The 72,089-nt window shown below is 42.2% G+C and overlaps 1 protein-coding gene across 1 annotated transcript; it reads left to right on the top strand.

The window, feature by feature from the left end:
* Positions 1-16,631: 16,631 nt before the first annotated feature.
* On the top strand, positions 16,632-68,250 carry satb1b (SATB homeobox 1b). Its single transcript, XM_059339420.1, has 14 exons — positions 16,632-18,042; positions 19,288-19,526; positions 22,557-22,733; positions 23,599-23,725; positions 25,875-25,928; positions 27,108-27,231; positions 34,618-34,729; positions 35,786-35,863; positions 38,898-39,403; positions 42,468-42,680; positions 46,058-46,138; positions 46,995-47,150; positions 63,672-63,878; positions 66,100-68,250. The coding sequence occupies exons 2-14, from the start codon at positions 19,313-19,315 to the stop codon at positions 66,742-66,744; spliced, it is 2,694 nt and encodes an 897-aa protein (XP_059195403.1). The 5' UTR covers positions 16,632-18,042; positions 19,288-19,312; the 3' UTR covers positions 66,745-68,250.
* The last annotated feature ends 3,839 nt before the right edge of the window (positions 68,251-72,089 follow it).

Below are 72,089 nucleotides of genomic sequence, written 5' to 3'. Positions count from 1 at the left end.
CGCTGTGCCATCAGTGTCTGATTTATTAAACTTTGGAACTGATAAACACATACAAAATTCAAACATTTGAAGAAAAAAACTATTTCAAACATTTTAAATGTTAATGATCCATGACTAAATTTATTGCAAATATTTCTCATCACTGAAATGTAGTGATTCAAACTAATGTAGTAAAAACAGTGAGCATAAAACCATTTAAAACTATAACTGCTACGCTTCAACCACGACTCCATCTTTGAGTTTTCAAGTGATTGACAGGTGATGCCAGGTGGCATATGACAGGTTGGGTCCAACCATCCTGGTATCAGGGAGACTCGCTTTGAGGTTTTGAGGATCAGGAAATTGAATAGCCTACTGAATAAAAAAGTAATTTTATGAACTTATACTTATATTTTCCTAAAATATTTATTAAGTAATTATTTTTAAAGGATTTTTGCATGGATGCTGCTTTTTAAATGTATATTTCAAAATCTCACGTACCCCCTGGAGTGCCTTCACGTACCCCCATTTGAGAACCACTGCTCTAAAGTACTCACTTGAAACTCCATGCCAGTTTTTGTTTGATGATGATAGGCCGAGTAAAATAGGACATAAGGTCAAATATATTAATATAAAAATATAGAACTATGTTATCTTCATTTTACCTCGAATATGTTATATTTGGATCCAACATTTAAAATTCTTTACTGAGGTTGATTGTGTTTTGAGAATAATAAAACCCCCATCATTTTCAAAAAACAATTTTATATTTTGGGGTTCACAACATTGATCCAGTAGGTCCAGTATTAATACCAACATGGCATGGTGAACATTTTTTACTTGAATACCATTTTCTAGCCAGACAGCCCTGTTAGCCCCAAATCATCTAGTTTGCAGCAGGCCAATTAACATTGTGGAGGAACTGTGAAATAACCCCCACTACATCACAGCCACACAACATGTATGAAGAGATTTTTTTCCAATTCAACTGCAATGAAGAAACGTGTAAGTTATAAGAAATATTTGCGTACCTATGCAGCAGTGATCTGTGCAGATGACTCTATGGAAACAACAACAAACAACAACACAGGCTCCTTTAGCTCACAGTACATCATGTTTCAACCTGAAACCAGTTCATTCAGTCAATGTTTAGTTGCTCACTTTCATGATGTGAAGGCTGTCCTCTTGCCCCCCCTTTCTCTTCCTGAGCTACACATCCTTTTCCAAACCCTAACCAGTCTCACACCGAACTCTCACAAGAGTTTTAGACAGATCCTTTCTAGCAAAGTCTTCTCAGCTAGGAGGGGGCGTGGAGGACGGAGGGGTCAACAAAACATCAGACTTTAACTCAGGAGTCGCTGTGGATGAATGGGATGGGATGCTCGTTATCCATTTTTTCCATTTTTCATTTGAGCACAAAATCGGAAAGTGAAAAAACGAGTCGTTATCTGTTTTTTTCATTTTGGTTTTGGAAATGAATATTGAGAAAACAAGTCATTTTTTTATTTTTGGTTTACAAATGAAAAACGGATTATACTTTAATACCCGAGCTCTTTCCTACAACCACGATCATTTCCCAACCATAACCATGTATTGACCATTTGTCATTTAATTTAAAGGACTTGTTTGAAGTAAAATGACTAGGGTTAAGAGAAATCATTGCTGTCTGCTGTCCAAGAATTAACCAACCGAGAAGAATCTATTTAAATTAAGTTAAAGGGCTGCAGGACAACAATGAATACATGTGCATCGATTTACTTCATTTCCCTCCTGGGGATCAATAAAACCTTATTCAACACCATGTGACACAAATAAACAAGCAGGTTTCAGCAAACTCTCAGCTTGAGTTTGAGCTAAAAAATGATCCTCATTGATCCACCTGATTGTAGATAGAAGATAAAAGATAATGCACGTTTAATGGACGATCTCATTTACAGGAAATTAAAAGACAAAGGATTAACACTCCTCAGTTTACCTGAAGAGTGCAACCAGCAACTTTCCACTCACAGAGTCCTGTAACATCTGGGCAGCTGCCACCCGCGTTCAGCTGCTGCTCTCCACATGCAGTAATGTACTAAGTGACATTAAGCTGCCACAGCTGATGGGAGAGTTCACACCAGACAGTAATTACGCTTCTGGGCTGTTTTCTTTCGCCCAGCTGACTGACATCCCATTATCAGCTGGAGGCGTGTGCGCTTTGGAGGCGCTGCTGTGGGTCAGCTTTTATTGTTCCGATTGGCTCTCATCTCCACTGTCCTCCTTGGCAGCACGCAAATGAGGATTAATAGTGTTTCATTTGAGAGGTGGAGTACTTCTTTTTCAAAAACTCAAAAGAGGTGCTGAGTAGGAAAGTGAGGAGGAAAAGGCAAAGAAATCCACACTTGCATTTCAATTTCTGCTGAGGTTGATCAGAGGAAAAAAAGAAATCTGAAAATCCAGTGCTTACCCCGGATAAAGCCAGGAGACAAGTGTTAGTCTCCTCAGGAATCCTTGTTAATCTTTAAAAGGTGAACAATTATAAAAGAGCTACTGAAGAAAGTTGCGAAGGCTAACCGCAAAACTAGAGCAAAAAAGTGGCTGAGCATTCCTGATTTAGACGAGACGTCTGTCTTTTAGCTCTTGGGCATCTTTCTGAGACAAATTACTTTCAGTAGTCAATAGCCTGTAATTAAAATATACCCACTTGATGGCGAGGCAACAGTGTCTCTCTATTTAGTTATGGGTTGGAAAGATTAATTCTGGGGTGTATAACCCTTGTAATTTTCCAAGTGCTGTTTATTGTTTTCAGAGAAAAAAAAAGTGTAGACGATTGAAATGTCTCAGCTCAAGGTCTTCTTTGATTTGTTTACACTTCACACACATTTGGTTTTCTCTTTTTTTGTGCTTTACATGTGCCCTCTTTATGCTTGAGCAACATAGATGCACATTATCAATTTGCATTAACGTTTTGGAACAAGTCCATGGCTCCCACACGCCGCTGCTGTACTAATAATCTTCTCTGTGTTGAATGCAGAGGTCAGGGTTCGCTGCTTTTCACTCTAGAGAATCCTAAATATTGGCACAAGCAGCCGGATGACAACAAGTTAGAACCCAAAGTATGAAAAGTGTCTCTGGAGAGGGTCATCATTAGCTGCCCTCCTCTCCTCTTCTCTCACTTTACCCTCTTTAAGATGAGACTCACCGGTCCCCCTTGTGGTCAAAGTGGCAACTGCAGCACATGTGGGCTTCGGAGGCAGCAACATGAATTGTTGGATAAAACACAGGCTGCATTGAAATCACCAGCTGTTGTCCGTAATGATGAAAACATCCCTAACTTAGCATGAATTTATAATTATGCAGAAAGCAAATTTGAATCTCTTTACTGGAACTTTTCAATTCCCATTCAATCTCCCAGGAGAGAGCTGGTGTGAATCATATGCAGAGATTGTGTGTGTGTGTGTGTGTGTGTGTGTGTGTGTGTGTGTGAGGGTGTGTGATTTTTTCTCTCACTCTTTTTTTTAAAATGCAGATCTCAGATGCTTCATAATGAAACTTTTGTGGAGTCCCAAAACCACAACAAATGAACTTTTCTGAGAAGTATTTTCATGTATCAGCTTACGATAAGGGCTCCTGTCCCTCTGTGTCTCCTCTAAAATATAATCACAATTCATTTTTTTATTAATTTTCAGACTAAAAACGTTTCTTCTGCTCCCACCTTTACTTGTCTTGTCTTGTCTTGTCTTCTTTTACCTGTTTCTCCCCCCCCTCCCCCCCACCTCCACTAATTCTATTTTCAAAGGGATGTGTAAATTAAGTGTAAATGTAAATGGATCAGTGTGTTATTTATGCTAAACCCGGTAAGAGAAACACACTCACATTGTAAGTAAACAGCTGCATTACCTGTGGGCTCCGGCACACCTGCTAGTGCAGAGCAGTTACCCTGTGTGCAGATGTAAACTGTCAATCATGTTCACACACACACACACATACATGTACACAGACTAACAAAAGCACATGCACAAGAAATTGTATGGATATGAAAATAACACACAAAAAATGTACATTCAAACCACAATATAAAATCCACAAACCTATATTATAGCCCCACATACTGTATGTTACCACACACACACACACACACACACACACACACACACACATGATAAAATCTAAGAGAATAGGAGGAGAAATGTGTATTCATGCATGGATATATTTCTTTTCTTTTTTCTTTTATTTTCCTGGATTGAGAATCTATTGTTAGGACCATTAATGTACAACATATTGAAGCATAATAACAGGAATCACTATGGAGAAACGTTTCTTACCCTCCCTTTATTCTCTGTAATAGGTTCTTCATTAACATTATCTAATTTAATTTACAAACTTGAGATTTTTTTCCAGTCTAATTTAAGACTTAGACTCGAAAAAAAGGCGACTTATAGTCTGCTTTTTGCATACAGCAATCAATACAGTTACAGCTGGAAATCAATGGGAAAGGCACAAATGCATTTAGACACTGTGAGGGCGAGAATAAAAGCGTTTTTCTCCGTTATCTGTCACTGTCCTCTGTGCCTCGGCTGATTCTGCTGCAGGCTCTGTTCTTAAAGATGTCCAAGAAAAGAAAAAAATCTAATTATTCTGTTCTCCACATATTTTTTTAAGCAAATTTACATTCCTAAAGCGTAGATTTTTATTTTTTATTTTTTTTTAGATATAGGCCCGCGGTATGATTCTTAAATGTGTGTGTGTGTGTGTGTGTGTGTGTGTGTGTGTGTGTGTGTGTGTGTGTGTGTGATGGCCGGAGTTAAACTAAGTTGCAAAAAAAAAAGGAAAAGAAAGAAAAGCAACAGCTTGCATTGATAAAATAAAAGTGAGTCTGGTTCAATAATGATGCATTAAAAATGTTCACTGCCGAAAAGTCATAATAATAATTATTTCCCACTAAAAGCCTTGTTTAAATTGGAGAAATTAATGGAAAAAATAGCTTTCGGCAAACAGAGAACAGGGGAACAGACTGCAGTATTAGTCCTTCTCTGTCAGACTTAATTATTCTTGACAAAACTTTTTTTTATTATGATTATTTGCACACTTCGGCTTTTCAAACAAACCAAGTTATAATTTTTAAATAAACAGGCTATTTAGTGTGTGTGTGTGAGAACATGTATGTGATGTATAGCGGACTATACGGGTCTGTGTGGTTTCATATTCCGCTCAGGTGTGCGGGGAGGAGAGCTGGCAGGTTGCCCTCCGCTGTTAAAACAACAGGCTTTGACTCTATACGGAACAAAACGCACGCCGCTGCGCGCAATCGACTATTTACCAGACTTTTTCCCCCCTTCTTCTTCTTCTTCTTGACATGCAAACATGTGGCGTGTAAATATGAAAATGAATGAGTGTGAGAGCTCTCCTGGCACTGACTTCTCTCTCTCTTTCTTCTCTCTCTCTCTCTCTCTCTCTCTCTCTCTCTCTCTCTCTCTCCGTGTCCCCGGAGAGCAGCGCGTCGGAGAGGAGCGGCTGTAAAAACCAAAGTGGGGCAATGAGACAAGCTGCGCCACAGCTGGCAAATCATCGATTTGAGCATCAGAAACGGGGAGGGGCGGTTCGTTTACCTGCCACCCTCTCAAAGCAGCCCTCCTCACATGCCGCTACTCTCCTCTCCTCTACTTCACCTCCGCTGCCCGCAGCGCACGTTTGCTCACATTTTCTGCGCTCCATCCGCCGTGTGCGCTCCCCAACTCCAACCTCCGCCAGCGCGGTTTCTACCAGACGACTCCCCCCGCCCCACACTCCTCGTCTACAGGACTTTTTTTAAAAACAGTTTTTTCCTCCCACAGAGCAAGTTGCCTATTTTTGGATCTCTCGTCGTGGAGCAGTGACAAGAGGTTGCTCAACTTTTGATGGAAAACAAGAGGTCGGGCTGCTGCTGCTGACTTTAAAGGTACGGCTCCACACTTTGCACTCTCAATTATCTTTCTCAGCTGTCATTCTTTTCACGTGCATGTCTCTGCATATGTTTTCAATCACATTTATTTTATTGCACGACTCCTAAAAATAAGGTGCATCTCCGCGGAATTTAGCAGGATAAATGACTCGGTTCTAAATGAATTAAAAGCAATTTACAGCTATCTTCCAAATCACTTAAAACCCACACAGACCAAAAGTGGCTGCAAGGATTTAATATTTCATAGAAGAAAAAAAATGAATGTCATGCTAGGTAAATATAAACGCACGCATTTAGAACTTTTTTTGTGCCATCTAATTTTAAATGTGCAGAAACAGGCCCTGTGTCATTTCTGCACGAATAAGCAAAGCACTCGTGATATTCGCGGGGTTAAGTACATCCATCTCCTCTAATTCATTTAACAACTTATTCAGCGCGCAGCAGAAGAGTGATGCTGCCATCGCTGCCCCTGACCTGATGATTTTAGGAACCACGGAGCTTTTGTGCTGAATAAGTTGCTTAATATTATTATTTTTTATTATGAATTCCTACTGATTTTTTTTGCATCTTGTTTGTCAGGACTGAGCTTTTAATTTTTAATTCTTTATAATGAAGTGTGTGTTGACAAACCACAGTTGTGATCAAACCGCTGACATGTCTATTAGAAATGCTGAAGCTATTGCAGCCCAACTGCCCATCTACTTTTACTACTTTTTATTAGGCCATTAGAGCCACTTCATTTATTCTCTCCATATACTTACTATTTAATTACGTGTCAACTTGCTTCAACACTTTTATGGCTGTAGCATGAAGCACTTTGTGTAACTCTCAAAAACACACTGACTGAGTCCAGCAAGGTAAAAAAAATTAATAAAAAAATTAATAAAAAGAGGTGTGACAGACAGACTCACAGGGAAACAAACAGTTAATGAATTTATTGCTTTCTTTCTGCATGACTTGGTGTGAGGCAGTCACATAGATGTGATGATACAGAGACGGTGTAGTAATGCTCTTCGGTCTGCCTTGTGGCTTTTGTAACAGTGCTGATAAAGTCATTTCAGGTGCAACCAGACCTGTGTGTGTGTGTGTGTGTGTGTGTGTGTGTGTTTGTGAGGGAGATAGAGAGCAGTTATGAGAAGATGTATTGCCATCTTAATAGTGCGTGGGCACTGGTGTTCTGTGGTTTACAGGTTTTTTAAAGGTTTCACTCTCTGCTTCTCCTTTAGAAAATAGCTGACATTTCGCACACCAGCATTGGCCAGTGGCTTTCACTCTGATTATTTATAAATCAGCAAAAACACACTCATCTAACATAGACTCCAGTTTGTGATAAGTCTGTCAATTTTTTTTTTTTTTTGTAAATTTTAGTGCAGAGAAAATCCCAATAAAAATCTGCCGGAAAAGTTTGGATTAAAACAGAAACTTGATCAGATAATTAAAGGGCAATTATCCTTGAAAGAAATCTTCAGCCTCCAGTGTTACCGGTTGTTTATTATCTTGCTGTTGTTGCCGGGTTATGTGCTCTGCTTCGCTCACATGCGATCACGAGGTCAAGCATGACACCTCTGTATGGGAGAAAAAAACAGGTTATGGCACAGCACCGGTGAGTTGTCGCCTTTTATCTTGTGCAGATCTGTGGCAGTTTAAGGTGCTGTGGCTTATCTGGTCAGTGCCTTTGACAGCAATGACACACAGCCCTTTTCCTGTCTCAGACTGCCATGTATCACTTCTTGTAAAAGTCCTCAGACAAAGACGAAAGCCTCAGCGGCTTGTGAGCGTTGAAACAAAAACTTCTCGGTTTTACTCCTCGGCTCCTCTTCATTAGAATCACCTTTTTTTTTGTTTGTGGTTGTTAAAAGTGGCACACACACACATAAAAAAAAAAGCTTGATTACATATCTGCAGCGGCGTGTCAGACTGTTTGGCAAAAATGTCTCCACATAAACTTGTTTGGCAGGAATGATAAGAATCAAGAGTGTGAGGATGATGGCGGCGGCGGCGGCGCTGCATACGACTGCCAGGTCACACACATTCAGAAGTAAAGCCTAAACATCTGTCTGAGCTTATTAGTGTGTAATTAATTCCTCTGAATGTGTTGTGTTGTGTTCACAGCTCTTACAATAACCCCTCTGTGATTTACAATTAAGAAGAGATCTCGGAAAACACCGAAGTGTTTCCACCTTTCTACCTTTCTTCTTCTAACTTATAGGTTAAGATTTTTTTTTTCACCCCCATCAGAGCTTTGTTTTCATTACAACTAATCGAAACTAGTGCACGCTGCATTTACTGTACAGTAGTAGTGTACGAGCAGGAAATCAGCTCGTAAGGTTCATAAACCGTAAACTGTATTCCACTTTTGCATCACAATGTCCTTTAAATGTCCCTTTAAGTTGAGCTGCAGGACAGGAGGGACGCAGAGTTCAGTGTAACACCAGTTAAACCTTGAAGCCCTCCAGAGTCGACCACATTGCTTAAGTACAACACAGCGGCGGCATGTTGGCGTGCCGAGCTCTCGCTCAGTCGTAGGTTAACAAATGCTGACGAGCAGGTTGTCAGATGAGAGCGAGAGTCAACGACAAAGTTTGCCCTGTGACCCAGAGAGACCAATTAGTCTGCACGTTGGAGAGCACCGCTTCTGATTTCTTTTGTTGTTGTTTTTTTCTCTGAAATGATATTACCAACGCTTCTTCACTTCGATTTGAAATTGAATTATGCTCTGAATCACCAGTTTTATTGCTTACAGGAAAATAAAAAACGTTCAGGGAAAGTGTTGTCGCCACACACACAAAAAGAGAAACCTCTATATGTCTGTAACAGCGTCGTATCTTTGTGTTGTGCTTTGAATTCCCGCAGCAAAAGATGCAGATTATTAAAACCCCTCCTGTTGGCTGTTTGCTGCGAGTTTAGAGCTAGGCTGTGCCTCACTTTGCTGAGACTGATATCTCGGCTAAAACCATTAATCGTCTTTCTTTACCACCTCGATAATTATCTCTGTAGCAAAATAACAGCTCAGCAAACAGTGAAATTATACCTGTGGTAGGGAGCAGAGTAAATACCTGTTTAGCTGCCAGCAAATGTATTTATTAGACTGTCGCCAGTAAATAAGAGGCCTGTCTCGGTTTTTAATGTGTGGCTCTTTGGGGATTCCACCCCTCCACGCACCACCCATCCCTCCTCTGTATGAAATAGCTCTGTTATGATTGCTAATAGAGGAGAAAGATAACAATGATCCCCAGCATTTTTTTGATGACATGTTGCAACTAGTTTGGAGAAAGAAAAGGTTGGTGTGTTAACAGGGACTGCTGCATTCCAGGGCTCAAAATATGTAAGAAAGCCCCCCCTTCGCCAGTTCCAGACATACCACCCTGGGTGAGCGCTTAGTGTGTGATTCGGGAGTTACAGCTCATTTTGTCATTATCTGGAAAGTTCTTTATAAAAATGAAAAAGAGGAGGGGGGGGGGGAGTAGGGGGTTTATGTTGTCCCAGCATGTTTGACTGCATTTTTTCTGGCATATGCTTTGCATACTGTTGATCCAGATTCCTTGGCTTAGTGATAAAAGCGTCACATTGTTTTTGGGTCCTGACAATCAGCCCCGTTCGTCGAATGGGTTGGCGTGTCCTCCCCGGGAGATAAAAAAAAAAACCCAAAGTCCGTCATGTCGGTTTTGTCACGCTTTTTACAAAATGACATCCCTCCTGTGTTGGATTTAAAAAAAAAATTTGTTCTTGTTATTTAGCGTGCTTCATGCTACCATGGCAAATATAATTTAAGCGAGCATATACATTTAAGTTTTCCACGATTCAAATCACATTATTACAGGTCTCATCGTATGTTTTTTTATTTTTAATTTCTTGAGAGGAAAAAAAACCTCATTGTCTTTTATTCCGATGCTTGTCTTTATCCAATCTGTGTAGGTTTTTCTGAATCCTTTGTTCAGAGAAAAAAAAAAGAGAGCGATTTAGAGGAAAGCGCATCCCGCTAAGATCAGGTTGTTAATACCCACCCACATACTCCAATGAAACAATTTCAACAGATACTGTATTCTGTGTCTGTGTCTCACACACACACACACACACACACACGCACACACACACACACACCCTTGCCTTATCAACTGTTTTGTTCGTCAGAGGATGGATGATGCATCCTTTGACAAGGGATTAAATATGCAAAGAAAAATATGTAGATAAAGAACCACATCCTTAAGTCTGCACCTCTTATTCAATACTTCTGCCTAAGCCTCGATATTAAGAGCCGTTTTCCCCCCACATGCTCACATCCCATCACTCCTTTCATCTCAGCGTAGCGCCACTTCTCGCACACTGAGGCGAGTAACACCATCACATCACCTGCCTTCATTTCTTTTAACACTCCCAAGAACTCCCCACAAGGCCGGGCCACCGCGCCCTTCACCGCCTCTCCCTCAGTTCAGGAAAAACTCAGCGGGACATAGCCACCTTTCTCACCCCTTCAGTCTGTCCTCTCTCTCCGTGCCACAAATCCATCTTCAGTATCCTCTTCCACACACAGACACTCCTGTATATCCAACTTTGCTCACTGTTTATTTGTTGCAATCCATGCGGCAGAAATTAGAGTTTAATCATTGGGTCATGTGATGACCGGAGTCCGGCGAGCAGTGACAGAAAAGTCGTTTATTTAAAAAACAGCCCTGCCTCTGTTGCCCGTTGATTGTTCTATGACTGATTGGTTTTATAATTTGATAAAGAGAGCGAGAGAGGGAGGGGTGTGATAAACAAGGGGCTTCTCTGCAAGAGGAGGCAGTTTTGAATCTTTAATCCAGATTCCTGTGAGGAACAGTGACACGGGCCTGAACACGGCGAAGCCAGGTCACTGTTAGTTGACTGAAGGCGACTGCAGCGTCCGGGTTCAGGCTGAGGTTCGGACCCTGAGGGGGTACAGGCCTTGTTCGACATGGCGCCGCAGCACGCTCGCCGCCACTGAGCGGATGTTTGTGTGTGGTGTGCGTCTGTGTGGGTGTTGCATTGTGTACAGTGCACACCACACATTGTAAGGGTGGGTGTCGAGATCCGAGAGTTACGATGTGAGAAGAGAGGAAGAAGAAGTGTTTCTTACATCACATACGGGGGGGGAAAAAGTCCTGATGTCCGCCCTCCACGGTGCCGCAAAGACCCTCAGAGGCCGGCTACCGTTAGGCCTTCCTGTCAGCAGACCTGAGGTGGAGACCACTCGCGCCGCTTCTATTTCTGTCGACTTCATGTGATTATAAAACAATTAAGCACTTAGGAGTCGACTCTCAGTTCATTACATCCCCCTTGTTCTTTCTTTCTCTCTTTTCTCCCTCCTCCCACACTGGAGCGCGGACATATGAGAAATGCAGAAATCACCTTATTTCACTAGTAATTGAAAGCCACACTAGCTGCATGAGAGGCTAATGGAAAACACAGAACTAATTTGATTTGGAGGATATGTTCATTATGGAATATTTAGTCTATCTGTGCTTACCCCGTAACAACTGATTAAGCAATTTTTCATGGCCTCCAGATGTCGAACGTGGGAGCATTAATAAACCGTCTCAACCTCTGAACTCTGTGTAGAAGTGCACCAATAAAATATGTTTTTGTGCAACAGTTGTGCAGGAAGTATAAGTGTCATTTCTGAGAAGAGAAAGTGAGATAAAGCGGACAAAGCGGTGACCGTTGTGCTTGCAGTAATTGTCAGATTTTTTTACTTTCCATATTGTTTTTTTTTTAATGTGGAAAATTTTTAGTTGAAGTGGCACATGTTGATTTAGTCTGGAGTCTGAGATGCATTTTGAAACTCACTTCACCACATAATGACCTACTAATGCCAGCAGCACTAAACAATATCTTTGTTCCAACAGTCAAAAGCCTCCTTTCAGTTCAGTCATAATAAAATGAAAAAATAAATCAGTAATTGTTAATCACACAATTCCATCTACTTCTGCATCAATTCAGCGCTTCATGTTCAGAGAAAAGATTGATTTAATTTCTTTTATTAATCATTTAACTGCTTGTTGGTTTTGCACGGCATGTACTGTACACCACCCTCAGTTTTTTTTTTTTCTCTCTACATGTCATCTTCAGTCTCGCTGAGGTTCATGTGTGCACCCACACTAATGCAGGCGTGTTTTGACACATTCCCAGACAGATTATTAAATCCTTTGCAGCCTCCTAATAATACTATTATGTTTATGTGTGTGTTTTTATTGTGGGAGACACTTGCAGAAAGAGCTCAAAGTCAAACCGGTGACAGCGCCCCCCCCCTCTCCAATGCTGTTTGTGTTCACTCAGACTGGATGCGCAGACTAATTTGTATTAGTAATCCAAATAATCTTATTAATGCCCATTAGAAGCATCAAGTGGCGAGCATGAAGACATCACAACACCTACATACAGTAAGTGATGGCGGCGGCGTCGCCTGACACTTAATAAAGACACATCTCCATGTTGAGCCAACAATAAAACATTTTCTTCTTCATTTTTTCCTCCTTTATGCGTTGATTATTAATGTCCTTTTAAGGGAAGACGTACTTAATTCCTCCGAGACATAAACATGTGGTTAAATAGCAGCAGGCCAGATGTGTGATAGTTGTGATAAGTGTGTTATGGTGAAAACATACAGGAGCTGTGGTGTTACACACAGTGAAGGTGAAATATATCTGTGGTGTAATGGTATGACTCTTGACATTTAAATATGTGTCGTCTTTTGTTGCAATTTAGCATCCAGTCTGTCATGTTTCTCATGTCATTTTTCATGTTTTCTGTACAAAATCTAAGCCAACGGGCACAAAATCTTGCCTGAACAATTACGTCCTGTATCTCCACAACACAAAGGCTCACCGGCTTGTAAAAACCCACCTTGAACAGAGCTAAATCTGTATTCAGCACATGATTATAACAGCACACGGCTAGTATTTTTAAACAGGCTTTCTGTGTTTCAAAACCCATTTTTCCCCTCTTTTCTGTGTGATACAAAACGGTATATGTTAATTGATAATCAGCAGTGTTGATTCAGTGGTGCATTCAGTGCAAATCTGTGCCCTTCTGGATGTCAGAGGGTTTTCACAGCCACGTCGGTGCCAACCTAGCTGGCAGTGCCGGCACCTGTTGGCGGTGCCAAGGCCTGGCAGGGGTTATCGATGCTCTCTGATGGTGCCCGACAATCACAGTGGAAATGACTGCGGCTGCTTGCGTCATGCCAGATAGAAAAGAGCATTTGCCGACAATGGCTTGCTTTCACCGTCGCTCCTATTTTTCCGAACGCTGCTAACTGCGGCCAAGGAAAAAAGCAAAAAAAAACAAAGCAAAGACAGGAACAGGAGCTGCGGAGAACATCATGTAAAACATGTCAACGTGGAAAACATGTCAACATGCAGAATGTTGTGCAGCGATGCCGTGCAGGTCGAGGTGATGCAAAGTGATCTGCTGAGGAGCAGGTTTGGGTGTGTGTGTGTGTGTGTGTGTTGGGGGTGGGGGGGTTGTAGCCTGTAGCCTGTCTGTGCAAATCATGTTCCATACACAGTGACACCAGTGAACCTGAACAGGAGGCACAGCCTTAAAATGCTACATATCCTTTTTTAGAGACAAACTATTACCTGATATTCATTATTCCTAGATCAAAAAATATACAAAAAAGGGCAGTTCCACCCTCTTTAATGCACCTATTATGTAGCAGAGAGCTTAAGATAGGGAGCACCTTCAATATGATTCATTTGTGAATTTTACTTTCATGTCTTCAGTGACTTTGTGGGAATTATTGTCACATTTTTCAGGGGCTGAAATAATATCTCATGTTGGAATGAATCTCTGAAAATATAGTAATTACTCCACAGTTTGGGTCCTTTATTCAGACACATAGCAGAGCCATTTAACCACACTGCACACCGCAGCTGTGTTTAGTACACAGTGCTGGCAGCTCACTGAAACCCCGAGAACGGTTTAAGATAAGAATTGATCACTGAATCTGTGCGGCAGCCTCTCTGCTTGTGAATTCACTCATGTCGGAGGGTCTCATACGAGCAGTTTTTAACAACTCCTCCATTTCCTGTTGAAAAACCACAAACGCGGGACCCTTTTTAAAGTGCCGCCACCCCCTCAAAACTTACACCTCCTGCTCACTGGGTGTCAATATCACAAGACATTGTTCCATCTCAGGTCTGAAAGGTGAGTTTCACATTGTATTTTTCCGTTAAAAGCCTCTCCGCTGGCCTTCTGCTGTGAATTTCTAATGCAGCCTTTTTCGACACAAATGTATTTTGAATTGAGAAAACTTTTGACCCCACATAGGTGGGTGGAACAATTTGGTCTCACAACTCTTGGGGTTGAATGAGTAGTGTAACTGTACCGTTTCTACTACGTTAGTGACACAACACACCATCACTTCTTCCGAGATTGGCTCTTTGATCTGTTCCAGTTTCAGCCTCCTTTTTAAAGAACTCCACTTTGTTTTCCTCTAAAAACTGAGCCTGTAAACACCTTTCGGTAAATCTGAACGATTGTCTTCACAGTTGTTCCGCAGAGTTTCTCCAACTGTCGTCGTCACTGACTTTGACGGTGGTTGCTGTCGAGCTAAGCTGAGAAGCTCACGTCTGCGGTGTTGCATTGTTTATGAAACAACAGCTTTTGTGTGTGAGACCATGTACCGTCGCTGTATTTACGCTCTCGCACACACAGAGGGAGTTTATGAGCCCTGCAAAGATTTATTAGTAAGCATGCAGTGTTATGTAGCTGTTCACATGCGCCCGCCTGACCTCCACAACTGACTTCACAACCTCTGGCTTTGTCGCCGTCGTGATAGGTGTACGCATTTCCTGTTTTCTGTTGGTTTCCTGTTTTTCTGTCTTACACAACCTGGACAAACGTACATGCTCATTTTTTCTTTGATGTGGATGTTGGCCAGATGATCATATCGCCTCACCTCGCTTGTTATATACATCAGTCACTAAAAACAAAAGCTGTGTCACATTAGTGAGGAATTCATGAATACTTGTGCATTTCTTTGCTCTCACCCTGTATACTATTCATATAATATCACTGTATTAAAAGGCATTTCCCCTGTGGTCTTGACAGTGAACTTTACCTCACACACTCACCCCTCCGGCTCTTCATCAGACCTAAAGATGGAAATGCAGACAGCACTGGTGCATTTATTGTCACCTGTGTGTGCATCTGCCACATATTAGTCTGGTCTTTGCTCATAAAGTCACAGTGAAACCGTTATTATTAGGCCACCTTAAGGTTAGCTGCAAACACCACATCAGGGCCTTTTATTGACAATATCAACAGAGATTACCTTGTCTGATATTTTCTCAGTTTGCTCGAGAGCAACAAAGCCCGCCAGCAGGGAAAGGTTCGTGAAATAATTACAAAATAATGACAATAGCTCGCACATCAGCTTGAGAAAACCTTCCAGCTTGCTATTGTTTGCAGAGATTGTGTCGCTCTACAGCATCTAAACATTCCTCTTTTTTTTTCTTTTCTTACCTCATTTCAGTGCTTCCTCCACTTTGACAGTTCAGGGTTTTGTTGACAATATCAACAGAGATTAGCTTGTCTAATATTTTGGTATAATCCAGTTTGACAAAATACAGTATGACCTGCTTTGGAGAGAAAGTTTGTGAGATAATAGCAGGTTGAGAACAAAAGCCAAATGATGGGATCAGAAATGACGACCATCTTTACATTTTAGCAATATACATGTAGAATCAGGACCTCCCATTAAGATTACCTTGTTATATTACATTTGCAGTAAGTACAGGTTAAACTACTTTACAGAATAAAACCTCAACAGGTGCAAGCAAACTGACCCAAAGTATATGACAATAAAGGGAAATAAACACCCTTATTCAAAATATATTTTATATATGATCATATCATGTCAGAATTCATGTATTTTACTATATTTACAATGCAATAACTAAATATTAGACTAATTAGACATTGCCAACTCAGTACTGAATGCTGGAGAGAATAATGGAGCCTTACCATATTTTAAGGCTTGATATTTATTAGAGTAAATTTTTGCCATGATGGGGTCTATTAAGAGTTCAAGATGTAAATGAATACCTTATTCAATATGTAAATATTTATTTTTTGTAATATTATTGTTGTCTAAGATTGAGGTTTATAGTTTTTCCATTTGACCAAAAGCTATGACACATTTTTAATGCTTAATAATTTGTAATTTCTGATATCAATTAGGTAGTTAAAAGAAGGCAAAAGACTTGAGGCATGCCTATTTTCTGCAGGTGCAAATTTGCAAAATTGATAAAAGTTATGGGAAGTTTTGGTGTTAGGCGGTCACTTCAAAGCTTTTATGTAAATGCAAAAATGTATTTTTGGGGGTTCTTTTTAGTTTATTGTGATATTTATTGATATCTTAACCGACTGGAGGTCAAATAGTTCACCTTAGCTTAACATTTTCGACCGAATTACTGAATATAAAATACTTTGTGGACTAAAAAAAACTATTTATTGTGCACAAGTAAATACAAAACAAGTCAATATTTAAGGTATCTTTTGTGTGTGTGTGTGTGTGTGTGTGTGTGTGTGTGTGTGTGTGCGCGCGCGCGCGTGTGCGCGTGCCCCCGTGCGTGTGAGCATCTGCGTGTTACCCGGTAATAAATGCAGGACCGCCTCACTCTAATCAAGCTGATTAAAAATTCCTGCGCGCACAGCCGGAAATCGCACCACCGTTCCTCCTTGCTGTGTGTGTGTGTGTGTGTGCGCGCGCGCGCGCGCGTGCGTGTGTGTGTCTGTGTGCATGCATGTGTGTTTATGTGTCTCCACTTTCTCTACTTTTATTTGTCTCCGCCTGGACTTTTTCGGCCTGAGATGCGGAGGAATCATATTTGATTATTCTTATTATAAGGGGGATTATTTCTTCCTTCACACACTCTCCTCCCTACACTGTCTCCCTCTCTCTCACTCTCACACACACACATACATCCCCCTCCTATCTTCTATTTTTTTCCCCTATTTTTTTTTTTTTTACCCCCTTCTACCACCACGCCATTTGAAATGAGGAGGAGAAAGGGAAAGCACAAGCAAGCAGCAAGCAGCGGCAGCAGCACCAGCAGCGAGGAGAGGAGAGGGGGGAGTGATGAGTCAATACAACTAATAATTTAATGGGGACAGAGAGGGAGAGACGGAGTGAGAGAGGGGGAGAGACAGCAGAGAGGGAGATAGAAAGAAAAGAGGAGCTCCGTCCGGACGCCAATCCCCAACCAACAGGACACCTCCTACTATTACTATCGCAGGCAGCTCTCTTATGCATCCACAGCAAGCCTTATTTATGCTCGACATCGGAAAGTAAAGCGCACTTTTTGACCCCCCTCTCCTTCTTTTATTTTGCGAACCTGTTTCGACTGTCCGCATATCGTCTCCACATCGCCTCCAACGCGATAGCAGAGACTGTCGGTTATTATTATTATTATTATTTTTCTCTCTGTGTGTGTATCAGCCGGTAGTCAGATCTAGCTAAGCCGACGTAGAGCTATTTTGTGAAGGCTCTCTCTCCTCCACACAGCGAGGGTTTATTAGGTCTTCGGCGGCGGTTATTTATCATTACAACTGTGTCCGAGGTGCTTTGCTTTCCGCTGCTCACTGTACTGATCGGCTGCTGCCGATGTAGCGATTTGGATGTTTGTGGTGCGAACTAAAGCAGAAGTCGCCTTCACTTGTAACCGATCTGGACGCGGCTAGACCCGCTCACTTTGTGCTAAATGTCGCCGGTTCTGACGGTCTCGGTTGCCGTTTTTTTCCTCCTTCCAGCTGGACGGAATAATAAGCTAACGGACGCATAGACAGACACACACACGCACAAACCGCTTACCAATGTTCGCCTATCGCGGTCCATCTCGACCTCGTCGTCTCTCGCACAGACCCGGGTTGTTGTTTTTCCCCTCCGCCTGCCAGTCCTCCGCGAAGAAGAGCAGGAGAAAGCGTCTTTTTAAACACTGATTATTTTTTTCCCTGCTATCATGCACACATAGAGAGAGAGGGAGAGAGATAACAAGACCGGGAAGCAGGAGTTGTTTTGAGTGTCTTTTTTTCTTTTCTACCCTGGCCAAACTTGAAGAAGACGTGTTTTCCAGGCGGTGTTATATGCTCCCCAGTGCTGAAGAAGTGCTGCGTTTCAGGTTGGTTTTGGGAGATTTTTCCCCACTTTCCTCCTCCCTTTAAGCCCCCCATTTAAACTATTGCTCCTAGTTTTTTTTCCCTTAAATGTGTTTTAAGGTCATTTTAAAATCCTGACCTGGATCCTGACTGTGTCCGGGTCTGGATTCCTTTGGCCCCCTTGTTTGTTGGGAATTAGTTGCCTCATTGCATGCTATGAATGGGGGAGTTCATGATCTTGTGCGTGGGGGTGGATGATTTTGCCCTTTTCACTCTTTTGACAACAGCATTCCAGTTCATGTTCATCATCACAGTGCGTTAACCTGAATCATCCTTAATTACTTTTTCCATTTGCAGTTTTTGTACGTTAACACATCTTGTATTATGACTGATGGAGTCTTGAAGTTTACTCCAGGGAGTTCAGATAATGTATGAATTGTCAGCTTGAGCCTCAATCAATATCTTTGTGTCTGTGCACTGAAGCACCTGTGGTTAAAGCTGCCACAGAGGCTCCATCTCTCCCTCCTCTCTTGTCTTTTCTTTAACTTTTCATGCTTGTCCTCATGAGTCAGCAGCTGTCTGTTGAAGTTTCCAGAAGCTGACTTCCCTTCCCAAAGTTGTAAACTTATTTCCTTCCACGAATACCGCTCTACTCTTGCAGAAGTTCACACCTGTAAAGTCATGTAAGTGGCTGTGAGAGCGTCTGTCACACCAAAATGACGTTGCGGCCTTTTTTCGCCCTCCCTTCCCCTGACGAGCTGCGTCATGACTGTGAAGCCGCACGAAGTGACTCAGAAACTGAATTACGTTAGTTTCCCTCTCGCTCTGCGTGCGCCGCGGCAGAACCTTGTTCCTTGAACTGCACTGTATTCATTCAAGTGGAATCTCCCAGCAAATTAATGTGTTTGCACTAAAACCGGGGCTTGTTTGCCCCCTCTCGCATGGGAATCTCTAGTGGGACACCCATACATAATACATGTGTTGAAAAATGGGAACATTACAGCGGCACGAAAACGTCACTGTGGCCCGAGTTGTCATAACTGAAGCGAATTGACAGTTACTGCCGTAATGGGTCTGTTCTCAGAGGTTTCAATTACTTAAAGCACTTTTTTTTGCTCTATAAAAACGTCCCATCGCGTCTTCACATGTCAGTGACATCAACACAGAAGATTTTGTGTTCATTGTTCTCTTCGTATCACATTTCACTGCCTCTTTTTATGCCACACACATATCTCTTCTGACAGCCGGATCCTTCTGTGTGTCTCCAGGTGATAGTGAGCAGAGGTGCTGAGAATGATGGACCATCTCAGCGAGGCGTGTTTGGGCAAGGAGAACTCTGAGCTGGTCAACAGCATGGCAGAGGCCAAGGCCCCGCCGGCCAAGCTGCCCCGGCTGGAGCAGAACGGCAGCCCCCTGGGCCGGGCCAGGCTGGGCAGCACCGGGGCCAAACTAGCCGGGGTCCCGTACAAACCCACCGGACACCTGCTGAAGACCTGTCACAAGAGAGGTAAGAGGGACAGACTGTGTGTGTGTGTGTGTGTGTGTGTGTGTGTGTGTGTGTGTGTGTGCAATTTAACAATTTTGGTATATGTAATATTCCTTATTTAGTAAGTTTGCAGCTTTCTGCATTTCAAATGTAAAGATTTGCTGATTTTATTTGATATGATTGTACATTTTGGGGGTTTGGACTGTTTGTTGGACAAAAACATATGTAACAAGAGTATGGAAAAATGTGTGAGGGGCACCTCTTACTATTTCTTATAGCACTAAAATAATTAGTTGATTAATTGATTTGTAGGTTTTAAAAATTTTTCAGGCAAAAATACGAAACATTTGCATCTCAAATGTGAAGATTTGCAGAATTATTTTGTCTTGTGTAAAGAAAAACAGAATAATTGTGAGTTTTTAAAGTGGGATAAAACCAGTGATTTTAATATATATATATTTTATTTTTTTATTTCAGCTCTGGGAAACTGTTATGACCATTTTTCACTATTATTGGACATTTTATATAGACTATTAATGGATTAAATGATAAAATAATAGTCAGATTAATCACTCATAAAAATAATCACTAGTTGCAGAGCTAATTTCTACAATTTTATAGCCCAAAACGATTCATGAATTTCTCAAAGAGTTGACAAAATAACCAATAAAGGAACAATTTTTTAATCTGCATAAAAATAATTATGAAATAAATATAGTTGAAGTAACTTTATGTGTGCATTTGTGCACAAGTAGTAGAAGAATAAAACCATGTAAATAGTGGAAAGCTATTTAAATGCAGTTTAAATAGCCCCCTTCCCACACACACCACCTTCCGCCCACCACCACCACCCCCTGCATGCTCTCCAAAAACTCTTAAACCTTTTTACAATGCGTCTTTAGTCATCTCAGCACACACACACACACACACACACACACACACACATACACACACACAGTGCACACACTCCCACTTATTTGCCCAGACAATAGCTAATAGAAGAGCACTGTGAGAATTATTCCTGTGTCGTGCTGCATAGCGCTGTGTCACTGCTCTTCCCTCCAACCGCAGCCCTCCTGCTCCGACATTTGTTTATTAAGGGAAAGTTTCAGTCCTTTAAGAGCCATTCTTGTTTAAAGGGAGCCTTTACTTTGAGATTATGACATAGCTTTTTAATATAACTGGTGTCAGCCTGTGAAAAACACGGCGGGCAAAGCTATCCAAAATATGTACCTTTTTATGATTATGTTTTTTTTTTTTTTTTTGTGGGTTGGAAATGAGTTTAAAACCTGCAGGTTCGGAGTTGTAATAGCACTTGGCAGCTCAGGCTCTTCTGTTTGTTTGTTTGGCTGGTTTGGTGTTCTTTGGGCAAGAGGGACTCAGGAACTCTTGGAATGTGGCTGTGTGAGTGTCCTCGGATGGGCCGTTTCTCTTATTTGCTCCTTTAATCTATGTGTCGCACTCCAGCTGAGAGAGCTTAATTTTTCACCTCCATCATCTCTGCTTCTCTTGGCCTCCTACGACGTTTGTTCCTCCAAGCCTCCTCATTGCTCCCCCCCTCCTCCTCCTCTTCCCCTCGCTTTTTTTAAGTTTCTTCCTGGGTAAAGGGTGAAGCAGCCGAAGGGAGGCGGGCGGGTTTCGCCGCGGAGGCTTCGCAGAGGGCCCACAGTGGGCATTGTGTCCGAGCCCGAAACAATATTTACCGCAGCCCTCTCTGGGCTCCCTGGAAACAAAGCCAGTATTGATCCCCCAAATGAACCTACACAGCAGTCTTTATTGTTAGATCTTTATCTATTAAAATCGGGGGAGGAGAAAAGCAGCTCTTTCAGCACATTCCCTGGCATCTGTCGGCTTATTGATTGTTTTGCCAGAGCTGTGTGCATCTTCTGGAATGCCTGGGATCGGAAAATATTAGAATGTGAATCATTTAAATCGGCAAAGACAATAAATGTGCGGAAATCGTGTTGAGGCAATAGTAGCGTGGAGACATACTGAGAAAGTGGGGCAACAGGGCAACTCATAAAGAGTAAGCTGTGGATACTCCTCGTCAACACTTTGACAGAATTTCAATTTTCTGCTGTTGTTTTTATTCAAACTGAGACTTCAGAAGGCCAAGTGGTCCCTGTGCCCTTAAACTTTCTTAAATTTAAGGGATGTTATTTTAGAGAGGGAAAAAATGGCATATTGGGTGATATTTGCACAGTGGGTCTCTTGAACATTCGGCAGTCTTTGGACAAGGATTGCTCATTCCACCTAACAGCAGAGCCACTGTTGACACAGACTAGTAAACCTCAGGGCGCAGAGGTGGTACGGGATTTGAAGCACTGCATCATGGGAAGATGATTTTGGGTTGGCAGGCAGAAGGAAAGGCTAAGGTGATCCCAGAGCATTGATAGTGAGAAAACAGTCAGTTCTGCCAAAAGGAGACACACCAGTTGAAGGATTTTTGTGGCTCCTCTTCACACAGAGCTAGAGGTTATAATTATTTTTCTAACATATATATTTTCTTGTTAAACAACCCATAGTGCAACATCTGTGTAATATTATGTCATCATCCCAAAACCTTGAAAATGAGCAGGAAGGAATCCTCCAGCAGTAGATAAAAAAGCTTCTTTAAAATGGGATTATAGATGGATAAACTACAAGAAGGAAAATTGTGGAAAATAAATGACAAAAGACAGCATTTCTAAAAACAAATGCATGTTATAGTGCAGCTCAGGAGTGTTTGATTCCCTGTGTTGATGTGAGAGTTTGGCTTTGAGACAAAGAGGTGAGGGTGAAGATAGAAAGTGTCCTATAAAAGACAAAAAAAATGCCTTTGTGGTCCAAACTCATCCTTAAGTAGATTTCTGTACAGGACTTCCACTCAGCAGCAATCTAATCACTCGCTCATAATCCCTTGACACTCAACCTCAGCGTAACTTAATCATCAGTGCTAAATATTAATCTCGTCCCTTTTAGCAAACACACAGAATGCTGAAGGTCAGAAGTTTGCATATGAAGAAATGTGAACCCTTTACTCACTTTGACTCTGCGTCTCGGTGTCCCCAGGCAACATGCTGCCCGTGTTCTGTGTGGTCGAGCACTACGAGAATCCCATGGATTTTGACAGCAAGGAGGAGCATGCGGAGTTCGTCCTGGTGCGTAAGGACATGCTCTTCAACCAGCTCATCGAGATGGCCCTGCTGTCGCTGGGCTACTCCCACAGCTCAGCGGCCCAGGCCAAAGGTAAGCACTGGAGTCACTCACTCACTCTCATCATCATCTCTTCTTAAGTTTCTTCTCTCTTCTGCCTCTTTTTCCCCTTGCTTTTTCTCTCTAATGCTCATTAGAGTCTTCTCTACAGCGTTTTCTGACCCGCTGTTACTTCACACACTCATGCTACACACTCTCTGTGACCATAATAGCCTACCGCCAGCAGATCTAAAGCCACAGTAACACATCCTGACACTGATCCCAGACAGGAGATGCTCAAGTCTCGCAGGGGTCTCTCACACACACACACACACACACACATTCCCACAAGGACTCTGAATGCACGCACTAAAATGCTTATATGCACATTCACGTATTGTGCACACAAGACACATACACACTCATCCTGTATATATTTATATACACTCAGTGACTCAGTGGGTGGGAGGGGCAGGTGGAGGAAAGGGTCTGCTAATTGCACTTGAGCGCACGCAGGCCGAGGGTGGCTGTTTCAAGGTGCCTCTTAGCATGCTCTTTTATTATAGCCTGTCCATCACACTTACACACGCAAACACACACACACACAACCTAGTCCACCTCTCCCATGAGCTTCCTGCAGTGTGGGCTACCCCCTTTCTTTTAGGCAGTCTCGGGAGAATTTCTGCCGTTGGTTGTTGTGATTTTAGTTACAAATAAAGTATAAAGAACAGAGCCTATGTGAACAAAATGCCTCTAAATGGCTTTACCCATACAGGTACATGTGTAGATGTGGTTTAGTGACAGCAAGTTGAGATGCCAAATGTACTTTTTTCTTCATTCTTTTTGCTCTTGTCTCCATTGTTGTGCTTTTGTGTGTCCATGTCTGTGTCCTTGTTGATCATGTGTGTGCGTCATCCAGGTATGATTCAGGTGGGGAAGTGGAACCCCGTCCCCCTGTCATACGTGACAGACGCACCGGACGCTACAGTGGCTGACATGCTGCAGGACGTCTACCACGTGGTCACGCTTAAGATCCAGCTGCACAGGTAAGAAACGCACACGTGTCACATTTCCCTGTTAAGCAGCACGGACTGGAAACAAACACTTTTGAATGCATATATGTGTACCAATCCAAACTGTGTGTAGGTGTACACATACAACTTTTTTCTTATTTTGCCTGCCCACCACCCACAAAAGTGCAGTGTCATAACCTAAAACACACACCAGTATCGGATCGCTTTAATACACAACAGAGGCAGAGTTGTACCTATTAGTCTGCGCTTCCAACACACATCGCATGTCTTGTATGCCCAGAGGCAGGTGCCAATCTGCCGATGCCCTCTGCATGTTTGATACTGAGAATAGCTCTATTACTCACACACACACACACACACACACACAAATACACACAGACACACACACTCATACACTCACAGCAGACTGACCTTTCCCAGGAATTGTGAAAAAACCTTCTGAATACTGAAAACTTCCTCACCTAATTGTGTTAAAGAAACACAGACTTGTAAACTCAAGCGATGGAAGCATAGATACCATGCTAACAGTTTAGCTTTTACTGTGATGAGTTATAAAGTAGATTTATTTCCTGCAGCTGCTCTATGTTTAAATGCTAAACGATGTTAACAAATGTCCAGATAACACTTTTTGTATTGGAGATTGGTTAAAATGATAGCAAAGTAGCAGTTTTTCCCAAACCAGCACTACTTTAGCTCTTTTCATATAAAAATTAATCAAATGAATGTAGTGGGCAACTGGAGACTGCGCATGGCTAAAAATGACTCTGCAGCAGATGAATACACGGTTGTTCACCTGAAGTCCCATAAATAAACCTGGCTGTGCACCGGCTATTTTAAGTGAAATATATTTCTTCTGAACCTACACCGCATATAATAATAAAAAATAAAAAAAATAATAAAAAAGAGCTTCTTGCACTGCTAGCTGTCTTGTGCCGTCACTCTACCATACTGTATGCTAAATGCTACTCAGTAGGAGTGAGGCTTCGTCGTATTTATACACACAGCGCGAGCATACAAGCATTTATAGGCACGGATGCAAAAACAGTGTCATATGTGCTCATAGGCACACACACACACACACAAACAGCCGAGTGGCACTGGTGTGGAGGCTTGTGCCAGCTGCTGTTCCGACTCTTTTCCTACCTCGCTCTGCCTCTTCCTCTCTCTCTCTCCCCTCTCCTTCTGTGTCTCCCCCCCCACCGCCATCGCCACCACCCACCTTCGCCAATGAAGCACTCACACACTGACTGATGTGAACATGTCTACCAGCCAGAATACAGAAGGTTGTGTTTATTTCCGGCATGCTAGCCTTGAATGCATGGATAGCTGTCTTTCTCCACTACCCCCTTTCTGTCTCTCTCCCTCTCCTTCCCTCCTCTTGTTCACTTCCTTCTCCCCAGAGGCTTTCTAGCTGCTGGAGCAGTTTAAGGTGTTCTGGAAAATCCATTGTTTGTGTGTGAGCGAGTGTGTGTGTGTGTGTGTGTGTGTGTGTGTGTGTGTGTGTGTGTGTGTGTGTGTGTGTGTGTGTGTGTGTGAGGTTGTGTGCTGTTCCTACAAGCAGATGTTAGCCTCGACCGTTGCACGCATCCTTTTTCTACCCCGCTCTCCTGTTATCTCCTTGCTCGTAACGTTTTCCAACACACCAACTGACAGATTTATGGACACATGGGCATCACAATGTGTCATGCACTTGTACGCTCATCACCCCTCGCTCAGCGTCTCATCTCGCTCGCTCGTCAAGTGCCGAGGCAGGTTTCACGAAAAAAGAAATTTGCCGATTCGTGCAAAAATCGAGCATATGTCTTGCAAGTGTTTATCCAGAGAGAACTGGGCGCTCTCACTGTTGCTCAGTACTTTCTCCACACTTCCACCCACCACCATGTAAATCTATTTCTCATTTTCAAAAAACCCAGAAATCAGAGTGTGTCTCAGGTAGAGCTGAATCCCTGCGGCACACGACTCTAGCACCAGCTAACCTAACGTCAAAGCCAATCTGTGTGATTTATAAATCTATTTTGATTTTGCTGCATATTGTTGTCAGTATTGTTATTGTTTTGTATTTGTTTTTCCCCTTTTCTCTCCCCGCCCCGCCATCCCCTCACCCCCGCCCCCACCCCTCCACCTCACCCCCCACCTCCCCATCCCGCCCCAACTGCCGCAGAAATCTAGCCAGTAACACCTTAAATTGTTTCGCCGAGCACAACGAGCCAGGAAGGTAGAAGTAACACGAAATAATAGTCGCCACATGCAGCTGATGTATAATTCATGCATCAATCCAGCAGATGTGTTGTATAAAGTAATTAACTAATCAGAACAATCAGGAGAGAGAGAAAGAGAGAGAGAGAGAGAGGGAGAATATGAAAGAGGGAGAGAGAGAGAGCAAGGCAGGCAGAGAGAGAGAGAGAGAGAGACAGAGCAATCTCCAGATGCATCTGCTTGATGCGCCAAATGAAATCTGTCTGTCTTGGAGGGGCGCTTGCAGCAGGAAAAAAAAAAGAGCGGGAGCCCGTGTGTTCAGCTCTCTTTCTCTCTGGTTTCCTCTCTCTGTCTCTACCGCTCTGTCTATCTGATTGTTCCAGTGATTTGGCCATTTCATCAATATATATTTTAAACAGGCTTGGGCTGATATTGCAACCTGGTTTTAATTGCCAGTTGCTAATAGAACACTCGAGTTGTGCTGAAACACTTAGTTTAAATAACCGATTGACAGACAGTTTATTGACTAAATATTATCAATCATTGAAGTTAGGCTTTTGCTGTTTTCTGTGGTTAGTATTGTTATATATTGAATATCTCTGTGGTTTTAACTGTTGGTCGGACAACACAAGCGATATTAAGACTCATTTTTGTGGCTTTGGTGGCTCTTTTTATGACAAGGACTTACCTTATAGAAGAACATGAATCAGATTGATCAATCATGAATCCATTCCCATTTCATTTTCAGTCAATGTTAGGGTCAGGGTGTTGTACCGGATTGAGTCAAATGAGTGATAATTGATGAGGAAGTGTTGCTGCAGGATAACTTCCCCAAGTTGCCTCTTACACACATGCACCGAGAGTTTTTTTGTCGGGTTCAAATTTATTTCCAGATTTCCAGATTGCTGTTATAACCCATTTGCTCCATATATCAGGGGAATGTCCAGCCCTTCCAATCAGATTAAATCATTTTGATATTGTGTTGCTGAATTTGTGGCTTGTGTATTTTATCATTTTCGTTCAAGATACCATCAGGGCTGCTGGCTTTTTCCTTTTCTATCTTTGTCTCTTCTCCATCTGAATTGTTTCTCATACTCTCTCCCCCCCCTCCCCCCATCCCTATTTTCTCCCTCCCCCCCTCCACCCCACACTCCCGTATGTCTCCTCTCCCTCTCTCTCTCTCTCTCTCTCTCCACAGTTGTCCTAAGCTGGAGGACCTGCCGCCCGAGCAATGGAGCCACTCTACAGTAAGAAACGCCCTCAAGGAGTTACTCAAAGACATGAATCAGAGCTCTCTGGCTAAAGAATGTCCCTTATCACAGGTGCTGAAGCCCAGTCTGCTTATTTAAAAAAAAAAAAAAAAAAAAGATTAACGCCCAATCCCAACCCCCCCTGCTACCATACTACACAACAAAACAAACACCCCTATCTCCATCACCACTGTCTTTTATCCTTTACTTATCAAATGCCCTGAGTTTGATCAAGTGGGAAAGAGAATCGGCATAGAAAATCCAAATCAATGGCTATTGTCATTTGTTTTTGCCGCATGATTTTTTTGTTTCTTTTTCCGCCCCCGTCAGACACACACACACACACACATGCACACATGCACAGACTTGTATGCAACGGCAGCCAAAAAGCAGAGGTGTTGTTGAACGTATGGTTATTGTTAGATAAACATTGGCCCGAGCCCAGAATGATCTGGATTTGTTTTTGTTCTTTTTCTCATTTAGCTAATTCTCAACATTTCAGGCAGGACGTACTGTACATACGTTGACGTGTCAGGTGTTATATTCTGTGTTTTTTTGTCGGCTGGGAGGCTGGATAGAAAGCACTAGCGCAGATATTGTATTAACAGGCAGTGTAGTCAGTATATCATGGAGGCAGCTCTGGAGTGAATGGAATGAAACGGCAGTATATCTCTCACAAGGGCCAATAATGTGTGTGTGTCTGAGTGTGTGTGTGTGTGTGTGTGTGTGTGTGTATGTGTGCATTCACTTGAGTATGTTTGTGAAATGTATATCAACGTACTGGGCGCGTATGTGAAAGTGTTATTTGTGTTCTGCATGCCGTGTGTGTATTCAGATCCAAGCGTGTGCGTAGGTGCCTTCAGTGTGGAGCCAGCTCTCCTCCCAGGCCACCGTATGGTCACCTGGAGACCCTCATTTGCGCTGTGTGTGTATGTGTGTGAGCGGCTGCTCTCAGTGTGTGTGTGTTTGTGTGTTTAGCCGGGCATGAGCAGTGCGCTGATGATGTAAAGAGTCCCTGGGTGGCGTTCAGGCGGAGCCCAGCCCGGTCTGGTAATCACCCTGTTTACGGTCCATATGTGAAGACGGCTCAGAGGAGAGCACACACTAGCTCAGAGGATCTAACACTCAGGCACACACACACACACACACACACACACACACACACACACACACACACACTCTGCCTCAGACACACATTCGCTATTTTCAAATACGCACCAGTCTCAAATTAAACTGAAGATTGTTTTAGCTTTCCAGAGAGGATGAAGGAAGGTCCTGAAAATGTCTTCATCTTGAATTTATTTTAACAGCCAACGTGGACCAAAATTCAGATCTAAATGACATTAAATGCTCTCACATTTTACCATCATGCTGAAAACATTACCAGCCATTGTAGATTCCTGATATCATTTGTCAATCAGAATCAGAATCAGAAATACTTTATTGATCCCTGAAGGGAAATTGCTTGAATGCAAACATGTTAGTTATGTGTTTTCTGCTCTCATTGTTCTCCCTGCCAGTAAATACTTAAAATCAGAATTTAAAAAATGCTTAACTGTCTGAGTGAAACCATATTTTTGTGCTGGCAGATTTTTCATGCTATATTATAAACACCCAGTACTTACTGTAGAGTAAAAATCACATATAAATCACATGTCTTTATTGGGCTTGAGCCAAATCTAAGCTTTGCTTTATGAAAGTGTATTTATTAGACATTGCCTAGACATTATTTTATATTTTATTTTAGTACAGTGTCTGTTTTTAAGGCAGCAAACTTCAAAACACTCATTTTTATTTATTATGTAATTTAAAGAGAAATTGGCAGCTCTGCTGTGTAGCGACTCCACGCCCTATATGTATCTGCCTTGTTCAAACATGGCTGCCATGATGGTGTTTGACATCTGTTACTCTGTGGGGTTTCATCTGGCCCGCTACGCCCATAGAGCGGTGGTTTGTTCCTCCAAAGCCCGACTGGTTTGGTGGACTGGTTGTCACGATTGAGGAATGTCCCCACATTGCCTCAAAACATGGACTGGCTGCCCTGTGACCAGCGATGTCACCATGTCGTCTAATGAGGAGGTGAGAGGACAGGAAGCACTCACTTGGCCCACCCTCTGAGGTTTCATGAGTTGACCGAAAAAAAGTGAAATGAGTGGGAGGAGAGAGGGGCGTTGCAGTTGGGGGGAACAGAAGATTGGCACCTTTTTAGGATTAGTGTTTCCTTGATATTCTGCTGCGTAATCCCAGACCGAAAAGAGAGGTTAACAGATGAGAGAATCGCAGCAAGTGAGTGAAAGAGAATTAGCCCACCTCTGAACAGAGCTCTGAAGAGAGAGGGGAAGGCGGGGCAGCAGAGCAGTGAGGGGAGGGCGGTAGGGGGTTATTTTGTGAAATGCTGCTTTTGTCCAGGGCCTTGTCAAACATTTAGTTTGATTCTTTTGTAGCAGGGAGTCATGCTTTGTGTGTTTAAGCTACAATTGGTATGAGGAATCTCTTAGACAGAGAAAATGTATTCACTCACGCCTATTGTCAGTCCTCTAGAGGAACTGATTCTGACCTGCACACGTATGAAGAAATCTTAAAGATTTTTGAGAAGCATCCCCTAAATAAAACTTCTGCTGGTTCTGCCTCAATCAGCCAATCAGGCTTATTATTTTCTCTGAGGTTGCTACCAAGCTTAGCAAGCCCATGTTCGCAGAAACTATGGCAACAAACGAGGTCCCCCCCCCACCACTCTTTCACATTGCCACCACCTCTTCTTGCCCACCCCCTGCTCACTCTCACTGGGCGGCCCATGATGCACCAGCTGCTGCGTTGCGTAGCAGCAAATAGTCATCAAAATGCCATCTTTGCAGGCCTTCACCACCTCGGCAGCCATAGGCACAACCTGGTTGCCAGTGTGTGTATCTGCGTGCGTGTGTATATACTTGCTTGTGTTTGTTAGACTGGAGGAGGGGGGGGTCATCCCAGTTGAGGTGGATATGTGCCATAATTGAGCTGTGTTAGATGTTGGCGAGAGACAAGGCACAATGTTGCAAATGGGATGCGCTTTTTTCCCCAGCTGATTCAAGACATCAGGCTAAGTTGGAATGTGTGTGTGTCTGCATGTGTGTGTATTTAATAGTGTACGTGCATGTGTGGTAATCTGCATGTGTGCATTTGTGTGTCTGCACCATGTGTGTTTGTCTGCAGGGGTTGTACTTAGTGTGTGTTTGCATTTGCCAGTGTGTGCACCACACTCTAACGCTGGCAGCTGGGTGCCTACAGTACCTGCCTGCTGCACCGCTATTCTCTTACACACACACACACACACTCACACACACACACACACACACACACACTCACTCTCTCCCCTCTTTCTCTCTCTCTCTCTTCCTGTCTCCCATGATGGGGAGTGGAGTAGATGTTGGGGACCGATAGTAGCCCAGTGCCACTTCCTGGTCTTGCTGATAAGCTCTCTGTGCTGCAGATGGCTATCACTTAAAGGGTCCACGCACATGCTCATGCGCACGCACACACACACACACACACACACACACACATACACCCCGGCACGCACAAACACACACACAGTCATGCTACCTGTTGACAAGCCCTAGCACAGCCCTCCTGCTGGCACCGCAGTGGCAGCAGAGGCTCTGGTTATCTGCTTGATTTCACTTAGTGCGTATGCATGTGTGTGTGACAGAGCAGTGGGGAGAGCAGGAGAGAGAGAATAGGTGTGTGTGTGTGTGTGTGTGTGTGTGTGTGTGTGTGTGTGTTGTTTCGTTCACACATACACGTGGGGCCCCCTGTGAGAGGTAGAGTGATGTATTGAGGGAGAGGGCTGATTAATGAGGAGCGTTTATTAGAACATCTGTGTCAAAGATGGCGGAGAAAGAGAGAGATAGAGAGGAAGATGGAAAGAGAGAGAGAGAGAGAAAGGCACACCGTCTTCTGCAGGTCTCTTGTTTGTTGCCTGGAGCCGCCTTAGCCCAGATATACTGTAAATAAAACATGGCAGGCTGGAGGAGAGGAGTTCATTATCCCACCGACTTAAAGGAGAACTCTTCTTACTTTAAATAAAAGCTTTTTTAGACGGATCTGTGGCTCGGGAGTTGGCTACCGGAACAAGGTTAAACTGGAATGTGTGGTTTGCTGCTCTACCAATCGTTATCCCCCTGCTTTTTTTCCCCCGAGTCAGTAAATCCAGAACAAAACCATTCATTCTGATTTACACTGGCTTATGCTTATCATAAGGAATAAACAGGAATTATAATTTTAAGACTACAGAAGGTTGCAGTTGCTATTTCCTGATGCCAATATTGCATAAATCCAAAAGAAGGAGCTGCCTCATGCATAAATGTATGACCCATTAAAAGGGCAATTCTGACTTCCTCACCCTAACCTGAACTCTATCAGGGCTTTCATTGAATGAAGTCTTTTCAGTAGATCTATTAAAGACTGCTTTGTTATACAGCGCAAGTCCAAAATGCAGACCTCTTCACCCTCCTGTTTCTCATCATGACGGCATGATGCACCACAGCATTCTCACCACGCTGCTGATTGGCCTCAAACCACAGTTAACTCTACCTGCTACATGCAAGTACACTGAGACACATCCAGGAGGATTAATGGAGTCTTTTGAGACTCTTATTAACATTTTAAGGATAACGGCAACATACGTTACCGCTAAAAAAAGTTTGGGGTCACTTAGAAATGTCCTTATTTTTGAATGAAAAGCACATTTTTTTCAAATTAAATTAACAGACATACAGTATAACCATTATTAATGAGGTAAATGACTAAGATGAAAGATGGAAACAGATGCTTTTCTTATTTTGTATATTGTCCTGTGTTCCAGTGGCACATTGTGTTAATCCACGCTATAGTGTTGAAAGGCTCATTGATCATTAAAACACCTGAGCATTATGTTAGCACAGCTGAAAACTATTTTATGCTGATTTGAGAAGCAATGAAATGATCCTTCCTCAGGCTGGTTGAGTATCTAGAGGTAAAGTTGGAGATTTGTACAGGTTAAAATGACTATTTCTACCATTGTAAATGTTTACCTGTATTTTCAATTAATTTTTGTTACCTATTTCTTGAATAAAACAGTTTATATTCATGGAAAAACACACAGATATTTTCTAAGTGACCCCAAACTTTTGAGTATAACATATAAACAACATCTAAACACAGTCAACGTCTCAAGAACTCTTCCTTTTATAAACTCTTGTCGGCCGTCAGCTTCCTGTTACTGTTTGTAGGACGAGGTGTCACATTAAGCTGGTTTAAATAGTGCTTAAAGCTGACCAGCTTTTGCTTTTGTTCAGTCTGAAGCAGATGCCTCCCTGCGACGCTTTGTGGAATCTTGGTTCTGTGGAAACTTTGCATTTGTGTCTAAAGTTTTGTGTATCTTCTGGTTGGACTTTTGGAGTCGTTTGATCGCATGGTGTGTGTAGAGCTTCAATTGAGAGGTCAGGAGGTCAGAGTTAAGGCCTTGACATACTGGGCTGCAATTTTTTCACATCAAAACATTCTGTCAAACTGTTCTTTTGTACTTTCACGCAGACGGAGAGTATTAAAAAGCAGAACATGGTCAATTCTTGCAAATAAAACCACCATCTAATCAAGTCATCTTCTATACTTAATGAGCAAAGTTATTTTAGTCCGAAACATTAGGCTGTCTATCGAAAATGACATTGCATCTCCACTTCCTCCACACTGTACAAAAGTGATGCCAGTATTTTTCAGATTCAGACGCTTCCATCTTGGAGTGATTGGACAGTGTAGCCACGGTGTCGAGGTCTCACTCATACACCCGCCCAGCCCGTCTCAAATCAAGCACAGCTGTCAAATCATGATGTTACGCCCCCATTTATAGCATCAAGTAACTAATTAAAAACAAATTCAACAGGAAAATGCTTTAAAAAATCTCTCAGTCTGATAAGAACCACCTAAAATTAAGTATGAAATTGAAATCTTTTTTTACGGGAAAATGTATTTAACCTGTACGTCTTTTCCCATCTGCTAACATGATCTAAACTACAGTTAGACATATAAAAGGCCTACACGTAAACACTCTGTAACTCATTATTACCCAGAGCATTGTGCTTAAAAGAAACTAGCTCACAGTAACTCACCTCAGACAGACTTCTAGACGCTGCTTCAGATCCTGGTTTATTTCTATATATCTATTTGAAGCTTTTGAATAGAAAGGTTTGAAGGCTAGACACTTGATTGGATGAACCGTCTGTCTATCGTGATCAAAGTGGCCCGTGCCGAAACCACTCTGCTCCTCCTTCTATGAAGAAATACTCTCCAGTTCTGATATAACTGATTCTCTTTAGTCGCCATTGTTGTTTTGTACGAACAGTTGTCAAACTTGTAACTTAACGCTATTGATCAGAACCTCCAGTTGTACGTGCATTTGCAATCTTGTGATTCAGTGTCATACGAGTAGTTTTGACGTGAAATATTGACATTCTTCTGTCATTTATTCCACAGTGTGTGAAGCCTTTAGATTGACTTTTCTGACAGCGCAGCTCCCTTCTTTGCTCCCTCCTTTTGTGCAAAAAAAAAAGCTGGAGAACCAGAATCCTCCTCCACCTCTTCATTGAGCTCGTACCTCCATGCTGCTGTGCCAGAAGGTTCCCCAGCCATCCTCCAAGCGCATATATTATAGAAAATGATAAAGATGGCATACCTGTAATTTCAAAACAGATGGTTTGGTTCTTTTGAATATTTATAACAATCAAAAACAATTTCTCCTGCACCAACCTCGTTATTCGCCCGGAGGCCAGCAAGGTGTTAAAACATTCATTTTAATGAAACTGGAAGGAGAAATATCGCCTCTTTGTTTTTTTTCCAAGGCGAAGGAGGGTTGGTTGAAGTGAACGTGGAAAGGGCAAAGAATCGACTGTACAGGGGGAGACGGGAGCACACGACATGCTCGGTGCGGCCCTCGATCCGCTTGAAGTCGTCGTCTTTAACAGATTGTATAAATAAAGAGCTGCAAAATAAAAGAGGTTTATCTGTTTACATCGCCCGACTCCCCAGATGCTGATATTCAATAAGCCGCTATCTTCTTTCCTTTTGAAGGTAAATATATTTCCTGCCGTCTGCTCTTGATGTCAGCAGACTCAGCTGACCTTATAATTTACCCACTCTGAAATACAAACAATTTTCAGGCAAACTCAACGGCATTTGATAAAAAAGAACAGATAAAACCTTGCTTGATTTAATTTATTTTACCTTTAAGAAGACAAGATCCAAAATTTTCTGCATGTCTGATACTTTTCAGTTGGCTTTTTTTAGTGCTGGGTTTTACCGTGTCCCTATCTTTTATTTGTTTTGACAAGCTACAGTGTTACTGCATGTTCCACAAGCTTTAATATTATGTCTGTATTTTCCACAATGAGAATCTAAAGTCTCTCTCTCGTTCTCTCTCCCTCTCAATCAATCTCTCTCTTTCAGAGTATGATTTCCTCCATTGTGAACAGCACTTACTATGCAAATGTGTCGGCGGCGAAGTGTCAGGAATTTGGGCGCTGGTATAAACATTTCAAGAAGACAAAAGATATGATGGGTAAGCAAAACGGAGGGGCGCAAAGTATGGCGCTCACACTTTTGTCTCTTTGCACACACACACATTCACACACATGCACACCAGTCGCTATTACAATATGTTCTCTAACCAACCGTCTCTTTGTCTTCCTGCTGTTGCATGAAGCAGAAATACATTTTTATCTTGTTATCTAATAATTTGAGATTACTCCACACTGTCTTGCAGTCGAGCACAGCGTTATCTTTGATTTATCCATTATTGCTTTAACTAACACTAATACAAGAAGCAAATTGAGGCCTCTGACTGTTTTATTTTTTGTTTGCAAGCGTTTTACTATTCCACGAACAAAAGGCAGCGATGACTTCAACTGGCCACCGCCTAGTCTGAAATTCAATTAGATTTTCTTATCAACCCTCTAACAACGCATGCTTTATATTATCTAAAAAAAATCCCCTTTGACCGCCAGGAAATGAGGTTATATGATACTAGTAGCACCCCAGCTGCAGATAGAATTCCGATATATTTTTATGTCTTTTGATTAAGCAGAACACCACTCTGTTGCGAGGCTCATAAGGCAGTGTAATGTTGAGATATTAGCTTTAACAATCTGTTGAACAATCTTTTTTTTCCTTTGCCACCGCGCTGCTGCTCGCAGTGATGACAGATGAGATATTATATCAAAATGTTTTCACAGCCTCCATGCAAATAGCGTGTTGTGATCATATCTTATCTGATGTTTTTTTTCTTCTGTTAAAGTGGCAACATATGCCGAGAACATTATTTACTTCAGACCTGCTGTACTCCCTTGCATACTCCTACACATTTTCTGTCACAATTGTTTTCTATCTGGTTTTATTTTCCTCAAAAAACGGGGCTGCTGCAGCTGCTTGAGCGGCCTCAGTGATGCTGGTGTTTTTAAATGTCATATTTCTGCCTAGCTGGAGTGGGAGAGAAGTACTGTAGAAAGCCTTAACCCTGTGTTTTCTTTCCTCACAACTTGTATGTGTGTGTGTGTGTGTGTGTGTGTGTGTGTGTTTGCGTGTGCATGTGTGCGTGCCCTACCATCCGGCTGTGCAGGCATGCGCCAACCCTCCCAGCTGGAGGGCTACCTGGGGACGTGTGTCCTCCGTGAGAGCCCGCGTGCCAATGCACTCGGTATGTTGCAACATGGGCACACACACAAACACACCCTTGTTTTGTTTTTTTTTCCACTTTGAAGGACATTACACTGATAAAAATGAAATCCTTGGAGCCTTACCAGAACCTTCACCATGACCACAAAACACTTAACCCAACCTTAAAACCAAAAACAAGCTCAAATTTAGTGCTTCACTTTGTGTGAAACAGGCTTTTGTCACCTCAATGTGACTATGATTTGGCACAAAAGTACATTAACACACACAAACACACACTGATTTAAGAAGCTACATTCCTTTTTTAATACTGAACCTTACTGCCTGTCTTGCCTTGAATCTCAATTAAAATCTTAAATCTTAATCCCAGAAACCAAATAACACTTTAAAGTCTCATTAAAATAGAAACTCACTTATTTACTCTGTTGTCTAGTTAGGAACAAACCTTCTCATCTCAACCTTTAAGCTATAAACCTTTAAAATGACACTAACATCATGGTCACACCCTTCACAAAACATCCCCCTTTCAAGTTAAATACATAAAAAAAACCATTTGACTTAAATGAAGCATGAGCTGCTAAACAGCTCATTTTAAAGGGTTTTTTTCCGTGCCACCCTCTCTCTGAGGACATCAAGTCCTGATAAGAACAAAACCACCAATGTAGACGTACACAGAAGCAGTGATAACATCTGAGGATGTGCCTGCACACACGTTCACACAAACTCCACCACCCGTGGACCATGTTAGCCAAACCTCAGACACAAAACGTTGGCACACCAGCCTCAGGTGCCCACCGCACAACCCCCCTCCCTCCCCCCAAACCTCAATATTCATGACGGGCTGCTGTCTGCTGTATGTGGCCACAAATGGAAGGAGAAGGGAAAAGTCCTGGTGAAATGCCAAGTTTGAAGGCTGGAAGAGAGAGTGGCACGGTCATCCCTTTGTGCTTTCGCAGTGGCGTCAAATGTGACTCTGCATTTACTTCACCACACTGCATTTAGCAAGCAGTTTGAGCCTGAAGTCAAGGGGAATAAGTACCTGGTCACAGGTACTGGCAAGCTGCTCTGCTGCTCTGCCAGCTGAAGTGGTGTTACCGGCCGCCAGCAAATGTGGTGTCTCTTCTTTTGAGGTGGCAGGGAAGCCAACATAGGAGAGAGAGTTGGGTCACTTTGTATGTCTCTCTTTCTCATTCCCTCTCTCTCTCTCTCACTCACACACACATACACACTCCCTCCCTCCCTCAGCCCACATCCCATTCCCATTGTGTGTTTAATCCGGGGCTCTTTTGTGGCAGGATTCCACACGAGGACTCCCGCTTCTGTGGCAGCCTTTTTCTCCCAGGGCCTGCCATGCTCTTCTGTCACCCCTTCTCTTTTCAATTTGCATGGAAATGCCTCCGTGTGCCTGTGTGTTTGTGTGTTGTGAGCATGCCCCCCAGCAGTCTGTGCGAGCAAGCATATGCACACACACACACACACACACACACACACACATTCACATATAAGTGAATAGACACGCCATACCATCAGAGCCAGGGAATGCCAGGGATTATGGGAAGAGATGTGATTATTACCAAGATTTTTTTTGTTTTGTTTTTTCCCCCCACATCATTTGTTTTCGACAAACGCTCAATAGACCCGTCTTGGCCGGGTGTTTTGTGCTTGCTGACAGTTAAGAAACAGGCAGCTCAAACACACGATTATTGTGGATATTTTTGGAAAACATCCATGCACTTAATCTTTCATCTGCTGAAAAATTCAGCTTGTTGAAGACTCCCCTCCCCTCTTCCCCATAACAGCAATTTACGCTTTTCACAATCTCATACGATGCTTTTTCTGTGGGATGTGGAGGCCGCAGCACACTTCTAAGGTGTTAATGTTGCCATCCGTATGAATTCTTAAACGCTGCCCCCTCACTCACTCGGCATCGTGCACGCAAAAAGCCTCGGCATATGTGAATTCCTTAAAGAGAGGCGGAAACCTGAAAACATTCGGCTGCTCCAAATGCTCATTCACTTCGCTGTGGGTAGTACTTTGAATGTTAAATCATTGTTTTCATCCGCTAAGCACATAATTTAAACCTGTCTTAAAATATTCCCCAGCAGCCATTATGGACTTAAAGATTCCCAAAGCAAGAGATGCCACAGAAATCTCCCAAAAAAAAGGCCATTAAATGCACATAGATTTTTTTTTTTTTTATCTTACAGACAGTTCAAGTCAAGTGTGTGTGCAGTACACTCAGTTACACACTCTATCCTCTGACTTCTTGTGTCTTCCTACATTTACGTTTAGACCGTCCTCCCATAAAATGTCACGTTGGCCAGCTTGCGTTCCTTATTTTATAATTACGGATGTAAAGAGAGAATCAGATTTATCAGCATTACTTCTGCCTTTGTGGACACACACACACACACACACTTATTAATCCTGTACCTACACATACACATACACACACACACTCCACTGTCTCTCCAAGATTTATTTTTCACATGATGAGGCCGCAGACGTTCTGAACCTAATTTTGAAGGCATGGCTTGTGCGAGACACAGGTCAAACACAATGAGGCTCTTTTATCAGCATTTCCATCTTTCTCTTTTTTTTTCTTTTCTTTTTTTTTTTAACCAGTCTTTGGCTGATCAGCTGTGTCATACACAGTCAGGGAGAAAGATGCCTGTGAAGGGTGCTATTTGGGGAAAAGACTCTCACCCCCTGTATATTTTTGTTAGTGGTTTGTGTTTCTAGATATGAGTCTGTGCTGACTGCAAAAAATGTTTATATTTCCATCGGTCATGAAAGTAGAGGGGAATGTTAGCTGAGGTTAACGTTTGATCTGATGCAGAGACGAATTTGTTTAATTTATTCTGAACAGAAACTATGTCACAATTTTGAGATGAAGACTGAACTTTTTTGGATTCTCCAGCAGCACTCCTGTGTTTTCTTTGTGTTGTTTGAGATGGAAAATTGAAACAATAACTGACCCTGCCTTTTCTTTCTCTCTCTCTCTGCCTCTGTCTCTTCTCCACTTCCACTCCCTCTTTGCTCGTCTCCTCCTCCAGCAGAGATGGATGGCCTGTCTGACCTCTCTCCACCCGGCTCTAATCACAACCACAACCACAACCACCTGGGCTTCTCCCAGCAGCAGCAGCCCATCCCAGGCAGCACAGCAGAGCAGACTCCTTCCTCGCCGGTGCCCCCGATGCCTCACGCTCCACCGCCGCACGGTGGCCAAACCGGCGGCCGACAGCCCCAGCTTCCTGGTCTGCACCACCCGGGCCTGGTGTCCACGCCCATCAGCCCCCAGCTGGTCAACCAGCAGCTCGTGATGGCACAGATCCTGAACCAGCAGTACGCAGTGAACCGGCTGCTGGCGCAGCAGTCCCTGTCGCAGCAGTACCTCAACCACCCACCTGTCAACCGCAACTCCCACAACAAGCCCATGGAGCCACAGGTGGCATCCAACACGGAGGTGTCCGTTGAGATTTACCAATGGGTGAGGGACGAGCTGAAGAGGGCCGGCATCTCACAGGCCGTGTTCGCCCGCGTGGCCTTCAACAGAACCCAGGTGAGGAGGGGAGAAAAACACTGTAGCTCCAGAACAAGAAAATGTCCAAACAGCAGTGAAAGTTGCTACTAGGAATGGATATTTTCAGTCATATTCAAGTATTTGCATTAAATTATTATAGAATACTCGAGTACTGACCAAAAAGTTAATTGCTGCAGAGTCACAAGTTGTCATGAAATAATAATACAGAGGCTGTGACCGTTTAATGGCACAGCATTACTTCTGTTCTCACCCTTCACAATAAAAGCCCCAGACATATACACTGCATCACTGCTTACAAGAGGAACTCTTAGAGCAACTCAACAAAATAACAGACAGTATTAGAGTTGTATTCATGTTGCAATTAGTTACCTTCATTAATTTAGTTATCTAATTACTTTCTAATAAACGTGATACAAATATGTAAGCTGACATTGCCATATTATGAGCCAACAAACTCATCTATACCTTTACTACATGTAACGTTATGCAGCGAGTTCAGTAATGGAGTAGCCCAGTGTGTTATCTGTGGTCAAAATAATTACGTTAAAAATAAACTAATGAGCATGTTGAGCGTTGTTGTAATGTTATAATGTTATTCTGAACTAATACAGACCTCCAAATTGAGTACTCGAGTACTCATATCCATCCCTCGTTGCAACCTAAGACCAAAATGTCCCTCTACTATAATGATATATAATAATTATAATCAGGATCACTGAAAATGATGTTTTTGATGAACTTTTAAATAAATCAAATGCATAAAAAATTTGCAAAATATGCTATTTCATACATCAGCTGTGGTTAGATAGCACACAATATTTTCTTTATCATTTAATGTTTGATTAATAATAATAATAATAATAATAATAATAGTAATGAAACTAATAATAATTCGAAGAATAATTGATTTTTTTATGATTTTTTCTTTAACTTAATGCACCAGTCTGTCAGTTGGAGAACAAACAATGCCTTTAAAAACATCATGTGTCCCCACTGAAGTTGCAGGATATAACTAACTAAAAGTCATCTTAATTTTAATAATATTTTAAAAAATCCTGCTTTTAAAACCAAACTGCACTAAACAGATAAAGTGTATCCCTCACTGTGTAAGATTCCACACCAGCAACCTGTTTGAGAAGGAACTCTCATCACATTTAGAAAGTCACAAAACAATTTCATGGGACCTGTTTTACTCAGAAATACTAAGAAAGGCCTGGAGCGTGAATCGGTTCATTTCCACAGTTTATATCTCATTCATAATTCTCACTCCAGTAGTCTAGCACCTCTACTGTACTTCAAGACAGCTGGCAGCCTGCCATGTGAGAGACCCGGGCTCGGTCATGGCGTGCGTTCTCTCCCTGCCAAAATATGTGGTTTCACTTGATAGTCAGAGGCCTCACACACACACACACACACAGAAGGCAGCGATAATGTCTTAAGACGTACCGTCTGTATTAGAGGGGGGGTGGAAGGAGGTGACAGCAAACCTCATTACAACTCCATTTGCTTTGAAGTCACTGTGTATGAAAAAGGGGGGAAAAATAGAAACTGATAAGGATCTATTAGAATTAGAACATACAGCGACCCCAAAAACTGTGTGTGTGTGTGTGTGTGTGTGTGTGTCTGTGTGTGTGTGTGTGTGTGTGTGTGTGTGAGCTGAAGTCAGACAGTGGTGTTTTTGTGCAAGCTCCCACACAAACAGCGTCTTATCTGTGGCTGATATGAGGAATTAGCCCAATGTGCCGTTGGAGAGTTTGCCTTTAGAGGATTATTTATTAGGCGGGTGTGTTTTTTTTTCCACCAGTCTGTGTTAATAAAAGGCGAAGGCAGAGGAGGGGGGCGTCGAGCAGTGACATGAAGGGGCTGCTGTCGATGCAGGAGGTGGATCAGAGGAGACGGCGAGGAAGAACTGAGGCCTTTTTTTTCTCTTCTTCTTCTTTATTTTTTTGGAGAGGAAGCTGATTGACCAAAGAGATAGACAGAAAGAGTTGATAGAGAAGAATGATAAGCATGCACATACTGAAGAATGCAGACTCAGAAAACAAACATAAATTAGATAGGCCTCTAATCTATCCCCTGAATTCTTGTGCATTGAGTGCACAGTCCCCTTTACCATAAAAACGCCACTCTGAGTCTAATTTCATGTGTTCATACTTGTCCGGATACCACAGTCTTAAACATGACACATGTACATTATAATAGCGAGACAAACACATATTTGCAGCTCTACTCATTTCCCTAGAGGACTTGCATGCTCTTAAAAAAATAAAATAAAATAAAAGCATGAACATGTTTTCCCCATCACCTTGTTTTATTACCAAATCACACCTATTGATGGTGAGAGAAGCGGAGTGATGGTTTGCACAGTGTGTGGCCAAGAGCTGATGAAAAGGCCCAATCACACGTCTCTGATAATGGAGTCATCCCCGCCTCATAATGATGGAATTGAGCGCTATTGAAAAGTAAACAGAGGATACACTGATTGCCCGCCGCACAAGACTTTCACATTTCTAGGCGAGTTTTCAGGCTCGTGGCTCTTATCTGAAGCAACACGCGGCTCTGAGAATGTGTCCAAGATCTGCAGAATTACAGGCGACAAAGTGTTACAGGTTCAAAGGCCGCAAGGAAAGTTTTAATGACGTAGTTCTGTCGTCCATGAAGTGCTACACAATCTGACTGAACAGAATTATATTTTACTCTGGAGAGAGCTGTGAGAATACGCAGGAGGACGAGAACTTTTGTGATTTTACAACAAAAACGATAGAAGGTAGAGAGAGTTAAAGGAAAGTGGAGCCGCTGTTGTAATCTTAGAAAGGAAAAGTAGATATCACCTGCCTCTACAGAAACACTATGTGGAGGAAAAACTGATCTAAATTAAGTCCCTAAAAAGCTGTATCAGTTCTAAAAGGCTGTATCAGTTTACACTCTAAGTGTGTCACATCTCCATTGTCATTAGAGTCTCCATTTACACTCATGGCTCTCCTTTAATGTCTTATTTAAGAATCCTCTGATGTGATTATTCTCCCTCTCTGCTCTTTATTTTCCTCTCTTTTTCTACCATCTTTCTCACTCTCTTCTTCAGGGCTTGCTCTCTGAGATACTACGCAAGGAGGAGGACCCTAAAACAGCGTCCCAGTCGCTGCTGGTCAACCTGCGCGCCATGCAGAACTTCCTGCAGCTGCCGGAGGCCGAGCGCGATCGCATCTATCAGGAGGAGAGGGAGCGCAGCCTCACGGCGGCCTCGGCGATGGGTGCCCCTCCTCTCATCAGCACTCCACCCAGCCGACCTGTACAGGTAAGAGTTTAGTCTTCTCTCTGCATGCTTTCCTGTTATGCACCTGCAATTATTGATGCTGCAGATCACTTATTTTCATCTTGAATATTACTCAGTAGGAGCTCATTTGTGGACAGGAGTTTTAGTTTTACAAACATTTATTGGAGACTGAGCTGCTCTATAGACAGACATATAGTTAACAAATTGGAATAAACCTTAATGTGCAAAGATAGACAGTAGCAGTAGAATTTAAAGGCAAAAGGTTAAAGCAGATTTATTCACATTCAAAGGTTTTCTGGTGGTGTTTCTCTAGGCTCTGATTTATGGTTTGACCAATCAATCATCGTAGCACAACACACACTAGATGAATGTGTCATGAATGTCTTTATAACACAGTGTCATGCATCTATTATGCACCTAAAATAATCATACTTTCATGATTTTATTCACTTTCTAAAAGAGAATCAATTGGAAAAAGTTTTTTTAGATCACTCAATATAAATTTGTCTGATGTAACAGAAAAGGAAAATATTATTATTTGTTCAGTTAGGGCTGGACTATATAGTTAAAATCTGATAACTAACCACATGGTAAAGCCTGTTTGTTTTATTCTCCATATTCCATGTGAGCAATCAGAATGTAAAGCGTTGTCCAAATGACGTATTGCTGTAACACAGTTAAGCTGCAGTTAACATAAAGCAGCACGAGGCGACTCGCTCTTGTAGCCCAGATGTAGTTATATATCGTCATTTTTGTGAGACATGGATCAGCTGTGGTGGCACTCTCTGTGATGGCGAAATCCAAGTCAGTGGAACAAAAATCCTCGAATGCACAACCTTGTTACCCAGCTGGGTTGTGGCATACCATTCAAGTTCGCCAGCTCGCCAACTTGCACAATGACAAATTTTGTTTTTGGCTCTGCCCATTGAGGGTTAATGAGATTTCTCCCTTCGCAGCAGCTCTGATTCAGAGAGATATTTGTCTGACTACCAAGACTTCTGCTCTTCTCAGAATCAGTATATTGTGAACTAAAAGTTCTGATGGCTGAAGAGCGAGAAAAAGAAACGGCAGCCAGTCTTGTGAACTGTTTTGCGTGCCCTGATAGATATTATTAGTATTGTATGAGTGTGTTTACATGGGTTGAGAACAGGTATGCAGGTATGGAATCTACTGTCTGTCTGTGGTGTCATAGACAAACCTCCTGACTTCTGCCAGGTTTCAAAGGTGCTTTAAGAGGTTAACAAAGTGTTATTTCTTAATGTTATTTATTCAGTCTATTAGTGTAAAAAGTGTGTGTACAAATGTTTCGTGTACAGACACAGACACACTCATTAACAGACGACAGTGTGGATACAAGCACCACCCTGGCACATTGTTATTCTTACACACCTCACATTCCCTTCCATTGTATCAGGCTCCTACCTGTCTGCAGGCACATGGAGAAAAAATAAAAGCCCATTGGTAGAGTCAGCATGCATACTGGAGAACATACTTTACATTCTCCCTGCATGTAAATGAGTCCTGCATCATCCCCGCCCTCACCACACAGGTGAGAAATGGTGCACAAATGATGGATAATTTTTTGTGCTAATTTTGACCTTTTACCATGCATTAGGCAGCATTAACAGCCCTCCCATTTAAAAAAATAAAGCTCACTCAGTGATGACAAGCTCCGTGAAAAGATCAAACATCGTTCAGTCGGTCCCCTGTTTCAAAACCACTGCAAATCAGCTTCCCCCGTTTGAAAGGTATGTGGCAACTTTGTACCACTTAAGCCTATTTGAAGTGTGGTCAGCTGCATCTGGGAGGTGAGAGGGGCGGACAAAGGCTTCCTCTGTCCCGTCCCTGCTGAAAATTTGGCTTTTATTTAGTTGAAGAGGAATGAAAGGGAGAAGCCCAGGCCCACCCATCTCTAAGATGGAGAAACAGCGTGATGCCAGTTGCTGTCTTTGCAAAACTAAAAAAGAAAGAGTGGCTTTCTGGAGCAGTGGTGCTGAACTTCTGCAGGGCCACTTTGCAGTTCACAGCTCCTCTTTACAATCAGAGGCTGGTTCAGGACCCAGAGTGGGGCTTTGCACAAGAATGTCTTGTTTGGCTTAATAACCCACTGTTAATGCTTCTATTAACACCTCACATGCAGAGAGAGGCATTTAGAACTATGAGTTTTTATTAATCACATCAGGCTCACTTAGAGAATGAATGTACAGAGGGCCTTTTAACATGTCTGGGACCAGTTTACAGAGCTGCAGAGATCCATAACAGTGCAGAAAGAGATCGGCAAGCCGACCAATAAACTACAGCTACTACATGGCAGACAAACCATTTCAAACATGACCCAAAACTCAAAGTTTGTGTTTTTTATTTTCCCATCAGTCAGAATGCCGTTGGCACATCAACAGCCTATCTCTAGGCCTTATATACTTCACCTGTATGACTTAAACCCATCAACATTTATCATGTAGACCTGTTCGTACACAAGGCAATTCTCACGCGCACACCCACAACACACACACACACACACACTCACACACTCATACACTCATACACCTGGCCATCTGCCAGCCTCTCCTATGGAGCAATGCGGTGTGAATTTAAGCACATAAATCAGCCAGGGTGGCAATTGAGCCAGAGACAGAGGAGGGTTTTTATTGGCCTCATAAAAACAGATGCAGAGGTATGTTTCTCTCACGTGTGCCGATGGCTCGGCTCGACTCCCCCAGAGCCAGTTAGTGCACGTCCCAGCCTTAACAATTAGCTTGACATGGTAACCTACCGCTCAGACTGACAAGCCCATGTCGAGTTGTCGTAAAAACAGGATGAAAGGCCCAGAAACATTCCAGTTCCACCACAAATTTCAGGATTATGTGATTGTCTTTAACACATAAAGCAGCTCGTATTGGGTGTCTAGACGAATACTGGAATATATATGTTTTTTGATCACAGGCTGTGTCGTGAGTTAGTAGCTGTTGGTGTTATTAAGGTTTATCTGAATGCTGTGTACTCGTTCTCGTACCCAACCCTGCCGATGTCTCCTTTTCAAAGGGCTCGTATGGAATGATTCATATGCTAATGGTTTCGTGGTTAATGCTTTTATTAGGATACTTGTTACCTCGTCAAAGGATTTTTGTCAAGATGCAACAAGCCGCTGAATGAAGATGATTTGATTTCACTTGACTTGCATTTATTTTTTAATCACCAGCTTGACATAAGAATAATACAATTTTTCACAACACATCTAAGTGTTTTTGAGCAAAGTAACGCTGGAGCCATGCGTTGGTGTAATCTACACTGTGTGTGTGTGTGTGTGTGTGTGTGTGTGTGTGTGTGTGTTTAGCCAGATTACCCTTTTATTTTTCCTCATGTGAGCCTGAACAAATAACGTTTGTGTTGTGTTTCAGACACTGCAGCCCCGGAGGGAAGACTGTAACAGCATAAGGCCCGAAGACAGGAATCCCAGAATCCCCGTGGGCCTTTCCCCTGTGAGCAAAAAAACTCCACCCACTTCACCTCGCCACCTTGTCCAATCTGAACGTACACATTCTCATAGACAGCACAGGCTAATCATCACATTTTAATCCATTTTTGTTTGAAAAAGTGTCCTTACAGTTCCCCATTTTGCTCTATGACAGAGCTTTGGATAATAATTAATTACATCTATTGCTGATAACGAGGTCAAATACAGATTTTTTGTGTTTTTTTTTGTCTTATTTGATATCGAAAAGTCTGGAAAAATAAAGAGAAATCTTGTTGCAAAACATGTACAGATACACACATTTCATACACAAACAGTCACATTTTAAAAATATATATGTATTACAGTGATTCAGTCCATACACACAACTAAAATATCACAAATACAAAGGATAATTCAGTATCTTACAAAGTCTATTGCAGGGGTCTCAAAATCAAATTACCTGGGGGCCGCTGGAGGCAGTATCAAAATGACCAAAAAAAGACACAAAATTACTCCAAAAAAAAAAGACACAAAATGACCAAACAACACTAAATTACTTTAAAAAGACACAAAATGACAAAAAAATACACAAAATGACCAAAAAAGACACAGAATTACCAAAAAAATACACAAAATTACCCAAAAAAAAAGTAATTAAAGGGACCTTCCACACACAACACGGTAAAGTGCCATTCATATAAAACTCACATTAAACTTTCATATCAAGGTGGGGGCCACAAAATATCGTCACGAGGGCCGCAATTGGCCCACGGGCCACGAGTTTGAGACCCATGGTCTACGAGTTTTAAATGGAACATATGTGTGTGTTTTGCGTAGGATTTACTTTTATAACTTTCCTTTGTCTTCCCTCTGTTAACCAGGTGAAACCGTCGCCTATGCCCAATGAGTGGAACGGCAAAACAGAGAGCTGCATCCTCAACATCAACTCCACCATCTACGACGAGATCCAGCAGGAGATGAAGAGGGCCAAAGTTTCCCAGGCCCTATTCGCCAAGGTGGCCGCCTCCAAGAGCCAGGTACGCAAACACACACCGAACACCTCACTGGATGGAGAAAGAAATGGGTGCAAACACAATAGATCAACTATATTTTGGTGTTTTCTATGAGTAGAGTCCCAGTCGTTGCCTTCCTCCAGCGAACCCAATCGACCATTTCCGTTCAAGCTTCATGGTCCAGTCTGTGAAAATCTTTGCAGGATTTCTTTTATCTACATTTTTGTAAAAAAGCAGCACAATGTTTGAACGCTGTTAATCATCTAATGAGCTCTTACTTTGTAAAATAGCTCTTACAGCAGTATTGATGTGCCATAAATTCAAAACTTGAAATACTAAACCTGCTTACATAAATTCCTCAAAGTGTCCACACACTCATAGACACACACACACACACACACACACACACACACACACACATTCTTGTACCTCTATCTCTGTGAGGGCCCTCATTGTAATAGTGAATTCCCTTGCAAGGTTATAATAGTTTTGGATTTTTCATTAGTTTTAGTTTTAATTTTGTTGTGAATTTTGTTTTCAAATTTAGTTTGGTTTTTATTAGTTTTTGTGTTAGTTTTAGTTTTTTGTAATGGGGTATTTGTTGGGTGGGAGATTAAAAGAGGTCACAGTAAATTTGGCCTTTATTTCCTTTGCCTGATCCATCTTCATTATGTATGAAAAAAGTTGACAAAGATGAAAATGAAGGACATTTTCACTATAATTTTAGTTAGTTTTGTAACCACACAATACAGTTTTAGTTAATTATCATTATCATGTAACCTTTAATCCTTAAAACGGAGTCTGAAATCTCAAAAAAGCCTTTAAAGAAGTGAGGAACGGCCGAAATGTCCTCACTTTGCAAAAATGTTAAAAACGTGTTCCAGTCCTCATTATGTAGGAAGTACAAGAACAGACACACACACACGCACACACACGTGGTTGGGGGATGTATTAAAAGCAAGGAAATAAAGATCAGTCAGAGTTGAGACAGTTCTGATGTCCAAACAAGCCAACGTCTGACCTGAGGAGCAGCAGGTGCTCTTTCACTCTTAATATACAGTGCACACACATCAGTCAACACAAAACATTAAGAAAGATCATAAAATATTTAATACCAGATGCATATAACATCATAATATTTATACAGGTGAAGGCAAAGAAGTAGAAATACATCCCACCCCAAAGGAGAACTTGTCTCAATGCATCACCGATGTGATTTATCACCATAATGACACATGTCCTCTTTATTGTGGGTTTGGAGTTTAGCAGTCGACACTGTTTCAACACCAAACAAACCTGTTTATATTAGCTCCACTCAGTAAGACGATGGGGCCCCTGTTATCTTCTCCCAGAGAGCAGGGCGCTCACACAATACAAGCCTGTGTGTGTTAGAAACAAGGGGGGGGGGAACACACCACCTATTTAACTCTATATTAAAGGCAATTTAAAAATGTAGCGCTAAGGAGTTATTATTAAAGGTTTTCACGTGTCTGTCGGAGGAGTTGGGAAGATTTCCACAATTGTGCTTGATGAAAACGATGGGGGGAGAAATAGATCACCAAGGGCGGAATAATCTAGAAATATCTGCAAAGGCTTTATTTTTTTCTTGCTGATTAGGATGATTATACCCCCTGATAGCTTTGTTTTACCAAATTGCAGTTTGATGCACAAACCACTGTTTTTGTTAAGGAGTTCAAAGACTCCTTGGAAGGATGGAGAAAGAGAAAGGGGGAGAGCGAGGCGGCATTAACTCGCGCATGTCTCTCTCTCTTTCTCAAATGAAGGTTTGTCTGGGAACAGGTTTCCACCGTGCCTTCTCCACCTCACTCCCGTCTCTCTGTCTTGCCCCTCTACCTCTCCCGTTCCCCCAGATTTCTGCCTCTCTTTCACGTTCCATTCATGGCAGGCGGGTGTGAATGTGAATTGAGCAGCAGATAAGAAGTGTGCTAATTATGCCTGTGAAAGGGGGCCTGGGAGAGCACTTATCTCTGGCTCCATCTCGTAATGGGCGCTCCCCGGGCAGCTGGTCTCCCCCCTTACTACCCAGCCGGCATTGCCACAGCTACCAGCGCCGCCAGGCCAACGCCAGGCCAACGCCAGGCCCGCTCCTCCCCATCAGGACCCCCTGAACCCTGAAAATCAGAGACCAGCAGCACCCAGTTCTCACGTGCTGATTCCACAGAAATTTTAGTTTTTCTTGCTTCAGCCGTGGGCGGATAATTCTACAGTGATGTTACTCATCAGAATTCACATCAGATCAACAATATGAATGGAAATGTGACGTCTTTTCCTTCAGACTTCACAGTTTTTCTCACTTTCCTACATAGAAGCTGCATGATTTCTATGTTATTTCATGTTGCTGCAACAATTACTAGTCAATCAATTTGTTGAAAAATTAATCAGAAACTATTTTGGTAATTAATCAATCATTTGAGTCACTTTACATAAAAAATGCTGCTTTATTTGCTGGTTTCAGCTTTGTAAATGTGGGTACTTGCAGATTTTCCTATTGTTTCTCATTTGCTTTTTTATGTAATTGTAAAATCGATAGTTAGACATTCAGATTTGGCCTTTGGACATTTTGTCAACTAACCAATTAATTGAAAAAATAGTCTGTGTAATTATCTATGGTAACATTACAGTTAGTGATAGGTGTAGACAGCAGCTTTTTCTCTGTTCACACTTATATATAATTTTACCCATGGTGCAGTGGTCTCAAGTAGGTGAGGTAATGCTAGTTTAAAGGTGTTAAAGGTAAAATATTAGACGTCTCTTGCTAGAAACAGACATCCAGACACAGAAGCACACTGGTGCCACTGCTGGAGCAAAATAAATGATTTCTTCATGTGACCAGAGCAAGGATACTGCATGTTGAGTCTGTCAGTGTTAATTGTTCATGAGCTTACCATAGTGTGAAGAATGGGGAGGAATGTATTTTTAAATGACATGTTGTAAATGACGGTCCAGGGAGGTTTGCAGCCTTGCAGCAAGAAAATAACAGTATCCAGGGCTCGGTTAGAGTACAGTGCCAGCCAACACAGACTGCTGGTACTGAGGTTGGGAGTGCAGTGTGGATGTGGTTGGTGATGAGGATGGAGGATGGGCTGGACTGGCAGCATGCCCATATGGGGTCCAGGGAAATAATCGGTTGGGGGGAGGGTGGGTGAGGGAAGAGGCCTCATCACTGAGGCTGGCACCGGCCTGTCAGCTTGGTGTGCAGTTCAACCTCTTCAGCTCAGCTTAGGATTTCCCAGCATGCTTACGCAAGCACAGGATCAGGTGACCAGGATCTGTTAGTACCAGTCCCACATATATATCTATATATATTTATATATATAGATATATGTGTGTGTGTGTGTGTGTGTGTGTGTGTGGGTTGGGAGGGGGGGGGGTCTGTGTGCACCATTTCCTTAGCCTTCATGTTCAGCCTCATTCACAGAGAAACAGATGATGCAGCTGAGGAGGGAAGGCAATGGAGATCTAAAAGGAGATAAATAAGAGATGTGGAGTTGAAGGAGGTCATCGGCAGCAGTGCTCCCTTGGGTGCAAAAGCAGTAAACAGGAGTGTACTGATTGGTGCATGCTCCACTGACTGTATGCTTAGGTGTGTGTGTGTGTGTGTGTGTGTGTGTGTGTGTGTGTGTGTATACCGCATTTAGATGTGTTTGTGTGTGTGCGTCACTATGGCTTTATGTACAGGCACATTTGAATGTGTGTGTTTGTGTGTGTTGGCGTGTGTTTGGGGGTTCCTGGAACGCAGCCATCCCGTCCTCTCCTAGGGCTCGTAACCACAGCAGGCCTCTGCCACCCCTCGACTCCCCCCGCCCCCACCCTCCACCCCCACCCTGTCTCACATATTCAATGTTGCATTTCAATCACTCTTTTACTGCCACATATTCAGAGTAGTAACTATAGAGCAGCAAGTCTAACCCGAGCCGTATTACTTTATCAGATTGATGGTCGCCATTTCACTTCAAGTCTGGGCATACGTGTTTTTTTAAGTAATCCTCGCAGCAATCCTGATTTATTAGGACAGATATTACTTTAAGTCTTTGATAAAAATCAGAATCATTATTCATGATCCATTCCTCCATGACTCAAACTGATCGAATGCTCCAAGAATGCTCCGTCTCCATTTAGCTTCAGGAGATGTCAGACTTGGAGAAAACAACTGTGTGTTACTGGTTCAAGTCCAGCGACAACACTGCCAGAAGTAGCTCTATTCGCCAAACGGCCCATTTCATTTGTGCCTGCGGAGGTGCAGGCTATGATCTGGATAGCCTGGAGTTGATGTTCGACGTTATTAACTGGCTCAGTAGGGCTAGAGTGCTATCTAGCAAGTTACTGTGCTTTGTTTTCATTCACATTAAGAGGGGAGGCTTGCTGTGGCGGGCTAGCCTGGCAGAGAGGGCGGCTAATGTTCAGCTGAGCGATGGAAGGTTAGCGGAGGGCGGGGCGGGAGCGGGTTGGGGGCATTCCTTTGACACGACTTTTATGTCCAAACATCGCCGACACTTCCTGAGAGGAATTGAGCAACGGATGGAATCAGAGTCCCTGCTGTCATAAAACAAGCACCCTGGGAGCCCCGCGCACCACGGGGCTCAAAGCCCTCCGACTCCTCAATGACCAGAAGAGTAGAGAACGCAGTCAGCACCACCAACACCGCCCTCTCTCCCCCTGTCTCTCTTTCTCTCTCTCGCTCACTCATTCTCCCCTGGAAGAGGCTACGCTAATTAGCCAGGCTCTAATGAGACAGAATGGCACTGATCTGGTCCGCCGCTGCGCCACCGGGGGGGCCGGGGCGGGGGGGCTGGTGCAGTAGGGGGGAGAGGGGAGAGCGAGGAGGGGAGGTTGGTGTATGCCATCTGTCACCCTGCACCCGCCTGGCACGGCAGTCCCTGGAGTGGAGGGTGGAGGGTGGGGGGTGGTGACGGTGGCGGTGGAGGTGGTGGTAGTGGGGGGGGGGTGAGTGCCTTGTTGGTCTGGAGAGGTGGGGGAGTGGGTGGAGGTGGGTGGGGACACTGATATGAGTAGGAAGGGAGGGTGACAGAATAACTGCTTCCTTCATGTTTGGAAAATGACTAATTTCCTGTTAGAATCCGCTTAGTGGTCGTACATGTTTTATGGGGGCTTTTCTTAGCTTTAATCTCAGATATTTAGCACATGACCCGACCAGACCAACGACACACACACACACACACACACACACACAGACACACACACACACTCCACTTCTATCGTTCTGCTCCATCCAATGGCTGCTGAACAAGAGGGGCAGATGGCTGACCTTTTGGGTGTCTGTTTCTGGATTGTGACCATTCAGAGGTTTTTCTGTTACTGAGAAGCCACTCGGGGTCAGCGCGTCAGAAATCATGTTTTGCATAAATATTTGTGTACAAATGGCTTTAAATGACTTCTCGCATCGTAAAATTGATACAGCGATGCTATCAGATACTTTTTAATATCAGAAGCAGCCAGCAGCTATGTGTCGGAGCAGCACAGTGAAATTTTGCTCCACTCTTCACAAGTTTTGTGTGTGTGTGATGGCAGGGCAGGCATCAAGATGTCTTTTTTTGTGTTGCTCTCCACACCCCTCTTTCCCTCAAATTAGGCAGATCAGAGCGAGCATATCACAACCCCTAGGGATCTAAAAGGGCCGTGACTGTTTATTAATTGATTTATTTATTTATCTCCCGTGCCTGCTTGGTTATTAGGTTGCCATGGGAAACAGGCTAGGCCAGATCCTCTCTATTATTAAAGACACAATTTCTTGAACTGGAGACCCAGCTGTCTGAATAATTAATTTAGCGAATGAATTATCTTGCAAACGGTAAGTCTTCCCCTCCCTCTGAAATGAGCCTTTCTCTTATTGTTTAATGGACAGTGGAATTCCCACCAGCCTGTTTTCTCTCCACTGCCTGGTTCCATCGAACCCTCCTCCTCTTAGCAGGAGCCCGGGGGTCTCACTGAGCATGCCCAGAGCACTTTGTGTCTCTCCTGCCATCTCTCTCACTTACGCCTTACATGCCACCTCTCACCCCATCTGTCTCCAATTGCACAGCCCACTCCCTCCTCCACTCGCCTGCCTCCTACCCTGCAGTCCAAACTAGGAATCTGCCCCGACTGTCAGGACTCCAAATAGTCTCTTCTTCATCACCTCTAATGTATTATAATGAGACAAATGGGGCAGGTGTTAGCCACTTTACCGGAGCTAGCACTAATAGTTCACCCTCTCTTTTAAGTAGTTCTCAGGGTGCTTAACCTACTAGCCACATGGCTAACCTACTAGCCTTCCCCTTTGCATGCTTGTTAACAGATGCTGCCCTTGTCCCAGTGACAGCCTCAGTATTCTGCTAGCTCTTTCTTTGCTGCAAATGTTCGCAAGCTAACCCTCTCCCACTGTCTCCACTTCTCCTGACAGACCACACAGGGCTTGTTCTGAGGCCCATTCTCGCTAATCTGATCAGGCAGGCAAATACGCCGGGAAAAGCGCTTTAATGATCCCCCTAATTACCTCAAGTCAATACCAACTGTATTATTAGACTCGGGGAAAATATTCCATTAGGGTGCCCCCCGTGGGAGTCCCCCCTGTGCGCGCTGATGTCACGCGCCGCGCGCCCCCTACGCTTGTAATTAATTTTATTTACACACTCAGGAATGCACAAGGTCGCACCTGCAGCCCGGAGCCGCCCGACTCGGCCCGCCTAATCAGATCTGTCATAATTATCATTCTGCATGCTTCTGACACACGCCGGGAAATATTTCAATTTAACTACAGCCACTAGCTCCGGCAGATGCAGTCTGAGAGAGAGAGAGAGAGAGAGTCTGTGTGAGTGTGTGGGCATACAGGAGTGTGTGTGTGACTGAGTGTGGGGGAATTGCACGGGGAGATATTAGGACCCATCCAAATGGTCATGCTGGTGCTTGTGTGCACTCGGTTTTTGCTCGCATTATTTGATCTCTCTCTGTCTTCCACAATCTGTCCTCATCTCTCCATCTCTGAGGGTCTTTCCATCCTCAGACCACATCATATTCTTCACTCACTATTTTTAAATTCGTGCTGCATATATTGAGCCTGCAGGAGGATATATAAGTCGCCTTTCTAGTCATGTACAGAGAGACATTTGAGATTTTCTGTTTACTTTGTTGCCACTTGTATAAATACTCTATTTTAAGTTCAAGATGAATTTCCAAGTGGAACAAGACACACAGCCTTAGCACTGAATAAACAACTGCATATGAAGACTCCTATTTCAGAACACTTTTTGGGGGGATGAAAATTTGTTTAGTTTCATTAGTATCTGAAGCAAACTTGTTGGCCAATTAAGAACACTTATTTAGCTGTCATAGACAATTTGCAGGTTCTTTGCTATTTCAATCCTTAATTCAATAAGATCAGTCATGATTTATCAGCTTAATTATGCTTTGATATTAGCAATTAAACCCCAGCTTTGAATTAAATCTCAATCAAGCTCTTATAATTGATGGAATCAGACTGCATGTAGGTGCTTTCTGTGTTTGTAATGTTGCTGCCGTTGTTGTTTATCTCCAGCTCATCTTCAGTGTGTTTGTTGTCTTCTGTGCATTCATCCTCCATCTGCCTCAGCAGTATTGAACAGAAAAGATTATAAACAAGAGGTAAATTTGTGGTGGGAGAACAGTGTTTGAACATTCAGTGTAGCTGTGCAGACAGTGCCGCCACCCAAATATCAGCCCACCACCAGGCGAAACTAGATTACGGCGCAATTTCAACAATACTAATATTTGACACAAAGAGGCACATGTTCTGTAGCATCATCAGTGACTCGATTTTTCAGCCATTTTCTACCCATAAACAGTCTGAAGTGCTTTAGTGGACAAAGAGAACACACAGTTTCACTCCAATGTGATATCGACTGATATCTAAAGTGATTTTTGACGCTCTCATGAGATCAGATATGTAGCCTGCAAATGATTTGTGAACATATTAAATCATTCTTGCCCTCTAATTTGCAGATATCAAATTGTCTCTTTACTAATGTTCTCATTCATCCTGCAGAGAAACGCTGCAGCCGTGGGAACTCCCACCATTGTTTTTGTACGATATTGTGTGCAGTTGTGTGCAGAACTTTGCTGAAAAAAGAACAAAACGTGCAGTTAAAAAAAAAGAAACCCACACAGATGTTTAATGTGCTCCATTTTAGATGGACTGGTCATTTGCCTTTGGTTATTCTTTATGCTCCATCTGCCTCTATTTGGTTGCTCAAAAATTCCCTGCACACTTTATTGGTTCGGCAGCCATGACGTAAACTGCCGCACAGAACTGGTCGGTATTGTTTCTGGGAGCAAGTGCTGACACAGAGAGGGCCATTTCCTGCACAGTCATGCCTTGCCTCCACAATGTGTGTCGTGTTAGCTGTCAGTCTGTTATTGTTGTCGACTCGCTTATTGTATCTGGAGAGGTCGCGACCCCTCTTCAGAAAACGCTCACTGTTTGGCTAAGACTTCTCCATGTCGCGGCTCGAATAGAGATTAATTGTTTGGCATGTATGATTCAGACTGGCAAATTTCTCTCCTAAAGCTCAGCCACTGACATCCACACAAAAGAGGATGGTGACACAATCTGGCAACCAGAATCTGGAAAGCATCCACTCTGACAAGACATCAGAGTCACATCAACGTGATTTAATAATTAAAGGATATTTTTTTAAAGGCAAGTTTCAAATGATTTAGGATGACTCAGTTTTTAATCCCCAAAAGCTTTTCCTTAAGAGTAAAAGCAGCTTCATGATTGGTACATATGAGAACGAGGAATTTCATCACCCATTACTGCGGTGGCAAATCCAACCGTCCTCAGGGCCTATCAGCCGCTTCAGAAAGATGTCCGTTTGATCCATCTGTTGCAGTGCGCATCCTCATGAATGCTCAGGACCAATGTGTGAATTGGAATCAGATGGCGAGGTTATGAAAAATGATGCAGATGTAAATAAAAATGTGGCTTAACAATAGATTCAACTCTTTGATCACCATATGGTGAGCAGCCTCAGATTCTAAACAGAGTCGTTTATTATTCTTCAAATGGTAATTTCCTTTATCTGTAACTTATTGTTGTTGTTTTTTCTTCACAAACATGTGAAATATTTAACCTCTTCATACCTTCTGTTGTGTTTTCTTTCCTGTTGTTGACATCCACTCGTGGTTAGAGAGTGAGTTAATGTCTGGAGCTCTTCTAGTTTGAAATCTGGGAATTTATGGGGTTGTGTAAAAGGTGGATTTCTGCCTCTGGACACAGAGACTACGTAGAGACCCCCAGGAACAGTGCCCAGCATTGAAGCCAATTTGAAACAGTGTCCAAACCATGTAATTACAAGTTCTGGGTTCGTCATGTGGCCCAAATAATATTTTTTCCCACAGACTTTCATTGTAAAAGAGAAGTCTGTAAATCAGCAAATAATTCCTTTTTCAGGTATTTCAGTTTCCCAGTATGAAACCTTAAGGAGTCCCTAATTAAATCATTATGTCCTGGAAGTTGTAAAATTAGCTAATAACAGAGTTATTTGAGTTATTTTCCTTCTTCTGTTCATGTGAATGAAAACGAAACAAGCAAATTTGAGGTGGGGGTCAACAAAACACTATTTTGCTTGGTTTTTTTTGCGGAAAATCAAGAAAATTGTATACAAAAAAGTCTAACTTTTTTGCCACTTAGCAACTTTCATAGGAATGAACAAGGCCCCGCCTCCAACACTGTATCCAGTTCTCTCTATACATTCACAGTAGAGACGGCATTATAAATACAACATGTTGGGAGAAAAAAAGGCTCAGTAATCTTCTTTTCAGTAATGCTCGATAAATTTGTGTTTTGTGATGTAGAAAAGCCCTTTTCCTGAGCAAACCCTCTCCTCACTGCGAGAGAATGAACGAATGCAAACGCGATTACTTTGGGTATATAATGAATGCACAGTATGCTCAGTAATCTGCTCCTTTCCCTTCAGCGAGACAAATCTGTTATATGTTAAGATCTCGCTAGCAGACATTTTTTTCGTGCAAACCCTGCCCTCGCCGTGACCATCTTCCTATCACATAGCCAGTGAAAGGGGATGAATACGATTACTTTGGGTATGAAATGAATACCCGGCATAACCAATGGTATTCATCCAGTGTTGCCACGATGATCAACGGGTTAAATCCGACGTTGAACCATAAATTAATGCCTTATGCTTGAAGCGTTGATGGTGGGACCACCAGAACACCTCCACAAAGGAGAAATCTGGATTAACACGCCATCAAAAGACTAAACAGACTTTTTCTTTGGGAGTTTGACTTTCCTTTGATCACCTGACCCAACAAATGACACTTTAATCATCTGTGTAAGTTGTTTTTAGTTCACTCCAATGCTCATGTTAACCCTGTAGCAATAAATACGTTACGGTGTTGGTCTGTGAGCAGGATAGTTTGTTTTTAAGCACATCATTGCCGTCCTTCCAGTTTCCCTCGCAGTTCAAATAAGGCCACTGACCCCATTTCCACCGCCCTGTCCTCTTCACAGTATGCCAAAGATTATTTGTACAGTCACTCAGAGCTGTTTTATTTGCATATAAAGACTTACCCCCCCCCCCTTCAAGAAGAAAAAAAAATCTGGCCCTGAATTTGCAGTCAATTATTGCTTATTGTTGCGGGAGATTCGCATATGCCCGAGCATCAGGAACGTTTCAACACTCCACCGTCGTCAGCAGATGGGCGTCCACCATGGCCTAATGTTTTTACAACACAGCACACGTTACCTTGCGGGGTGAACGCGCACGTGCAGCCGCCGGTTTGGCTTTGCTCAGGGAGGAGAAACGTGTTATCGGCTGCATTTATCTGCATAGTGTTGTCTGCCAGTGCTGGGCCTCTGCCAGGTTCAAGGAGGAGGAAAGACAATAATGCATTGTCTTCCCCCTACTTTTAGCTCCCTCCCTTGTTCAGACACAGAGGAGAGGTTTGTCTGCTGCCTCCTGAAACAGTCTTGTGCTCCAACCCGCCAGCCACAACAATGGCCACAATCATTTCTTCATCTGTGATTTTTCTGATGTGTCATCTTGGCCATTTGGGTTTTTTTTCTGTCCAAATGGTTCTGTTTCTGGGGTTAAAACGGAGGCATGGTGTTCGGTCACGCAGTAATCCGAGGAAGGAGGGGGTGGGAACTCAAATGGCAAATTGATGGACATCTGTTGGCTTATTTTATTTATTTATTTTTGCAGTGGCCGAGGTCAGCCTGATGGGACTGATAACAAGCAAATGAGATTAGAGGGAAGGTGTTGGCCAGGCCGTGTGACAGACCCCTCTGTCTGTCTGTCTGTCTGTCCGTGTGTCTGTCTGTCTCCTCCCCGTCCCATCACTGTCTCTCTGAGCTTCCATGTTGGATGTGCTTGCAGTGGTAGTTTGCTGGTGAATGGGTGGATGGGCTGGGCGGTGAATACCATGCTGTTCTCTGACAGAGCAGGCCTATGCGCTTATTGGCAGCTTGTGACTGCAGCACTCACATACACGGTGTACCGCATTGCATAGCTGGATGAATCTCGCGCATGAATTCAACTATTGTGTTGGAAATATTTTTATCAGAACACCCAGTTGCTATTTATACAAGAGCCATACAATGGCCTGCTGAAGAGTTTATTACCCTTTTAATTTGGCACCTTCTGACCCCGGAGCCCCATTAGCCTCTGGTCAGATCTGTGTCTGCTGTAAAAACAAGAAAAGGCTGCTGGTTCTTGATTGCCAGTCCCGTTTGTTTGAAACTAATTAATAATTAAGCCACGATGACCTAGAGGCAGCGGATTATTGTGCAATATTGTCGCAGGTGTGTGCCAACATAGCAAGATAATCCTTTGCCTGTCAGTACTTATTGCTCCGATGAACCTGTTTACAGCATCTGTGAGTTCAACTGAGAGATGTATTTAGTATCACAACAAACTGAATTTCCAGTTCACGACTTACAACCGTGATTTCTAAAGTAATCCAGGTCGGGACGATGCATTGTTTTACTCCAGTAGGTCAGCTGAACAGCTTATCAGCATTTGTTTGTGGCCGTCATTTCTTTAAATGTGATTTGTACCCATAATGGTCTCACTTAGGGCTCAAATTATTTACATTATCAATTAATATGACAATTATTTTCTTGACTTGATCGATTTTGGGTATTTTAGGGCTGTCAGTCGATTAAAAAGGAACCAATTTATCAGAGAATTTGCTGTTTTTTATCTCTTTTTCCCCCGTCTTTTATAATAAAGGATCATTATCTGTAAAGGGGAGACTTGCCATGCCAGTTTTTCCTCACCTAAATTTTTCCTAACTTTGGAGAATTATTAAGACCCCTTCCCAACAAGATCTCTCATTGGTATCAATGGATTCTCAAGCTCTTCTAGTTTCAAACAAGACCAGTATTATCACTGTATCCTTAAAACTACTTATGGACTTTTATTTTATTGCTTGTTGTAATGCATTAAATATTTCAGATTAATCCCAGAAATTTAGTTCAATTTCTTATTTTCTCTGACCAACAATCCAGCAGTAAATCCTCAGACTTGGTCCTATTTTGTCTTGTTAGAAGATGATAATAAAAATAATAATTTATCAATAGACTGATAATGTCAGCACTAGTCTAAACAGTGTTTGAAATGTCGTCTTTTATTAACTCTAGATAAAAAAAAACTGTGGGAAGCACTCAGGACCAAAAATAATTTTATTGGAAAATAAAGACAAATCTCGGCCCGAGAACAGTCCAAAGTAATTTTTACGTTTTTGTATTTTTTTACGTTTTTAAGTTGTTACGGCTAACATGTTCGCAAACAGTGGTTTCATCCTTATCGGCCAGCAGACACAGCACACAACACACAACACGAGCATCCTGGAAATTCACTTGTGAACCAGACCCTCATTTACTCCGACTGTCTGCTGCTCTGCGGTCATCTGCCCGTCTGACGTGGTTTACAGGAAATCTATGCCTGTTTTATGTAGCGAGGCTGGATGAGAAGTATGAGACTCAACCTGATCTAACCTTCAAACCATCTGTCCCACCTTTTATTGAATAAAAAATAAATGCTGTAAGTGATAATTATCCATCTCGTCAGTCTGGTTAAACTGCGACAACATAAAGTTTTTTGACTAAAGTTGTTGTGAAACAAAGAGTGTGTTTTCTGTGCTGGCCGACAACCGGGCCTGCTTCTGAACTACCTGTTCTATTTATTTATAGAGTGCCCTTAATGATCTTCAACAAAACATAGAGTACACTGGATTGAAGAGCCCTAGATTTTTGTTTTCTGGACTGTGTTGGAACACTTTAGCGGCAGGGGCAGCAAGTTCCATGATCCAATCAAGAGCGGTTGGTGCTTGTCAGCTGCGGTGGAGAGGCTCGACAAATTACATTAAATAATAAAAGGGGAAAACAGATTTGCAAGAGTTTGGCAACGCTGGACATGAAATCTTGTTGGTTCAGTTCATTTATTGGGAAGAATTTAGGTATAAATGTGAGTTTAAAATCAAATATTCTCCAAGCTACTTTTAGAATAAATGTGTTTTTTTCGTTAAAGTTTTCTAACAACAAAGGAGTCAAACGCTAAGTTCTCTCTCTCTCTCTCTCTCTCTCTCTCTCTGTCTCTCTTTCTCTCTCTCTCTCCCCTCCCTTTATCCCACTGCCTCTGCCTGGCCTGTGGAAGCAATGCAATTAGACAAACACAAACAAAGCTCTTGAAACTGCCATGGAAAATGCTGACTGTCCACTGTCCACAGTGCTGGCCGGGAGCAGCGCTAACTGCTGTTTGACGTACATCACATAAAAAACGTTTAGCAAATGCTCGTGTGATTCTTTTCCTTCAGCTTCCTCCTATAGAAGCTGAAATGCCAGACTCGGAAAAAAAATGCAGAAAAGCAGGCGGGCAAAAGTAAAAAGCCACACACAAAAAAAACCCCGAAAAATTCACACTTGTGAACTAATAAACTCTCTGTACTTTATTTCATCAAATGGACTTCCTGGCATTGAAATGGAGTTCACGTCGTGCCTTTGTTTGATTGGCTCTGCTACTTTGGGTTTAATCCTGCTGGTTTTGGGAGTGTTTGAGTTGGATTACTCCATCGTTGGGCCGGGGTACAGTTTCTCTGGCTTTGACAAGATGGTGTGTGGTGGTTTGTGTGTGTGTTTGTGGGCTGTGTGTGTGTGTGTGTTCTCCCTCACTACCGAATCAGCTGAAACCACAGACAGCCCAACTGGAGCGCCGTCCAAATCCCTCTGCATGCAAATTAAAAACGCAACAATAAACGTGGCAAAGGAACAAGGTGGGCACGCAGGCTTTATGGCCCCCTCTACCCGCTCTCCTCCCTCTCTCTCTCTCTCTCTCTCTCTCTCTCTCTCTCTCTCTCTTTATGTGTCTCTCCCTCTCTTTCTCCCCCTCTCGGCTTCCTCCAAAACCCCTCCTGGGTTTGATGTGGCTTATGGGAGGAGTTGGAACAGGGGACAACCAAACTGCTGAGTTATCTCTTGCATGCAGTGTGGCAGCGTGGCTCTGCCCTCTGTGTGTATGCATGTGTGTGTGTGTGTCTGTGTGCGGACCAGCAGCGCGGTGTAATCCTGTGGAAATGAAAGGTGCTGCCGCGCACTGGCCGGGAGATTACAGCGCCGCTCTGTCACGGTGCCAGGACAGACTACCCGGCTGAGCGAGTAGCCCTCTGTAACACACACACTAACACACCTCGCTGCTTCTCTTTGACGCTGTGTTTCCTCCTCGCTGCTTTCACTCCCCGGCCGTCCCTCCTTCTTCGTCCACTTCTGTTCCTTTACAGCTCTGTTGTAGCTTCATCTCCCCCCCATACTCCTCTTCACTCTCCCACACAGCACTACAATGTGTTATTTCCCTTCTCTCTCACACACACACACACACACACTGGCCTGCTGAGGTTTAGGTCATCACGTCTGCAGGCTGCAGCACCACGTCACTCAGCTCCTGCAGAGCTGCACACAGTCAGAATCCTCAGGCTGAATGACTGTAAATATGGGAAGACTTCTATCAAACCAAAAGTCCTCACTTTAATACAACTTTCTATAAAGACAAAAGTACTCACAAGTAGGGAAATAAAAGAGGACTTTGTAGTTTCATGCTTCATTTATTTGTCAGTTTATAACACAGGTTTGCACAGTGACATACACACTTAGAAAATATATACATATTCATTTAACTAATCTGTCCTTTATTCTCACAATTGATCAAATGATCAAATCAAATAAATAAAGAGCATCCACACACTCAAATATTTGCCAAAAGCTTGCAAATAAAAAAGATTTTTGCACAGATTTGAGTGTTTGGATTCTTGTTAGTTCTATAAAGTTTTAAAAGTACATATTATAATTTCCCAGAGCCCCAGGTGACTTCTTCAAACGTCTTGTTTTGTCCAACCGAAAACAAAACTTTTCAGTTTCATATCATATCATGCAAAAAAAAAGAAAAAACTGCAGCTAGTACCTTAAAAAATACTGAAACAATTGATTTATGATCAGTTGGGATATCATTTCTTCTCTGTTGGAATCAAAGTAATATAATTAAGAATATTTTCTGATATTGTACTAGACTATTAAATACTATACAATAGTAACGTTTACCTATACAATAGTTAAACATATGTTTCATTGGTATTCAAGTGCAATTAAGAGTGTTATGTATTAAGTTAGAAATAACTTACTACACAAGGAAACATTCAAAATAAAAAAATGTAATTACAATTTGCTTTATATGGCAATGAAACATTTTATAAAACATTAACACAGTATGTTTATATAATCTTTTAACTTCTTTGGACTTTGCACATGTGTGATTCTGTGTATTCTGCAGCTTTTTACCACAAAACAATTATATTGTTTTGTGTGGTACTTTTCTATATTAAAGAAAACTGTGAGTGAGTTCATGCTTCTTCTTGTCCTGCTCTCTCAGTAACGTGTCAGTCTCCTATTGAATCTTTCACACATCAAGGTCACACTCATTGTGCACCCTTTGTATTGATCAAATAAAGCATTTCTGACTGGAATTGTCCCGTAGCGTTCCTCAGCTCTGTCTTTCATGGCCCTCTGCTGGAGTGTTTCAAACATGGGAGTCACTTGCCTCCTCCCAAGGGTGCTGCTCAATATGCGAGTGTGTGTTTCTCGTCACGTTAAATCGTTCCTTCCTGCTGTGTTGCTTGACCTTGGCTGATTCCCATCTCCGTCTTCAGCTGGGGCAGAAAAACATACTAACTGCAGGTGCAGCTGCTGTGAAACAATGGGCTGTTTTGTGTATCTGATTTTGATTTATTTTATGTAGTACTGGAAAGTCTTTTTCATTTTGATTACTTAAATCATTTGGTGTCTTTTTCTTCTTGGTGCTTTGATGCTTTCCTGAAAACATTTGGTGTGTACCCAAACCTTTTTTTAGCATATTTAATATTCTGCTTCTCCTCAGAGGTAAAGCACTGTAACACTGGGTGATGTTAATCAGTTTCCACACTACACTTTTTGTCAAAAAACAACATTATTTTGACCTGTGCTCTCTCTGTTCTCTCCTCCAGGGCTGGCTGTGTGAGCTGCTGCGTTGGAAGGAGGATCCCTCTCCGGAGAACCGGACCCTGTGGGAGAACCTGTCCATGATCCGCCGCTTCCTGAGCCTGTGCCAGGTCGAGCGCGACGCCATCTACGAGCAGGAGAGCAGCGCCGGGCAGCAGCACCACAACGAGCGGCCCACGCACCTGATGCACATCTCCACCGAGCAGCCACAGGTGAGAGAGACGGGCCGGACCGAGCCTTCAGAGCCGTAATCCTCTGTGTCACTAGAAATGAACAAAAAACGCTGTTCACAAGTTTATAATACAACATCAAATATGAGCATTTTAATTTTACAATAACGTCTCACAAATATCACAGTTTCGCTATATCAAAGTAATTATTATTATTAATTTTATTATTATTATGACCCTTAAAGGAAGGAAAACTGAATTTATTTTTTTTATTTTTATTTTAATATAATTTAAATGTATCCATTTTTAATAAAAGAAAGTATGCAAAAAAGTTTTTTTCTTTTTGAAAATAATAATAATTTATTTTTTATACAGGAGATAAAAAATATTAACACATAATATATCGATTTTTATACCCCAATACCAGTATATATTGCTGCAACCATAATGAGCACACATGAACAAATGCACCTGAAATATGAATAAATATGCGAAATAAACATTTTGATTAGATAGTATTATTTTCACACACATAACATGTAGGATGAGTGCATGCATGGATACACACACATGCACAAATCCGCTCATGCAAGTTTTCACTTGTGTTTTTGTTCATGTTAGGACAAAAATGAATTTAAATTTTTTTTAATATTGATTAGTTGATGAACAGAAAGTTCAATGAATCACTGAACTCCAGGAAATAGCCAAATATTTGCTCCTTCCGTCTTCTCAAATGTAAAGATTTGCTGCTTTTCTTTGTCTCGTTTCTTAGTAAACTGAATACGTTTTGGACTGTCGGTCGTAACAAAACAAGCAATTTGAGGTTGTCAGCTCGGGATTAATCAATCAATTAAGGAAAATAATCCCCATATGACTGCATTTGTGCTTATTTTTCTACTTTTTCTGGAGTTCTATATCAACAACAAATAAGTCCAAAACATAATTTCCCCACCTGGTTCATTTAATTTTAACTAATCTGTCAGGAATTTGTAATAAACAACACTTTCTGTGAACTTCAGTTAATTAGAGACGCTGCAACAATCTAAAGTTCCTACTTTTCAACAAATACCGTTTTCAAAGATATCATTAGGCTGAACTTATTTAACAGAGCCGCTTTATAAAAGACATCTGGCAGATGAATAGAAAAACACAGGCTCGGTTAACGGTTGAAATATCTTAATGAAGTACAATAATACGTCTATTAAAAGTCTGGGCCGCAGCTGAGTGGTTGATTAGTTATTTGGTTACTCGGAGACATGGCCAGTGTTTCACAAAGGCTGCCATTTACTGGATATAAATAAGGTAATAGGATTTCTTTTACAAATCAGTTTCAGCAGCAGATATGGAATGAGGGAATTTTGTGCATACTTTGCATGCAAACAGGAACGGTTGTAGATTGATAAAATAGGATTATTTCTGATTTAATAGTGCAGTTTTACACCGTCCATAAGAGACTAGTGTTTAAATATTTTGTGCCGGTCCTCCACTAACACGATACATTAGCCAAATTAGCTCCCATTTGCTCTACCAGAACTATCACAGCTCGGTATATTGGTACAGTAAAAATCACATCTTTGGGTGCATTTATGCAGCTGGCAAACACACAGTCCCTGCAAAGTGCTGTTTTGCAAACTTCATTATGAAACACCTATTCTACAGTGTCTGACTCAGAAATGAAAATAAAAGAGCACCCATTTTGCGGGGTCAATAGGGACCACGAGTTGCCCACTCACTCCCCCTCCAACCACACAATGAGACATTTTACGAGTAATGTGTCATGTGTTTACACTAACGGGATCCTGACGGCGGAGTGAAAGCCATCGATAGCATTCTCACACTGCGGCAAATCAGCCAGACCATCGCAACGTGAATTGTGCACAGGGAGCTTGTTTATCACCGGCTGGCAATAGAGCCTGATAAGCAGCAAAGGCTATAATAGAGAGGCCAGTTTCCCACTGTGTGTAGGGCCGAGTGTGTCTCTTGAGTTCATGCGTGTGTGTGTGTGTGTGTGTGTGTGTGTTGCCTCTACCCCCACAATGAGACACAATCTCCCCCTACCAAAAAAGGGAAAAAAAATCATATCTGCAGAACTGATTACATTCAGTGAGATATTACATGGAAAATTCCTTCAACCAAGTGCCTGTTCTATACACAGCGGGCCCATTTTTCCTCACAACTCAATTGATTTTAATGAAAGGCCTTATTAAGGCGCCGATAAGTGTTCACTGATAACATCCCCGTCTCCTTTCTCTTCCCACTGCAGGCTCTGCCGCCCCAGTCACAGCAGCACCACCACCCGCCCTCCCTGTCCCTCCAGAACCCCTCCCAGCCCCTTTTGTCCCAGCAGCCCTTGCAGCAACTGCAGCCCTGCACCGGCCCCCGGTTGCCGCCTCGCCAGCCCTCCACCGCCTCGCCAGCGGAGACGGAGGACGAGAGCAGCCGCGGGGGGAGCATCAAGTCCCGCACCTGCGGAGGGAAGATCTCCCTGGAGGCCCTGGGCATCCTGCAGAGCTTCATCCAGGACGTGGGCCTGTACCCCGACGAGGAGGCCATCCACACCCTGTCGGCCCAGCTGGACCTGCCCAAGCTCACCATCATCAAGTTCTTCCAGAACCAGCGCTTCTACATCAACCACCCGGCCAAGGGGCCCAAGGAGCCGAGCAACAACAACAACAACAACAACAACAGCACCGCGGCCACCACCAACACCAACACCAGCAGCAGCAGCAGCGGCAGCAGCCCCGCCTTCGAGGAGGAGCTGACGGACTTCAGGGAGAGCGGAGAGCTGCTGAAGGAGCTGGACGAGAGCACGCAGACCAACAGCACCATCTTCTCCATCAAGCTGGAGGAGCAGCTGGCCCGGGGCGCGGAGGCCCAGTCAGAGTCAGAGCACGAGGCCAAGGAGTAGGACTCTGTGTGAACATATACTGAGAGGTTTGGTGGGCGCACACACAGACTGATGACTGTGCTAAATGTAACGCCTGGCCGACACAGAACCACCACACTGCAAATACAGAAAAGTAGTGTTTTTAATCAGTACAGCGTCTGGACTGTATGAGGAGTGTTTATATATATCAGACTGACAGGCTATGTGAAGTGAGTGCTCACACACTGGAAAAAGCCCAATTTCAGACTCAAGTACTACTTTTTGGATTTTGTAAAACTTGTATTATTCACTGTAAAGACTGATGCATCATTTAAATAATCTGCACAAAAAATTATTCTAAGTATGTTGCCGTGAATATTTGCTGACTGCACTCTATGTCTGTTGTTTTACACTGACTTACTTTATCTTTTTTGAGCTACTGATTATATTTAAAAAGAAAAAAAGTCCCCGCCCCCCACCCCCCCTGGAGTTTGACAGGACTTTGATAGGTGTTTACGTATGTGATGTTTAACTGGATTTTTAAAAAAAGGATGAAAAAAAATAGGAAATGAAATCAAGGACCAAGTGGTTGACAAGGCCTTAATTATGAGGTATCAAGTCTGGAGCCTGCTGGCAGATTAGTTATTCTTTTAAAAAGCGCATAATGTGATTATGGATCACTCCAAACTCTGGAACGCGATCACCCAGCCCAGGTGAATCTCCGAGAATAGCTCAGTCTTTACGTATTATTTGTTAGGGAGGAAATATAAATATATATATATAGACATTATATTGTAACTGTAAAAAAAAAAAATACAGTCTTAAAGAAACTATGCCAACAAATGCCTTGTACTATACGGCACTGCCGATGTTAGATTATTTTGCAAAACCTTTGTCACTGTAACTCTCTGAATCGCCACACACAGTTAGAAATGTGAATTACACCATGTTTATGTTGTCCGACATTATTTATTTGCAGTTCATGCAGTGTTTCTGATGTAATTACTTTTTTTTTAAATTTATGTTAGCTTTTTTGTTTTGTTTTTGTTTATTTTTTTATTCCACCGATCTTTTTTCTATTTATAAATGTGATTTTTCGATGGGCAGTAAAAACAAAAAGTGTCTTAAACGTTTTAAATGGAGAAATGTGCTTTAAAGGTTGCCTATAAAAAGTGCTGTATGTCGAGCAACTCATGCTACAAGCTTCACAATTAATGTTGTATGCAATTTTTACTATCATGCAAATAAGCTTAGGTAAAATGACTAACCTATAGAACACCTTAGAGAGAAAAACATATGCAATCTGTGTGAAAATCGATGTCTGCGATGTGTCTTCCTTTGGTTAACAATCCAATTCAAAAAGCTATTCCTGTATAAATATTCTGTATAAAAGTGTTTCTTTTTTATGAGTTTATTTCAAGGAGAACACCAGTTATTTTGTTACGACTGACTGTTTTATAAGTGTTTCCTCGGTTCCTTTCTGCAGAAATGTTCTAACTAGAAGTGGTTATTGATTGTTAATTACACAATTAAACTGTTTGTATTGTACCACAGATTTCTTGGCATTAACTTGACTAGACTCTTTTGACACTGGAGCGAGGATTTTTCCTCCTCTGAAAAAAACAAAAGAAAAAACAATGTGAATTTGTTTTTAAATCTACTGCTAAGAGATATCAACTCTCACTCAGCCGCAGTCACTGAACACGTTATTTGTAATAACTGTAAATATCACATCTTATGAATCATTGATTGTTTATTATTGTAAATATATTTGAAGTTTGTGCAAGAGCTCACCATGCGAAATTGAAATCAACGTTCTGTCGTGCCTCTTCCTCTCGTACCTGGGCTCTTCTACTGCTGAGTGTATCTGACGCACCTGTGAAATCTGATAATAAATAAATGTTGGGTGTGAACACCTGTAACAGCAAAGCCCTCTGCAGGGAGTTCAGATATAAAAAAAAAAGAAAAGAAAAAAACAGCACAGGTGCTATGACCTCGCTGTGAACCCCAGGTGAGGCTAGGTGTCTGCACCTTTAGGAAATCACCCTCACCTGTTAACACCCTGCGATATGTGCCAGCCAGTCTGGGCTGGCGTTCCCTTGATGTTCTGCTCTTTTTTTTTTTTTTTCATGAATAAAAAGCCAGAGTGTAACATTGTGTGTGTTCAGAGGAAAAAGAAAAGCACATAACACAGATCATACATGCCCTGTAAAAAATGTTTGTAGAAATTACAGTAAAACACTGTCAAATTGCATCAGAAATAGGTTGTAAAATTAAACATCACCCTAGTAGACACTTTTAATTACTGTCAATCAAAGAATAGCATAAAACTTTAAATTCTACTGTCATAAACTGTAGAAAACACACAGTTGTGCTGTAAAAATATAACATTTTCATGTAAAATGAATGGAGAAATAGCATGATGACACAATTATCCTAAAAGTAATGGGATTATTCAGTATAAATTACAGTTTTTGCTGATATTTACATTTACATACGCTCACTGTATTTCCTATGGTGAAGTTCTGGCAACCACAGCTGCCGGTATTTTACCGTTTTACCGTTTTTACAGTGTGCATAAAAGGGACTCTCTCAGTAAAGAGGCAACCATTAAGCTTCATTATTTCCCCGATTTTTGACATTACAAGTGACTTACTGACTGACAAACAGAGGTGAAGGCACTGACAAACAACAGGAACTCCAGCGTAATACTCCTCCTCATTATCACTGTGTTCACAAGGATCAGTCTTATTTGCCTCAGACTTAGAAAAGGTTTTTCCACACAGATGGCTAATACTTTCCTATAAACAGCCGTACTACATGCTGAAGGTGGTCACAAGAATTTTACAGATGATTTCTGTGGGGAAAAGGGGAAGTTTTTTAATTCAATTATTCAATGAAAAAAAAAAAAACAGGGTCAGGGAAGACAAAAACCAGTGTCCACACAGCTGTGAAAGCAGCAGACATGGCTTCATTTTAATGGAGCTGAAAAGGATCACAACTGCTGTCTCCTAACCAGAGAGCTCCAGTTTTTTGTGCTAAACTCTGGAGTTTCGCCACGGGTGGGTATCATGGGTGATTGCTCAGAGAAGACTGGCAACAGTTTCTAAACTCCGTCTCCATTAGGGCTGTTCGCCGGCTCTCCACGGCATCAAACACACTTCAAAGACTTTCCCCCAGATGTCAAAATAGAAAATCATAATTACGACAAAGAATGGTGACTGATGAATCACCGGCTCTGTTACCCCGGGCTTCTCATGCTGTTGCTTATTTTTAAAAATTAGCAGGCTACACAAGATAAGTTTCCCAGAAAGCATTCAGAGATGATGCCACATCACGCTGTGGTACGCCACTTACGGGAGGGGGAAGAAAAAAAAGCCAGCAGATACAGTGTGTTCTTGTGATATTTGTAGAAATTCTCAATGTCAGAGCAAATAAACAGTTTCCACATAAAAAGTTCCACGTGGCCTGCTGAGAGCTGGTGGAGAGACGGAGGCCAAATAAAGAACAAGATGAAATTCACACAAGATATTTAGCTGTCAGAGGAGGCACTCAACACAGTCAGGATGTTTATTTAATATAATCCATTAATAAGAGAAAATAAATGCTAAATAATAATGAATATATTCGGGGAGGGAATTATTAGACTTTTGCTTCATATATGTCACACACAAAAAACAAGTTGGAGGCTGAATTCAACAATAAAATATAAAAATATTTCATTAAAGTAAATTCAAAATACCTCTTAAATAAAAGTAAGTATGTTTTCTTAGCAAAATGTTCCTTAAAGTAAAAAGTACCCATAATGCAGAAATATTAGTTACACTGTTATTTATTATATTATTGGTATATCATCCAATTATATACACTACCACTCAAAAATTTGGGGTCACTTATAAATATCCTTTTTTTTAAAGAAAAGCACTTTTTAAAACAAAAAATTACTATTTAAAAATTAACTATTATATATTGCCCTGTGTTCCAGAGGCACATGGAAACTGTTCTGTGTTGATTTGAGAACCAATAAAATGATCCTCTTCTCAGGCTGGTTGAGTATCTAGAGGTAAAGTTGGAGATTTGTACAGGTTAAAATTATTATTCCTGCCCTTGTCAATGTCAATTATCGATTCATTTTGTAACTCATTTCATGAATAAAACAGTTTGTTTTCATGGAAGACAACACAGACATTTACTGGATGAACCCAAACTTTTGAGCGCTAGTGTATATTATTATTAGTAGTGATGCATTCATCTGTAAGTAGCATTTCAGTGCTGTAGAGCTCATTTCAACAATTATACTTTGGGGTAGTTTTATCTATACTCTTTAATATTTCATAAACTTTACATGTTTGTTTGTTAAACAGTGACCTGTGAAGTAATTAAAGCTGGAAAAAATGCATTACATTAAAAGAAAGTACAATGTTTTCCTTTAAATTGTAGCAAACTTGAAGTATAAAGTCGCAATAAAATGGAAATATTCGGATAAAACACCAAAATGCTCAACAAACACGTTACTAATGTGACAATTTAAAACTGATGAAATGCTTGAGTCAAACTTTTATCACTTATAATAGGTTTAAGTTATTCCAATAATGTGCATTTTTTTATTGCTAGGATGCACATCTGCTGGATGGACACATTTAAAGAACGTATACATGCTCCACTGAACACAAACCCCCAGAGTACTCATGAAGATGTCAATCAACAGTGCACATTAACACTTCACAGATGACTTGAGGGAATACTGCAGAAAAAAAACACTAGTTTAGGCTTCCTGTATCCACATTTCAAGTGAGCATCATATTTTCTGAGCCTGTGTTGAACATCACAAAACAACTCTGAGAAAAAAAAAAAAAAAAGGTGGTCTGAAACTGGCAGCTCTGCCAGACCGTCAAGTGTCTGACTGTTGGGTAAACCAGGAGAGGAACGGCTCACAACTTGGCTCCGACCCTCGACAGTTTTCTGTTATATAATCCGTCACATGTGGTACTCAAGCCACTCGTCAACCTAATATACAACATTCAACAATTAGTTGGAGAATTTTTCAGGTAAAAATGTGAGAAGTGGACATAAAACACAAGCTAAAGAGCAGAAGAACTCAGCAAACATTTGTCCCAGTGTTTGATGAAGAGTTTGAAACTTTTCAAGACAGGAATATTTCAGTATGAGAATGAGATCCACAGTTTCCTTCATGTTTTGTGTAAAGGGGCAGTTATTTTTTAGCTGATAAAAATGAGCAATATAGATCTAGTCATTACAAATCTGCTAAAAAATAAAGGAGTGATGGGTCATGAAGTGTAGTTTTTAGTGTCCATGGAGCAGATATTTTTCCTGTCCTATGTGAGGAAGTTTACAAGACAAAATACGAACAAACACAAGGTGCTTCT

This window comes from Centropristis striata, chromosome 8 (assembly GCF_030273125.1).
Source record: "Centropristis striata isolate RG_2023a ecotype Rhode Island chromosome 8, C.striata_1.0, whole genome shotgun sequence".
Lineage (NCBI taxonomy): Eukaryota > Metazoa > Chordata > Actinopteri > Perciformes > Serranidae > Centropristis > Centropristis striata.
This window is presented reverse-complemented; position numbering and strand designations above follow the sequence as displayed.

What these genes read in the sequence shown, in the direction of transcription:
- satb1b (XM_059339420.1), top strand. Translation starts at nt 19,313, where the DNA reads ATGATGGACCATCTCAGCGAGGCGTGTTTGGGCAAGGAGAACTCTGAG. An exon ending in GAGCACAACGAGCCAGGAAG is followed by an intron (nt 25,929 to 27,107) that starts GTAGAAGTAACA and finishes CTCTCTCCACAG; the next exon opens with TTGTCCTAAGCTGGAGGACC. An exon ending in GAAGACAAAAGATATGATGG is followed by an intron (nt 34,730 to 35,785) that starts GTAAGCAAAACG and finishes CCGGCTGTGCAG; the next exon opens with GCATGCGCCAACCCTCCCAG.